This window comes from Corvus kubaryi, unplaced genomic scaffold (assembly GCF_017639235.1).
Source record: "Corvus kubaryi isolate FWS band 111438036 unplaced genomic scaffold, C.kubaryi_AGA036_p1.0 133, whole genome shotgun sequence".
NCBI classification, from domain to species: Eukaryota; Metazoa; Chordata; class Aves; order Passeriformes; family Corvidae; genus Corvus; species Corvus kubaryi.
The window spans coordinates 7,633,076-7,704,913 of NW_024580667.1; the positions used below are offsets into that span (position 1 = coordinate 7,633,076).

General features: G+C 40.6%; 2 protein-coding genes across 3 annotated transcripts; both read left to right on the plus strand.

Moving 5' to 3' along the window:
- The first annotated feature begins 6,094 nt into the window (after window positions 1-6,094).
- Window positions 6,095-50,651, plus strand: TAB3 (TGF-beta activated kinase 1 (MAP3K7) binding protein 3). Of its 2 annotated transcripts, XM_042035653.1 has the most exons (7): window positions 6,096-6,340; window positions 32,028-32,216; window positions 35,192-36,644; window positions 39,697-39,857; window positions 42,157-42,250; window positions 43,830-43,913; window positions 46,084-50,651. In XM_042035653.1, exons 2-7 carry the CDS (start codon window positions 32,115-32,117, stop codon window positions 46,230-46,232), a joined length of 2,043 nt encoding a protein of 680 aa, XP_041891587.1. In that variant the 5' UTR covers window positions 6,096-6,340; window positions 32,028-32,114; the 3' UTR covers window positions 46,233-50,651. The 2 variants fall into 2 exon arrangements, with proteins under 2 accessions (XP_041891595.1, XP_041891587.1); XM_042035661.1 differs by lacking the exons at window positions 43,830-43,913; window positions 46,084-50,651 and having other exon boundaries at window positions 6,095-6,340; window positions 39,697-39,868; window positions 42,157-42,221.
- Window positions 50,652-65,169: 14,518 nt separating this feature from the next.
- Window positions 65,170-67,247, plus strand: LOC121668172 (pre-mRNA-splicing factor 38A-like). The gene is given in 2 exon segments (XM_042035666.1): window positions 65,170-65,827; window positions 65,829-67,247. Coding segments are annotated over 2 exon segments (879 nt in total). The 5' UTR covers window positions 65,170-65,765; the 3' UTR covers window positions 66,646-67,247.
- Window positions 67,248-71,838: the final 4,591 nt, after the last annotated feature.

Consider the following 71,838-nt stretch of genomic DNA (forward strand, 5'->3'; position numbering starts at 1 on the left):
CTATAACCTACAGTGCTATATTTATATGATTGTCAAATTGCATGCTAGCTGGATTTAACTTGGTGTGGTTATGTCCCATCATTTACTGAGTAAAGTTACTGCAAGTGCTGGCTCAATAGACTGATGCTGAAAGTGTTTTCCACACAACTTATGCTCTTACTGCTGCCCCAAAATATTTTAGCATGGCTGAAACTAAACTTTCCATAGCAGGCTATAAAATACAATCAAAACAATCACATAATGAAATCTGTTGTATTTTATATAATAAATAGGAACTTTGCCCAAACCTCATGTAAGTAATTGGTTTTCATTCATATCCCGCAGCATGGTTGTACTTCTGTGTGGTATTAGAGAGCATGGTTTGAAAATCATTTTCTATTACACTTGTGCATCTTTCTAGGAATATAACAACAGAGAACAAAAGGAAGTATTTGCTTCACAGTCAAAACACACTGTTCCTTCCCTCTGGAACAACTCACAGGGCTGTAACACCCCCTGTATCTCTCTTGCCCAACAGATGAGTAGGAAAGCAAGAAAGAGTGTAAAGAACATTTGATTCTTTGGCAGTAATGCTTTCTATATGTTGCACAGAACTCTCTTGCACTCCCATAAGGATGAGTATTTCGTTTCTACAGACTGGGTTTCTGTGCCCCAATCACTCTGACTGCTTTTACTAGCAACCATATCTGATGTGATGTGGTGATCTGCTATCTGCCCCTATTCCTGTTCACAGGATCAGCTCGCACTGAGCAATGGCTGGGCCACTGACAGTGTGTGATGATGAGTTTGGACAAGCAGTCAGTACAACTCAAAAGCACTATCTTCTTTTCAAATGTCACACTTCAGTGAAAAATCTGGGAACTGGAAAAAACACCCTGATGCTGTTAGATCTGATTACAGGAATTGAGGCAAAAATGTTACTTCCTCCTGAGGGAACTGCAAACCACTAAATCATACTAAGTTTAAAAATGCACATGCGGTCTTCTATTATGATAATTTACAAATGTGTTTCTTTTATTCTCAAGAATTTAAAAATCCTTAAAAGCAATTTTACAAATCAGACTCCCCAATGTAGGTGCATCTATGTACACATAAATGGCACAGTGGACTCCAACTAGTGGCATTGTGTGCACTGCGGAAGGACAGCCACACCTAAGATAAAAACAGAAGCTCATTTTATAGGATACAGTAGTCCCACACAATAGCACTGGCACAGAAGGAGTAAATGACGTCATTCATTTCAATTTCTGCTACCACAGGGGTACTCTAGGTATTCAGAAACTACATCCAAACAGAGCACCAAAACTAACAGCAATGGAAAACACCCCCAAGGGAATCAATTATATTTTTATATATCATCCAAAAGAAAAACACATCTTCATGTCACTTCAGGAAAAGAAATCACAGAGTCTATTTGAATTATTACTAAAGCCCTTGAACCCTAACAACAAAAATGCATGCTCATAAAAAGCATACACACAAGGATGTCTTTGCACTGTCCTCACACTACATATCCCATTCAAACACTGAGAAAACACTTATGCCACAACCACAATATATTACTACTGATTTAATTCATCAGTCTTTCAGCACCAACTTAACAGCTCTAGTGACAACTATGCCAGGACTGTGGCTTTTAGGAAGTTTGTGCAAAGGAACACCTGAAATTTTCGTAAATTTTGAAGCATGCTTTTGAAGAACCTGTTCTTCCAAGTCACAGACTAATCTGAAAAGCAGCAAACTTAATTACAGAAATTGCAAAATAAAAAGTGAGGACTGCAAGCCAACAAAGAGATGGGGGCTGGCCCCCTGGGGGAGCAGCTCTATGGCTCTTCCCAGTGTCTGCCTTGTTCTCTAGGTTCAGAAGACCATTCCTGAAGAGCAGCAGAGCTCTGTCCCTGCCTGCTGGAGTCACTCACAGAAGTTTGGAGTACAAAGGCAGACCTTGAAAATGTTCTGGTACAGAGACAGATGTGATCACAGTGTTGTATGTGTGAAGTGGAGAATAAGGGAAAAAAGGGAAGCGTGAATAGTGAGGGATAATGCCTTATCCTTTCCTGGACACACATGCGCACTGAAACATACACCAACAGGTTCCCCAAACTGTGTCAGGTGGCCCTTCTGAGGGTCTAACAATTCACAGTTATTTAGATCTGCACTTCATAAGGCAGCAAAAATTCCACCCTAAGATAAAGCAATAACATTTTTGACTGCTCTTGGGAATATTTTCCATTTTCTCAGAGGTTTATTTTGACTTCTCAGCTTCACTATTGCTGTGTTTACTAGTAAGTTCCAAGATATCTTCATTTTGAACTCAACTTCTTGATCCATGATCCCTGTTAAAACAAACATTTTCTTCTGCTACCTCAGTGACATGGCTGACAGCAAATCGAAATGAACAAATAACCAGGGTATCTAGCAGAGTCAAAACAGCTTTACAACAGGTTTGCAAACAGCTTTAGCAGAATGAAAAGTACAAAGGGTGATGCATAATTCCAAGAAGTTTTGATTAAATTTGGAATCCAGTAGATGAATTGTGCTCTAGAAATTGTTCTTCGGGTATAGAATTCACCTTAAGGTGAGGAAAGGCCAAGGATTACATTCCTTCAATGTAATGAAACACAGAGAAGTGAGGAGGACTTACAAACCAATGGCATAGAACTTATTAAAGAATATGCAGGCAGAATTAGAATTATCATAGAGAGGATATTCTTGACTCTTGAGCTCCATAGGCTTCCACCTAAATAATCCTGGTTAGACTCTGAATTCTGCAATTTCTTGAACACAAACTACTACAGGGGTCAGCAGGATCTGACACTAACACAAAGCACTACCACAGACCTAGACATGACTGCTTAGAATTCATCCCAATGTAATTTCCTTCCATAAGGAAAATAATATGAAAAAAATGTACCTTCTTACTCTAGGCACACACTCCTGGTTTTTTTTTCATAATTGTGTTAAATACTTGAAGTGCTTTAGGACCAAAATATATAACTTTTTTTTTGACTAAAACTCTGACAAATGGATACATTCCATTCCCACACAGTGGGACTGTATTCCCCTTCAGGCATCATGAAATAAACTTGTTTGGTGTATTTCAGTGACAAAACATCGGCCACGGTGTAACAGGGGGAAAGAACTCAGTCTGACTTTTTAGATTCAAGACTCAGTTTATGGTGCTTACATTGGAAAGTTATGCTTTTGATTTGTAAATGGAACTGAGTACAGGAACTATTCAGACAGAAAACGTATGGAATGGCCATTTTATCAAGATGCTTTTCTGACTGCAATTCCTAGGCACAAACATGCATAAAATTGCTTTCTTCCAAAATAGGAAAGTGGGTCTCTTGGATTGTTGCTCATAAAGAGAAAAGGGGAGCAGAAATAACTCCATTTTTGTTCTGCTTAAAATTAATGTAGCATGGAATTTAAATCCAAACCTGAGGCCTTTCAAAGATGGGTAGTAGTGACTGCCATAAGCATTAAATTTAAAAAAAAAAAAATCACACAGAACCCAGAGGCATTTTCATCTAGAAGTTATTACAGGACTGGGTTTAACAAGGAATTCCATTTGACTTTGAGTTAACTGTCTGAGCTGCAAGTATTGAGGTCTAGCTTTCAAATTCTTCATTGCACATATTGCAATTTTTTAAAATACAGAAAAAAATGGGGATTTATTTCAGAGTCCTGATACTCTGCTTCCCACACAGCTGTCTAAGAACAGCCCTGATTACTCTGTGCCAGCGCTCCTTGTTTCCAGCTGCTAAATCCCATTAGAAGTAGCTAAAAATGAGTTAAGCGCTTTCCTAACATTACTTTTCCTTATAATCAATTTTTGTAGTTGTCATATGGATAAGAGACGGAAAGGCTGGATCAGCAATAAAATTAACTGCTCTCAGAGATGTGTTCAGCAAAGTTAGAACATACACAATCTTTGATTTCTGGGGTAATCAGGCACCTAATACCCATAAGGATTTTTTTCTTAAATTCTTGAGCACAGCCCTGCCTGTGCTATGATTAATTGTGAAGTTTCAAGACCGATTAATTTCCCAGTCTCACAATCCTCCTCTCAAGCCTACAACTAGCTAAGGGTAGATGAAAAATTCTGAGTATCTGCAATTTCTGTTGGAACACTCCTGCTTTGAAAGTGGGATAAAAGACAGGCAATTGCTGGATTATAGTCCACCATTACAGTCCATTCCATAGGATTACAGAGGAAAAGCATCATTTCCAAAGAAGCACTGGTTGTTTCTAAAGTGAAATGGAGCCCATTTTTATGAACCTACAGTGGTTTGCCAGGACACACTGAAGCTGTTAGTACAAGGAGTTTACAGAGAGGCAGTGACAAAGTGACTCAGATGTTGATTTGAAAAATCTGGAAGCAACAATGACAGGATGAATTAAGACAGTAGCTGGACAACACAAAAAATGCTGAAGAAGCCAGGGCCAGCACATATAAGTCACGGCACAGAGGGTCTCATGCACACAACATCAACAGCTGTACCAGGGGCTGTTTCTTACATTTTAAATGAGACTAGATATAGCTGCGGGAACTATTCATTGGCATCAACAGCGCATGCTTATATTTGGAAATTATGGATTTTTGCTGAGGAATATGCACTTCAGCATCTTGTTAATAGTTCCAATCACAGGATAAGAATCAATCTCTTTTAGATAAAAAGTATTGTTGCACCGAGATCCTGTTTACTTCCAGTTTTACATCTTGCCTCTCCAGAAATGTTAGTTAGGCTTGGCGTGTTTCCGATGTAGGGATTAGAGTACAGGAATTCCTTAATTAACTTCACACAACCTCTGACACAGGAGCCGAGGCCTCTGTACACGGAAGATGACGTGGAGAGTCAGTAACTGCAATACAAGACACACATCCCCCCACACTTCCAGTTCTCTATCACAGAGAGACAGAAGGTGGTTACAGAGCTCTGCATCTGCTCTCATCGGTATCAGTGCAATGGTGTTTCTGTGGCTCTGAAACCGCGATAAGAAAAAAAAACTACACAAGACAGATACTGTCTAAACAAAGAAAAATATCTATACACACACACACAAATCCTGAAAAACACAAATCATGGTCTTTATCATTTAGTAAAAGATGCTTTACACCAGTTTACACTGGCACACAAAACAAATGTAATCTCAAGGCCCAGTCCGTGGATGAAAAATCAGTGTACACCCACTAAACCATCTGCAAGGCTCTGCCTCAACAGGAAGATTTCAGCCCCCATAGATGCCAATTACAAGTTCACGTTGGATCAATCCATATTAATCATAACAGCCCCAAGTCTGTCCTGCAAGCAGAGGGACACAAAAGTATTACTTCAACTGGCACAGGATCACGAGACACTTGGGTAGGAGCACAGCACACCCGCGTTTTTCTGCTCATAGCTAATCCATCCTATGTAAGAACACGTACTGGAACAGATTGTCCAGAGAGAGCATGGAGTCCCCCTCAGTAGAGACATTCCAGAACCGTCCGGACACAGCCCTGTCCCGTGTGCTCTGGGATGGCCCTGCATCAGCAGAGGCTGGGCCGGATGACCCACTGTGGTCTCTTCCAACCTGACACATTCTGTGATTCTGTGAATTGTGCCGCAACCACTGTGTCCACGCGCCTTATCGCTGCTGTCAATATTCAGAAAATAACACCTTAGTTCCAGTCACCGCCCAAGCATGCTCAGGCTTCTCTAGAGACGAAAGCCCTGGCGGAGGGTCAGTCCCCAAGCACCTCCAGCACCCAACGCTGTGCCCCGCCCCGGCTTCGGGGAAGCTTCGTTTAAAGGCGCTGAGTGCCCGCCGCGGTGACGGCACGGAGGAGGGACAGGAGTGAACCCCCATGCCGGAGCCCCTTCACGTCAGGCCGGAGCCCCTTCCCGCCGCCCCAGAGCGGCCGCCCCACACGGGCCTGGCCCCGCCCCCGGGGCCGCCCCGCCCCAGTCACGCCCTCCCCCGCTCGTTGCCGCGCGCCGTCGCGCCCCCTCTCCTCCCCCCGCCGCTGCCTCCCCAAGTCTCGCGAGAGCCGCGCGGTCCGGCGCGCGCGGGCCGCGCCATGTCGGATGCCGTTGGGCGCAGCCGGGGCCCCGCCCCGCCCGGCGGCCCCAGCGCCCCGCACTGAGCCCGGAAGCGCTTCCCGGCCGCGCGCCCCGGGACTCCCGTCCCCGCTCCAACCTCCGCTCCCCGCGCCCGGCGGGGCACGCGCCTCTCCCTTCCCCCTTCCTCAGGAGGAGCGGGGGGGCCCCCGCAGCGGGGCCCGGGCCAGAGCCAGGGGGCGGGAATGCAGCCGCCGGAGCCGCAGCCGCAGCCGAGCCCCCAGCGCAGCACGGTGAGAGGGGGCGGTGGTGAGGGAGAGGTGTGCGGGGCGAATTTGGGAGCGGGCAGGGCCGCCCCGCTGCCGGGGGTCAGTGAAGGGGGCTCGGGTGACACCCCCCCGCTGCCCCCATCCCGCCGGGCTGTGGGTGCCCCCCCTCCCCGGGTGGGAGCGGGCTGCAGCCGTCCCGGGGGACACGGACGGGCTGCCCCGGGGAGCAGGGGGTGTCCTGCCCTGCGTGGGCCCGGGTGCGGTGACGGGAGGCGGCTCGTGTTGATCCTGGCTCCTGTTTTGCTGCCGCACTCCCACGCACCGAGCAGGGAAAACTTTGGTCTTTGTTTTTGGAGCCCTTTGCGGAGCAAGGCGGGCGGGCTGCCCGGGGATCCCGTGCGGGTGTCCCCTCAGCAGGGGCTGTGGTGTCTGCTGGGCCACTGATGCTGTTCTTGCTGCGTAAAAATAAATAAATAATCAAAAAGCAAATGGATTCACAGGTAAACGCTGCCACTGCCCCTTGGACGTGACTGCAGCGCGATGCTGCTGCTGCTGCTGTGCCTTGGCTCTAGAAATAGAAGGGCCCCAAAGGTAGCAAGGCCTTGGCTATGCTTTGTCCAGAATCTTGGCTTCAGGTCGGGTTTGAGATCTTATCGACTGTTTGTATTTGCTCTGAGGAAGATTAACTCGAGTTTCATTTTGTTTGTTTTTTTTAATATATATGGTGGATGGATGCAGCTCTTATTTATGCCTTGATACTGTTCACTGTTAGTGTAGGACTGTGCAGTCGCTGTGCTTTTTCCCCTGGTTCAAACATAACTTGTAACATGATATTGGCCGTTGTTTCCTTGGCTTTGGCAAGGAGAAAACAAGGAGACGAAAGGCAATTGCTTAGATGGCTTGGAAGTATCTGTATTTCATGGTTTGGTAGAGATTCCCTGTGTCCAAAAAAAAAACTGAATGGCAGAGATAGGCCACACTTGGAAAGTAATGGAAAAACTTAAAGTGAGACACTGTGTTCAGGTAAACATGCATAAAACTGTCATGGAAGGTCTCACAGGTGAGTGAGTGCTAACCAGTTTGAAGATGCTAGTCTTCTTCCATTCTAAATGACTATTGAGAGTGGTCAGGTCAACCTGTCCAGCTAATGTGTCAATATGTGTTTGTTATTTTTAGTGCTGGTGTTTACTGTGACAAAATTGAGTAGTATTTCTTTATGGGCTTGTGTTCTGTAGCAGGTCCACCTGATCGCTAATGTTTCCAGAGGACTTAGTATAACAGAGCACTTAAAACTTACAGGTAAAGCTTGCGTGATCAAAGGCCAGTCACTGTTCTGGTGACTTTAATTTTGTTTTCTAGATCTGCGAGAAAAGCAATGTTTTTTTTCTGCCCCTCCTTAAGTATATTTGCAGTTAACATATTTCATGTAAAAAGAAGAAATGTTAAATTCATTTCCTCTTTGTAGAGGGAGAGGAACAGGATTCTTAAAAATAAAATATTTCACAACATTTGTTAAGGCTTGCACTTTGTCCTGCCTTGTGAATGGTGTCTATTGATAGCAGCAGTCTGAAGAGTGCCATAACAGCCTGTATTAATGTATATATAGACTGTCTCAGTTCATCCATAAAATTAACAATATACCAAATTTTGCTTACATTATTGAGGAATAATCAGCATTTAAGCCTGCCTTTAATCTTGAATCTTTTGGTTTAAACACAGGTAGCTGGATAAGTGTGATGTGTTCTCATTATGAAATTATACTTTTATGATGTATTTTTTTCAGCTTGGGTCATAACCTTTACAGTTAATGATTGCGGGTAAATGTAAATAGGGTATTGTGATATCTGTGTCCATTGTTGTTTCCTGGATCTCACTGAGGCTCCTTTTTCTTTCCATGAGTTTTCACCTTGGGGAAGACTAGATCAGTTGAATAGGTATTGTGAAAACATATCTGACTTTCAGCCAGCTTTGTTGATGTCTGTGCTTGTGTCTCTCTGTTGAGTTGCAAAGTAGAAGATAATCCTAATGGAAAAAGACTCCTTTGAAGTAAGTCAAGAGAATACATTAATGTGGTTCTTTGGGTTATCCAGTAATAACTTGCCTCTGTCCCCTCTCAAGAATTATGTAGTTTAAATGAAGTTTTTGGTTGCGCTGGTCTGTAGACATTGTCCTGACTTCAAACCTGCAATGATTCATTTTGTATGTATTTGTAAACAGCATAGGTAGCCTCAAAGTATGACCTGCAAAAGTGTTCTTTGTTAGGGCAAGAGTTAGTGGGTATGTACTGCAGTACATAATAAATACGAAACCTAAGATGTTTTATTGAATTATTTTTCAAAGAGCTGTGTATTCAACTGGGATGATTTTCAAATCCCTACTTTCACAGCTGCAGTGTTTCAACAGAATCACTAACACAAGAAAAAGCCTTTGATTTACTTTTTTGACACCAAAGGTTTAGTGATGATCGAGTCATTGAGTAAATGATCAAATCTAGTAAGTTTTGGGTAACGTCAAGTCTATCGTGTGCTTAGTCATCCAACTCAACTATGCTATGACACATTCTCCTCTGGGAGCATCTATGGTGCTGCTGTTCCCACTGCTGTGAGCTGAAGTAGGTGCAGTGCCTGTGTGTGCACACATAAGTGCAGGTAAAGTGTAGCTAAAGGTGTCTGCAGTGGAAGTTATTTTTGTTACATGGTACGGTTAAAGGGCAGGTGACAAGTGGAGTGAAACTGAGAAGGTTGGTTCATGCAAAGCCTGAAAAATTATCACAAGCACCTTTTGGACTACTTTTGACTGCAAGTGTTTTAAGGTACATGGTAGAAATATCTCTGACTTGTGGTTTTGCAATATCTTTTCCTGTCCCTTTACTGTCTTTACTCAAACAGAAGAATAAAGCTGAACTGAAAATTTTTGGTGCTACCTGGTGTGGTAAACTGATACTAGGGATTGACTTTCAAATCCCTGCCAAAGTTTTCTATTATTGTCTTTCTTTTTTCTGAGTTGGAACTCTTGATTTTCTATATAATACAAATTTTCTGTAGACTTATTTCTTTATGGGCATAGCAGACTAAAATACTGTCCGAAGGGTAATATTGACTGTCTTGTTCTTGTGAGAGACTGAGAATAGTTCTGCAGAGGTTGAATGTGTGGTGATGTCATGGTGACAGTTCTAACGTGAGAAGCTCTCACCATAAATGGAAAGATGAGTTTTGAAATACTTGTTTAGACTTGCGTGTGCAAATGTTGAAGATGTTGGTTGAAAACACTGCTAGAATAGATTCTTGTAGTCTGCCAAACCTTGAAGCATCAGTCAAAGTTGTCCTTTGAAAGGCTTTCTAATTGGGAATGTGCTTGTAATACTTAGCAAATTGCTCTCTCCAGCTGCAGACAAACGGTAATAGCGTAGGTGGTTCTGTGGTACTGAATGTCCGTCCTGGGTATCTCCTGTGTGAGGAGAGGGTTGTTGGTCAGTAACTTCTGTGCTGTGTCAGTCAGTGTTTAAGAGGTGGCACTGTGGTATTGGTATCCAGGAGACTCATGTGCACAACTTCCAGAAAAAACATCACTGAGGCATTTTTATTGACTTGAGAAGCTGAAATACATGTCACAAAATTCAGTATGTAATAAGGGGACAATGCCACATTATTGCTGATACAGTTCAAGTTGTGCAGTGGGTTCTCATTGTTTGGTGTTCTGCTTGTTTGTTTTTTTTTTTCTTTTTGAAGATGAATTATACTGGATTCATCACACTGTCTGTCTCAGCTTAATGTCAGTGGAAGTAACATTTCAGTACTCTTACACCTCATTGATTACTACATTGAATGCTTCTCCCTTTTCAAGTATTGTTTTACAATAGCCAGCATAGCACTAGACTATACAAGCGAAAAATGCCATTTCTGTTCAGGTTATGTACTGCTTTGTGTTTTTAAGAGGCATTAGTGTTCTTCAGCTCCTGGTGGGCTTTATTTTATTAAGGCCCTGAATTCAAAGTAGTGGGATTTTAAAAGCACTGAATTACCAGGTTTTGTCCTAATCTAGCTCTTTTGTAAGGAAAATTACTGCTCTTTTTCAGAGAGTTGTTTAAAGCAGGGAGCTTTGTAAGCAAATAGCAAAGTCACAGAGAGAGAGAGAGAGAGGTCATTCTGCTACAGTGGTATTGAGCAGCCTGGCTGCCACAGCTGAAGTACAGATGTTTTCCTATCTGTGTGTGGGCTTGCTGGTGAATCATTAAGAGTGTTTTCTTTAAAACACCTTTCTGCAGATTCTGTTCAGTCTGTCTTGTTCCACGCTCATAATGAAATACCTTCTTTCAAATGATATTGCATATCCACTAACGTGTATATTAACTTGAAAAGTGGGTCAATTTCTGTGAAATCATGGTTGATCTAGGGACAAATTGAGAATTTTCAGAAAAAAAAACCCTGTTAGTATCAGTATTTGTCTTGGATGTTGTAGCAGGAAAAAACTTGAATGGTTTAATAAACTGCACTCAGTATTAGTCGACTGTTTCTTACCAGATTTGGTAAAAAGATCCACAGCAGTGCTGGTATTTTAATCTTGTTGCAACTTTAAGCTTAAGCATTTTTCCATTCCTTGGTTATATTCTGAGGTGATTTGCCCCCAAGTCTCATCTGTTTGAACAATTCTTCCTGGTTTACAGTGTCACAGCTGCATTAGACAATGGCTGGCACAAGGCTTGGTTTGCTCTATGTATGTTATTTGTCACATTGGTATGAATCTTCAAGTGTAATTCTTTGTGTTCAATGGGGAATTTGTATACTTTGGCTTGACTCAAGATGTGGACACTTTTTCCTAGCACTTGAAAGAGTTACAGATTTGTTTTGTTCTTTCGCATTGGGCATAGGATCAATAATAGTTGATAAATAGGAGGTGGTTGGTTTTTGTTGGCTTTTTTTTTTTACCTAGATGTTGTGCAAGTTATGAAAGAAATATAGAACTTGGCTTTCATGTGGATATTCTTGAAGATCAACTTGCAGAAATAGTAAGCCAGGCACTAGGCTTTTGCAGAGCATTGCATTAAAGTGTATCTGCCTTTTCTTCTTGAACTTCTTATGTTTATCTTGAAGGAATAGTAATTCTCACTGTAATCCTGCTAATGTTGGACCAGAAATGATGTGTCTAGATAAGGCAAAGTGTTAATTTGGTACAGTTTCACTCTGTTACTTCATAGTTGCTCAAAAAAATATGGACAGGTTAAATTTCTACTAGGAAGCATTACATCAAATACCATCTTTCTTCTCACTGAGGATTTGAATGTGTTAAAACTTTAAGTTATTTTCTGGACATTCTGCTGAAAAGTTACTATATGTTCTTTCCTGGTAAAAATCAAGTTTTAGCTGATGGATGATCTGGAACTATGCAAATGTAACTTCAGTAATTGCTGAGTAAGTATTACAGCTGAATTCGGAACACTTACATGAAATTATATTTTAAAACTTAAATTTTTGTCAGTGCTTTTGTACATTAGCAGGGGTTTTTCAACTCATTAGTAAGTTTCAAATGGACAGGATGGGAACAGCTATTGTAGTCTTTTATCTATGCTTTGTTTCCTGCTGCTTGGGTAGCATCATGAAAATGTAAAAGTTTGCATGCTGTTACAACTTCATGAACATCAGTGTTTTATACAGGTGTTTCACAAGAAGTCTCATTGTTGGACTGAAAATGGTTCACGCACTGTGTGTTTAAGAGCTTTTTGAATAATTTTTCAGGAATATGTTTGTAGTTTTGCACTTTCTCCTGCACTTACACTGAAGCGGTTAGTTGTCACTGTGTGCTGGTTTCAGTAGCAGGCAGTGACAGTGAGATAATTACCCCAGTTCACATCTAGTTTCCTTCTGTGTTGGTGTGAGTTCATTGACACTTTCTGCAACAAACATTTTTTAATTATTGTTTTCTTGGAATGTCCAGTTTAAAGGAAGAGAGATCAGACAGGGAAGAGACTTTGTACCACATCTGTTGCAGTTGAATTGTTTATAAATGGCAGAATGTAGATTCTCTTAAATGAAATGTCTCTTTGCTTTTGAAGCCCATCCTCTAGATGCAGTAGATGCTTCTTTGGCTTTAAAGAAAGTTGCAAGTCAAGTAAATGTTCTACCTGCCAATCCTTTTCAAAATTTGACAGTTGAGGTAAAGGAGGCTGAAGGTAGCCTTAGGCCTGAGAGAGACCTAAGTAAGATCAGCTATTTTGGTCTGTCTTTAGAAGTTATGATCTACTATATTAAAAAAAAAGAGAGAGAAAAAGAGTCAAAAAATCACCCAAATGTTGAAATAAAGTTCCTTCATCTAGGAGTAAGGGGTCTGTGAGAAGTGGATGGCTTCTGTAGAGGACAACTTGAAGTTTTCCGAAGAGAAGAATCATCTCAGCAACTCTGTACAGCAGGTCTTGATGTTCTTAGTTCCATCAGCTGGGTGACATCTTTCTATAGTAATGTGGACACTGAGGCATCTTCAGTGATCTCTGTTGTTGTTACTCATAGAGGCACTAGTACCCACAACACAGACGTTTCTGGTACTGTGGTAAACAGTACTTCTATTTCTGGAGGAACACCCAGTCACTTGAAAGCTGCTTTTCCTTAACTGAGACATTTTTCTGTAAAAGTTGTAGCAAAAATTTATGACGCTTCTCCTAAGAGCATATGTTACCCAAAATGTGATCAGGACATGGAGGCTTGTGCTGTTTGGTTCTTATCTGTACCGTTCAGTTCTTGGGTTTTGTCTTCAGAAGTCCCAGTGCAGTTTGTTCTCATGTCCATCTGTTACTGAGAGGTTGAAACACAGCGTTACTGGACTGGCGTCTCCAGTCTGATGGAGGATTCCCATCCAGGAAAGGCAGAGAAGGTGGAGGAACAGCTCCTACTTCTCTTACCCTTTAAGAAATCCGTATCTTCTGAAAGAGAGAGTCTGCTCACTCTCCTGGTGGTTGGACAAGGTGGAGAAAACTTTTTATTGCCACTTCTGGGCTCACTGAAGCCGTGGTCTCTGTGGGGTTGCAGTTCACAGACTTGATGGCTCGGAGAACTAGCTGAAGGGAGATTAGTGTTGGGTAGCTGACAGGAAAGGATCAAAAGAAGTTTGACTCTGTTCTGTGAGCTGCGTTTTAGAAAGACCCCGCAAAACCAAGCAGTCCTTATGTGCTTTCCCCACCACTGAATCCTGTTAAAATCTATACCGTAGATCATTGTTTGGTCCAGCTTCCTGTAAAGAAATCTAAAGAATGAGATTCTAGTCTCTAAATGTCTCTTGGTTTTGGAAGTTTTGAAAGGTAAGGTTTTTGTGAGCTCTAGAAAAAGAGGAAAGAAAAGGGTTAAGTGTTCTTCTGTGATTCAGGTGAGAAGAAAGTAGTTATTACATTGACATTTTGCTGTGTTTTGTTCTTATGTTTTGATTATGTGCTAGAACACAGATTCCAGAAAGAACAGATGTGTCTCATGGGAGAAGTTGTGTCCTCGTGGCAGTAGCAAATTTCTGCTTTGGGGCTACTCTGAATAACTTGTCTTGAGCATAATCATTGGATTACTGTATCCACTTGTCCATGAATAGAATATTTGAGTTTAAGCTTTGCTAGTATCTTTAGTTAGTCAGCCTGGGAGTAAGGATTACAGATATTTTGAATTAGTTCCTAAGTGCTGCTTTCTGAACTTTTTTGCTGCTGTTGGTTGTAAGTGCCATCAGTAAAAATGGTTGACTGCCACATGCTTATGTAAGCTGCACTCATTTTTTAAGTGAAACTATTTATGGCACAGGCTGTTTAGTCTGTTCAGAAAATGAAAACTCTACATACTTAAGGGGAATGCATTTAGACTTGCTTAGGGCTTTCTTTTGTCTGCTTTTCTGAGTTTGGTTTTGTTTTGTTTTTTTCACCATAGCTGGTTTTGTGGTGGATGAGGGTGGTGTTTCTTTTGTTTTCCCAGCAAGTGTATGGTATACTTAGACTTGCAGGGCAAGTTATTTCTGTGTATAGTAGAATGAGTGAATTACGTAAGCATGTTACATGATCATAAATAATCTTAATTTTTATTAAACTATAGTAAATGTCAAGCAAGGAGAAAAACTTGATGTTTGGGATTATTTGTTCAGGACTAGTGATGATCCCATATTCTGTGCTACGAGCATCTTAGTTGTTTGGATAGCTGATAGTATGTGCAGAGTGACAGAATGCTACTAGAAGACTATCCAGTAGACAAATACTCTGCCAAAAAATTGGATTTCTTTTTTAGATATTCAGAAAGTACTGTGATGATTTGAATAAAACATTCTTAAAAAGCAGTTAAACAGCTGTATTGCATTTGTAGTAAGCAGTATTTAATTTAAGTTCCTTTAATGGTTAATGATTTTGTTAGCTGTGAAAAAAAGACTGCTTAAACATTAAATGAGTTTACTAAGGTGTAAACCTCAAGGTTGAATTATAATAGGTTTTTATTATACATATATTCAAGTACATCAAATTTGTATTAGTTTCATGAAATGCTCAAAGATGAGTAACTTTTGAGTATATTACTGGGATTGTAAATCTGCAGAATAACTTTTCAGGAGGGATCTGGGAGGACTGCAAACTTGTCTTTAGATGTGTGTTTTAATTCTTACATGACACTGGATTAAACTCATATCAGTTCAATACATCTCAAAATACTAACATTTTTCAATCACAATATTAGTATTTTGTATTGTTTGCCCTGTTTTTTAGATTATTTTCTGTGTTCTGTGATTCGTATTTGCCAATCCCTGAAATTCATAACTAATCTGGTTTGATGGCTTTGTTTTTCCTGTGGTCAAGGCTAAGAACTTTTGCCAATTCTTACAAATAAAAAGAAAATGAAGATTCAGGAAGGAAGGTTTTCAGGAAGTTGAGAACCATCAATGCTTCTCCGAGGTTTAGATTTCTGGCTTGCTTGAATATAGATATTGGGATTTCACAGAGATGCTGATTGTTCTGTCGTTTAACATGGAAAATAAGCCTTCTAGAAATGTTACGCGTTTTACTTCAGTGTCTAAATCACTGGGTAAAGTGTGACCAACCAGATACGTTGGTTGCAACCAGAACTGTTGATTGCATTGTTCCTTGCTACTATGAGGTTCCTGTGAGTAACAGGAAATCTGCTAAATGGAATCAAAGAGTTAAGACTTGGACTGTGACTTTGACTGGTTTCTTAATGGGAAAGTCTAATTTCTAGTAAGTTTTTCTGCCCTACCTGAAGGGAGAGTCTGTTCTGAGATCTTTGTGGTCAGATCCCATCCTGACACTTTGGTCTCACGTTTTTCTCTCTCTCTCTCCCTCCCTGGCTGCCTACTTCTGTCTCAAAGTTTTGTGTCTGTCTATAATGCAGGGTATTGCAGGGTTTTGAGGCAAGTCAGGTAGCTGATCCAGTTTGGGGGAGTATTTAGTGTTTGTAAATCAAAGTATAGCTTTAGTAATGTCCACATCACCATTTGGTCTCTAGATTTGTGGCGGTGTGTTGGGAGGAGCAAGCATTCAAAGGAAAGGAGAAGCAAATTCTTTCTTTAGAATTACTGTGTTTTTACTGGTTTAAAGTGATTATGAAACAGATGAAACTTCCTTTGTGACAATTTCTCTTGTGGAAGCGCCCAGAGTGTGTGCTGTCGCGGAGCATTTTATGATGATAAATCTAGACAAAGATTTCACGCCCCGCTCCCCCAACTTATTTCCTGGAGTTAAAGGGTTTTGTGCCTAATATTCACTTGTTTCAATTTTTTAATGTTTTTTCAGAGTTCAACAGCAATTTCAAAACTGCCTGTCTTTTGCTGGGATTGTTGTTTCCTTGGTGTATTCAGTCATGACACTGTATGCTGGGCAAAAAAATGGGTGGATTTGGATGTTCAGTGTTACTTTTCCCTTGTAACTGTGTATTTCTGTGTCTCTGCGTAGAAGGGAATTGGATTGCAGCCCTATGTTCCCAGTTTTAAAGTTTGTAAGAACCTTGGTATTTGAGTGTAATATGTTTGTAAATTTTGGTGTGGGGTTTTTTTTTTTTCCTTCTGTTAATTATTTTGTACTTTATGTTTAAGAATTTATTTTCTTTTTTTTTTTTCCCTGAAAGTAACATTCAATAGTATCTTACTCAGCAGTTCTCGTAGTCCAGAATTCACTGCTAAGTTGTCTTTCTACTGACTCCCAGACCAGTCTAGGATATGTTTATTATATAGTCTTCATTAGAGAGATATGGTCTTTTTTATGCTATTAATTTAAAAACTGATTTTAAAATGTAAAATACATTTAAAAATGTATTCAGTTTTATTTAGTTAAAAGCCAGTTTTATGAAAAATTTGCTAAATTAGGAAAATGTACTTTTGATTTCTAGTAATGAGATTTCCTTTAAATATTTGGTCCTTATTTGAAAAGAATAATTTGAATTTTAGAAGTCACTTTTTGTGATAAATAATGCAAGTTGAGAATTTTTAATAAAATTTAAGCATGCTTATTACGATTCTTTCATGATGTTATTGAAAGTTTACATAGTGAATAATAAGTAGAGTCAATATTACAGTGTTTGAACCTGTGGCTTAATTGTGCGCCTGTTTGGGGGGTTTTTTTGTGTGTAGTTTCTATTTATTCTGGACTTGATTCAGTTGAATTGAGCGTGTATCACTACAGAAAGAATGTCTTTATTCTCACACATACTTGGAAATGTGTTATTATAAAGGCAGTTTCTCATTAGGCTGTTTGGTCTATGGACTGTGTGCAGTTCATAAACTTCTCAAGTATGTAGAAAGTTGCTCTTCTCATCAGAGTACATGGTTGAGTGTGGATATCTGACAAGTAAAGTAATAGAGAATATGTATTTGAGGAAGTATGTACAGAGTTGAATGTGAATTTTCTTCTGCAAATGTTTAAATTTGTGTGAAATTTACTTTTAATCCATTTGAAAATTAGACAAAATATATAATAAGATATTTGAATTAAGAGTAACTCCATAGGTTAAACTGTGTAGACAGTGATGGAGATTTAGTGGGCGTTGAGTGTCCAAAGTCTTGTGTATTCCCTGACTGGAGCCCAGTAACCCTTCTTGGCAGAAGTTGGCTGAAACAGAGAATCTGTAAGGTTGGAGGAGATGGTGCTACAATGTAAATCTGGTAACTGGGGGTTCTTTTCATTGTGGTTCTCAGCTAAATATTGTTTTTAAAAAAAGATTCCATTGTTTTTCAGCCAAGAAAAACACCAAACTTTAAACAGTACTGAGTTTGGTTCACTATAATGGAAAACTGGTGGTGTGAAATAGTTGTGAAAATAAGCATCAATTATTTTTGTGTTGTCTGGGGTTTTTTAAAACATGAATTACCTTTGTTTTTTTAAAGCTGATGCTGAATCAAAAAACAGGCTTCTCAGAGGTATCTAATTACTTAATTTGCATATTTCTCCAGAAGTTGGAAGGAACACAGAATCTGCATATGATTTATAGTCAGACTTAACAGGTCTGTTATGGTATTGCTCAGCTTATCTGGCTATCCACGTACTGAATGTGTAGCATCGCTTTCCATCCTGTGGGGGAGGAATGACACAGAACAAAATAGAATCAGGCTTGTGCTTAAACAGCACTAAAAATGTCAAAGGTTTTCATCTCCTTCCTTCTCCTCCCTCTTCTTTAAAAGCGGCGAGAACCCAAAGCTTACACTTGAGTTTGGGTTGTGAAAATGCTTAGAGCTGAGTTTGCTTGCTGTTACGTTGTGAGAATTCTGAAGGAGTCATTGGGCTGTTTGGTGAAGCAGAGGGTGTGACTACTTGTGCTATGATTTTGGAATCAAGACATCAGATTGCAATGTTATTTTAATACATTTTTGCTTTCAACTTGTTTGTTTGGTTTTTTTATTCAGAAATGTACAAATCTCTCACTTTGTGCTCTTTTGTTCAGGGCAGGCACTGTGTGTCACTTACTGGCCTCAGGGGAATACTCTGGTGACAATTGTGCTTGGCTGGCCAGGGGGAGACAGCAAGTTATTTTAAACTTTAGATTTTACTACTGTCTAACCTCCTGCTGTATATAAGAATGCATTGGCTTTGTGGAAAGATATGACCGTGATTTTTCTTCTTGTTTTTTCCCCTCTGCGTTTTTAGCAAACAATGCCCTTCTAAGACTCAAGGGAGTTATATGAAAAGACTGGTTTGAAAAGGTTGAAATTCTTAGTTACTAGAGGAAGAGCTGGGCATGCTCCACATTGTTGCATTCTACAAAACATATGGACACTGCCACTTCTCAACAGTAAAGAAATTGGGAGATTGGTTAAAGAACTAAACACCAAATCTCTTCCTTTGCTGTGGTATCTAAGCAAAGGAAACCACTGTGACAGATCAGGTGAAAGAAAGGTTTTTCCGTTCTTGTAGTGCATCTGAGACACTCATATTGTTGGGTGGGTGTCAGTTCCAATCTTCTGTTCTGGTGGAGGTGAAGAGCCCTGAGCACAGCACAAGTACCAGAGCAAGCTCAGTGTAGTGTAGAGAATGTTTCAACAGTTCTTTTGCTACTGCTTTACTGAGTTATCCACAAAACTCCATAGATCCTAAAAGAAGAGAGAGGTCTATTAAAGTAAAGGACATGGATTTTGGAGGCTGCACCTACCGTGAGCTGCTGGACAGCATCCTTTTGGTTTTGAGAAGAGAAATAATCCAAACCTCTTTAAGAATAGAATGAGTTAGTAACTATTTTAGGTTGAAGCTGCCTTTGAGCTCTAGTGTTTTTTTCTTCTTCTTCTAAAGCAGGATTATGAGGATAGCTTCCTAAAAGGGAAATGAAATCAGTGCAGTTTATCCTACCAACTTCAATGGAGTACAGTAAGGCAGATCAGTGTGGAAATTATTTGGCTTTAGAGAGATGCTGATTGCTTAAAGTGTTTAACGTGCATGTGTAACTTACATTTGGAAGGATATTTGTCATGTAGAGTAAAAGTAAGTTATTGTAAAAAGCTGAAATTGTGAATAGGGACTTCTGGCTGAAATGCTTTGAGAAGTCAAGTACTGCTTATTCCTGAAAGTTTCAGAAAGTGTGCCTCATTCATTTTGTCTCATATGCAGATTTATACCTTTTTTTTCGGTATCTGTACCTGATGAAAGTGACATTTACTTGTAACTTCGCCATCAGCCAGCCATGCAGTGTCAGCTTTGGAAAGACTGCCTAGTAGTCAAGGACCTCTTTCCCTCTACTTTGTATACTACAAGGCTGATTCTCTAAAGCCACAGGGTTGTTTAACATGTTCTTGTTATAGCTTGCAGTCACAGCCTCTGTGGAAGAGGCATCCAGCTCCGTCCTCACAAAATTGGTCTTTTTATGCTTATCTGTATGTAAAAAGTTACACGTGTTCCAGCCAGGAATTGCGTTAATCTCATCACTTGGATTTGAAATTTTCTGGCCTGGTATCAGACCAACAAAAATAAACAAATGTTGTGATTGATGACCTGAATACTGCCAACCTGCCTTTGCAGGCAGTGTCATTGAGTTGAGTAACTAAGGTGTCCAGACTGCAAACACAGCTTTGATTAACCTACCAGAGCCGTGACTTACAGCCTTGGAGAGAGAGCTAAAGTGTGGTTTTTACGAGGAGTTTGTGCTGTTACGTAGCTATAGCTGACCTATGAGTGATTGTAATTCATTAACCTTCCAATTTAATCCTAGAAGAAAAAGAAAATTAGAAATATGTTAGAAAAAGTCAGTTTAAAATTGTGTCCTCAGCCCAGAGTGCACTGAAGAGCATGAAAGTTGACAATATGAAGACTGCTGCATTATTAGAATAGAATATTCATTAGCTGTATTGTTTTTTCAAATGTACAAACTTTGAATACTACATTGAGTTGGCAACAGAAGAATTTACCAAGTAGCTGTTAGATTTTTAATTTGGGAAAAGCAATAAATACAAGAAATATAAATAATTAATAAAAATGTATTGACAAACATATATACATATACACAAACACACACTAAATATAAATCTAGTGAAAGGTGTCTCTGCCCATGGCATTGGGTTTGGATTTAGGTAATCTTTAAAATCCCTTCCAATCCAACCCATTCTGTGACTCTAAGCAGAAATTAATTCTGTTCATGAAAAGGTTTTGTGTAGGTGGCTGAAATTTTCCTGCTATTATCTGTAGTTTCTCAGGTGTTAAACCCACAGCTCTCTGTAGGATACTCTATCCTCTAAAGAGGATACTCTAAAGCTTTCATCAGGTAAAGATATTGGATATTCCTCAAGGCCTTTGAAGCTGTACAAGAATTTTGGCAGGAATGCATCAGTGCATTTTAGGATGAACAACTGTATTCATATTCTAGTTTTTCCATTATCTCTTTTGGCTTATCCTGTTTCTGTCCCAAGATTATGGAACAAGTGAAGCTGAAATATCAAGACTTCGTTACAGAGATTTGCTGTTCAAGCAATTCCATAGACAGGACAGCTACAGCTTTATCTGAATGTTGATTCCTTAAATGTTACCTTACATACCAGTGTTTCTTGCTGCAACAGTTGTAACTTACGGAAAGAAGGGAAACTCACAGCTTTCCTTTCACCAGACCTTTTTTTTTGTATCCTGTTAGTATTTTTTAATAGAGAATGCTGAAGTCACTGTAGAATGAAAACGTTTAAAAATGACTGCATTGTGTAGTATCTAAGGTGCATCTCCCCAGAAAGTCAGTCTGGGGCTAAGCTGAAATAAAATAATATTAATAGAGGATGATTGTAGTCTTAAAAGAAAACAAATCGTGTTGCTGAAACAAAAACCTAATTCTAAGGCTTTCTTCCCTCTCTGCCCCCAAAAGCAAAAGCAAAAGCAAAGAAAAAAAGTAAAAATCATAATGTAGGGCTTATATGACATCTGTATATATATAGATAGATATAGCTACATACACATACATGTCTGTATGTATTTATGTTGTTGGCAGATAATTTTTTATTTTAAGGTGTCTTCTGCTTTGTCCAAGGATATTGGGCACAGCAGTTCCTTGACTGTAGGACATGGTCAAGCATCTATACATGTACAGGTGTGATCATGGATAAACTCAATGTGTCAATGTTGTATTGCAATAAACATAAATAAATAACATTAATATAATGTGGTATGTAACCTCTTGATGTGACTGTCTTGCAACACTCCCGTAGGCAGGTATTCATGCAAAGACTTGTCAGAAGATACCACAGAATCAGCAAGGTCTGTGTTACATTTCCTTATGTTAACAAATTCTTCTGGAATGATAGAAAAGACAGGCATGCTGCTTAACTTGTTCATTGTATATTATAGCAATTGTCCACGTCAAAGAAATTTACAGTCAGGCCACCAAAGCTTAATTCAAAACTTTGAAAATGGAAGTTGATGTTTTCTGCTGTAGTATGGTTCGTATTTTTCTGTACTGTTGTTCTGTATTGACTCCTGTCTGTTCCTTGTTTTTTTTCTCTATCAGCTTTCTCCCTTTTTCTGTCTTACTTTTTGTTCCTGTTTATATGTTCTTGTCTGCTTCCCTCCTCAGTTTCAGGTGTGGAGAGTCACATCCTCCATCAATTTTTGTTTGCTGGGGATCCTGAAAGATGGTTCTGTCGTCCCCTCACTCCTCTTCTTTCTAATCTAGGGTTTTTCTTTTTAGTTTCAGGTGCCTAAGGTGAGGAGCGGCTGGTGTCATCAGGCCAGAGAGTGTTGAATGTTGTGCTTCCCAGTATAATTTTCTCCTTTCTCAACTGGTCATATTGGGTGTAGAAATGTAGGGAATAAAGTGTGCAGGCAGTCTGCAATTGATGTTGCTTTTTGCAGAGTTGTCACTTATATGGGCTGCTAATAAACTTACACAGGTCACTTAACTTGAAGCTAGTGCTAATTACAGTCTCTTCTGTCTCTGCAGGAAAAGGAATACTTCTGCTTTATGGGTGTAAATACACTTTGTGATCATTTTCTCAATAATGCAGAAAAATGTGAATGTTTAAGACAAGGTGTGTTACAGAAATTGTCTGCATCCTGTAAAGCTTTTCCATATATGCAGTTACCAACAAAATAGAAAGCTTTGATTCAGTGTATTGAATATAGAGTATTTTCAAGGTTTGTCATAGAAAAACTCATCAGAGAAACTGTACTAGTCTGTTTATTTTAAACTGTTGTTTGCAACACTACTATGGCAAGCCATCACAAAAGTCTTACGGCTATTTCAGAAGCAGGAAACCTGGTATTTAAGCAGTTGATTTAGAACTTTTTTCCTCTTCTCTCTGCCTTGATAATTGCTTAATTCTAATATGTCAAGTTTTAATTCAAATAGATGAAATTTTCTTTGGTAGCATAAACAATTGGGTTTTATTTTTTAAATTTTATGTTACTATAACTCATCCTATTGCTGATTTACTGCATGATTGACTAAAATAAGTGAATTTCAATTTTGTAGTTACTGCACAGCTTCAGCTCACTCTGAGAGGATGGCCAAGCTTTTTTTTGTAAAATTGTTTGCTGAGCCACCCAAGTAAAAAACTGGTGAAAAATTCAAATAGTGTAGCCCTGAATGTGTGAAGTGCAGTAGTGTGCCTTTTATAGAAGTATCTGCAGGCTCAGACAACTAACGTGATTGTGTTGCTTTTACTCTGCAAATGGAGCCTCTTTCAGATTTATTGATAGCAATTAGTTTGTTTAGAGCAGACATTTTTAATAGGAAGAAGCCCAAGCCAAAATGAAAAGGTAAAGAAAAGTGAGGGACACATGTAGGCTAATTTTGTGATTAGCCATTGGAATGTGTAACAGCTGATGTATGAGCATAAGTAACCCCGAAACTTTACAAGTTCAGTGTGAGTAATCCAAATTTGGTGGGTTGGTTGTTTGGTTTTTTTTAAATTATGACTTTTGTCTTGAGTCTTTTTGCAAACTTCTGGCTTTAGTGAATTCTTACTGATCTGAACTCCTGCAAAAGTATGTGCAGTGTTCCATTTTGTAGAAGAGTCTTGTGGAGAGACTCGTGTTTTTCCTGTTGTAAATATATCTTAGGAACAAAGCCTGTTCCGAATGTTTTACAGGTGAATTCAGTGCCTAGCAATGAGTTTGTCATGTAGGAGTAGGAGTTAATGCTGAGAGTCACCTTTTGTAGGAGCTATTAAACATCTCAAGCTGGAACAGCATTAAATTCCTGTTGAGCTGGTGAAGATTCAGGCTGGTGCCCTGCAGATAACTCACTGTCCATAGTGATGTTTGGAGATACTGCTTCTTTGAGAAGTGTTAATCTCACAAGGAAGCTCACTTTCTCAGATTGTGTATGAAACAAGAGTCCAGTATTTTTGCACTTTGTTAGCTCAGTTTCTCTCTTGCATAAACCTCAGCTTCAGTAATTGCTAAACTTGGAAATATGAATAGCAGACTGTATGTAAAGGTGAAGAAAAAGCTGAAGTTTATGATCCATGAATTTGCAGTAGACCTCCAGTGGTTTATACTATATACTCAGTGTCACATTTTCTGGTACCCTTTCTGGCTCATTTTGATTTCAAAAATAGGATATCACTACCAAAATCTTTTTGCATCATAAAACTGCTCTTAGCAGAGCCAACACAGAAGTTGATGAATTAGGAAATCTGACAGTATACTGTTCCCTGCAGGATTTTTCCCAGCCACAGGCTTATTTCACGAATGTTCAGTCAGAAATCATAGATCATATGTCCTAAGAAAGTTCATTGTTCTCATAGCTTTGGATACAACTGTGATACTTGTGGTAACCTCAAGATTATCTGTGAGCTGTACAAACTCACTTGGCGTTTGCAACTTCTGGTTGTGCCTGGTGTTCTGCAGAGCCCTTCTGGAAGCTGGTACTCGTGGCATAGTAGCATCATTCCTGAACTATCCCCTTGCCTTGGAAGCTTTCTCTTTTGTAACTTCTCTCTGTAGTGAGAGCTGCTTCTACGTGCTCATTGGAGTGAGAGAACCATCAATTCCTTTGAAGTATTTACTGCTACCCTCTCAGTGTGTGAGAGACTTAGAGGAAAGATTAAGGGAGACTTACCAGGGTCTGTCATGACAGGATGAGGGGCAATGGTTTTAAACTGAAAGACAGTAGTTTTAGATTGGACATAAGGAAGAAATTTCTGATGATGCGGGTGGGGAGGCACTGGAACAGTCTGCTCAGACAAGTGATGCCCCATCATTAGCAGTGTCAGGCTGGACGGGGCTTTGAGCAACCTGGTCTAGCACCTCCTCAGCAGGGCTTTGGAAATGGAGTGATCTTTGAAGGTCCTGTCCGACCCAGACCATGCTGTGACTTACTTGGTAGAAGAATTACTGGCCAAGAACCTCTTAGCTACTTGCTAAAATGGGTATCATTGTTCCAGTTAAGTGGTTTTCTCATTATCATTCAGTTTTTACTATTTCCTGGTGTCATGTAGGTATTAAGAGTAAATTCTTCTTTGTGGAGATTTGACTTGTATATGGGGTAGAGATGAGTTCCACCCCTTTCGCTTCCAAAGCAATGGAATAAATAATGTCTCTATATAAATGTTTCATTTGAAAAGACAAGTTTTGGGTCCCTCATTCCAAGGACATTGAGGTGCTGGAGCATGTCCAGAGAAGGGCAATGGAGGTGATGAAGGGAACACAAGTCTCCTGAGGAGCAGCTGTGGGAGCCAGGTTTAGCCTGGAAAAAAGGAGGCCTCAGGGGTGACCTTATCGCTCACTTCACCTGCCTCAGAGGAGGTTCTAGCCATGTGGGGATCTGTCCCTTCTTCCCGATAACTAGAGGTAGAACTAAGGGAAATGAACCTCAGGGGAGGTTCAGGTTGGATGTTAGGAAAAATGTCTTCACTGAAAGAGTGGTTAAACATTGGAACAGGCTGCCCAGGGAAGGGTGGAGTCACCATCCCTGGAAGTGTTCGGAAAAGGAGTAGACATGGCACTCCGTGATATGATTTAGTGGGCAGGGTGGTATTCAGTCAGAGGTTAGACTTGATCCTGGAGGTCTTTTCCAACCTTAATGATTTTGTGATGTAGATGGAAGAGAGAAAACAGTAAAGGAGTAACACCAAACACTAGTTCATTTAGATGTTGATGGCCCATAAGGATGGCAGTGTACTTAAAGGGAGGAAAGCAAAGCAAATACTAAAGCACACAAAACACGTGCCTAAGAGGGAATAGTGGTTATTTCTAAATTTTTGTAACAACCTGTGTAATTAACATGCGCACAGGTTACAGATGAAACCTTGTTATGCTTGAGTCATGTTTCTAGGCAGTGTCGCTGTTCTGCTGAAAATGGGTTTCCCCTGTCCAGGTTTCCATTACCTTGGAGTTATATATTGGTTTTTTGTGGTAAAGACACACCACACTGTATCACAATAGTCCTCATTTATAGAATCTGTGGAAAGAGTTTCAAACATGGATAAAACTGATCAATGCTTAAGTTTAAGCTACTGGGAAAAAAAACCAAACAAGTGAAGGAATGATTTTTGTTGCTCTACACTCCTTTTTCATCCGAGACAATAATATTCTAATCATGCTGACTTTAATGATTTACTTTCCATTTCAGTACTCTGAGCTGTTCTAGGCCATCACATGACACATCTGGGTAACTGTTGTGTGGATAAATGGACAGGGATATGGAATTGTCAGGAGAGCTTGTATAACTTTACCGTAAGAGGTCGGTTGGTCAACAGTGATAGCTTGTCAGCTTTATTTTTAGTTTCATTCTGCTGTATACCTCTTCATTGTGCTTCACATCACCTTCCTACCATCTAGGGGATTGTGAATCTGTTGGTCTTTTACACAAGTGAATGACTCTTCATCAGAAGACAGCTTGCCAAACCATGAAGCTGTGGTTTTACTGACATAGCCAGTCGTTCAGAGCAGTGGCAGCAGAATGCTGAGCTCAGCTTTAAACGTTGACTGCTTTTATTTTACTTTGTTGAACTTTGTAACTCAGTATGAACTGACAAAATGTCTTTAAGTTTTGGTGTGTCTTTCCTACTATGTGAAGCAATACCGTCCCAAAGCTTTGGGATGTATCACCCTGTAAATAAAGAAAACTTCTCTAACAAATGGGCATTCTGATTTCTGAGGTGGGAAAGTTGTGCTTAGCTATATAGAATCCTAAAAATTATTTTAGCTGGACTGTTGCAGGGAAAAATAACTCTTGGTTTTTGTCATAGATCATGTTTATACAGTGAGTGTGTGACTGAAGATGGTTGTGAAGAAAAATTGCTCTTGGCACTGTGACAACACTTTAGTTTCTCATATTTCTGAGATTTTGAGATCTTCCAGCTAGCAAGTCTTTATGAAGGTGTCACATTACCATAAAATCATTTGCCTGCCTTTGCTGCAAGAGCAATCCAAGATTTTAGCTGGATGGATATGAATGTTCTGGTATTTGCAGGATGAGTTAATTTTGTTTGAATGGTTAAATAAATGTAAACTTAGTGTACAAATCTGTTCTCTTTCTTTTTAGTATTGGAATTAGTAGATTGTGATGATTTTAAGCAATTACAGCCAGTGTAATTTTCTACTGCAGGCAGGCACCTTTGAATTTAAGGTAACAGTGGTTCTAGAGGCTGCTTAAGGATTAGAGGTGGGATTACATGATTGCATCTGCAGCCAGGTCATATGCTGGGCACGTTTACAAGGCTATAATTGATGCCTATTAAATAATAGGTATGTGTGGGATGGGATGTTAAAAACCATGTTTTTTCATAGCTAATCCTTTGTGTGAAGCAACTTGGTTTGAATTTTTATCTTCAAATGACATGGTTCTATACAAGCTTATTTACAAAAGTGTTGCTCTTCAACAGCTTTTCTTCTGTGTGTTTGCAGTCATTGTAGGAAGTACCACAATAATTACACACCTTAACATCTACTTGAGTGTTGAAATATAGAAGTGGAATTGGGATGTGATGATGCAGTAATGGCTGAAATCATATTTATTTGTTAAAACCACAGTATTAGCTAAAACCCCAAAGATACTAATACTCAGTCTAATAAAGTGCTTTCTAAATGTGTTGGCTGAGCTAATTAGTCTCTTGTCTTCTCGTGTGTTGCTGTTGGCAAGCAGTATATGGACAGTATCCTGGCCTTTGGAAACATTTAACCAGTGCGTCAGCAGAGATGTAGGGGGGTAATCATTCCGGTGATAAAGAGCTGCTGCCTGTAATCAGTTGGTCTGTCATAGTTTTCAGGAAGAGTTTTGGTAGAGGATAGTGTTAGTGTTGCATGGACAGTAAGCAACTGACGTGGAGTTTGAAGTGCAATTTCAGTTCTGACCTGGTATCTGGTGGTACCTTTGGAGCTCAGCTGACAGGCAGCTTTCTTGCAGTGCTACAGCATGGTCTCTGTCTAACTCCAATATTGTCAGGACTTGGTTAAATCCCATCCTGGTTTAGTGCTGTTTGTACAAGAACAGCTTTGGCTTTTGTTCCAAGTCTGCTTCAGGTGAAGGTGTCTTTTTGTTACGGCTTTAATGAATCAGATGACTGACGTTTGCAGAAAAGAGGGGGGTGGTGTTCTTAGTTCTATATCCCTTTCCTCTTTTTATCTTCTCATCTTCCTGTACACAGCGGTGTGATGTTCAGGGGGTATGCATTGTGCAGGAAAAGCTTGTTAAACTAGTAAGAAGTGTTTGATTTGGTTTTTAAATTGTTTTAACAGGTTGAGCTAGCACGGTTGAGTTGACTGGAGGTGAGAAGAAAGGTGGAGAAAGTTGTTCAGTTGTATGTGTGTTGTAACTACCAAGGAGGCCATGAGAGTGGTGAAGGGTGAGGAGGAGCAGCTGAGGGCGCTTGGCTTGCTTAGCCTGGAGGAGACTGAGGGAAGACCACACTGCAGTTACAACTTCCTCATGAAGGGAAAAGGAGGGGCAGGCACTGATCTCTGCTCTGTGGTGACAGTGACAGAACCCAAGGGAATGGCCTGAAGCTGTGTCAGGGGAGGTTTAGGTTGGGTATTAGAAAAAGGTTCTTCACCCTGAGAGTGGTTGGGCACTGGAACAGGCTCCCCAAGACAGTGGTCATAGCACCAACCTGACAGAGCTCAAGAAGAGTTTGGACAATGCTCTCAGGCACATGACGTGATTTTTGGGGCTGTCCTATGCAGGGCAAGGAGCTGGACTTTGATATTCCTTGTGGACTCCAGTATATTTATGATTATGTAAGCTGATTTTTTATTATTGTGTTCTGCCTCTTGATTTTTTCCTCTTACACTTCAATGCCCAATTATTGTTATAAACTCTTAACAATTAACTTTAAATTGTTAAGGCGTAAGAAACTGACTTCCAGGTAGCCTGTTTTCTGGAAATTCACTCAGGAATCACTTAATTGTTCCATACATTGTAATTGTATAAGTGCACATCAGTACATAATTTTTACATTTTCCAATAGTATTTATTGACATAATTTAGTTTTCAGTTGGATCTTATTCCTGATGATTTAGGTGTCTTCATTTTAATTGATTTAGCGCTTCAAAAATGACAGTAGTAGGATAGATTTTGTTCTCTACATATTTGAACAGATCTGTGGGGAGGATCAAGACTATAGTAGTTCTGCTTTTTTATTTATTTCAGAAAAGAGGCATCCGTTGGTTGATAGAACTGTTGGTTGTTTTCTTAACTTGTAATATACACAAATGGCTTAAGGAAAAGATTAAATGTAAATATACTGTTTTCACGTACATATTATTTGGGCATGTAAAAGGTGTGAAAAAACAGATTATTGTATTTGTTTAGGACTTGAGTCATGGTCTGCATAATCCATGAGATTCTCTGAGTGTCTCCTGAGGTTGGCTCTGTGTGTTAACACAGTGGGACCAATTCTGTGACAATATGCTGTGGTTTTGCCATTAGAACTGCTGTGTATGTAGCACTGTTAATTTATTCCATCTTCATGAGATACTTTTCATCTAGAGTTTGGGTACCCTCAAATCATTTCTGAAAGCTACAGATGAAGCCTCTTGTTTTCATTTTGACTTTGGGTTGGTGTTTGATGCATTGAACTTTCAGAAATTACAAGGCTAGTCATGTAATGCACCTCAGTATGTCCCTTAGCCTGTGAATGCTGTGGAAGAAAGTCTTTGAAGGATTGCTTTCCTAGCCTGTTGTGGCTCAGCAGGAGTTCTTGTCTAAGCATCTTAGCTGTGTAGCCTTTGCTGTAAGCCCTTGGCTCTCTGAATAACTTGCTTCTCTGCCTGCCGTGTGCTGTGGGGGCAACATGGGAAGTGGGTATTGTATTCCAGCCAGTTCATGCCTGCTTAGAGTGGAAAATGTGCAGTCAGTTGTAGACAGGTCAAGCAGAATAAGCTGAACAAAATGCTGGACAATAGGTAGGACAAAAGGCTGGGCTTGTACATAATGACAATAGTGAATTCTGTGGTATTGGCTGGGGGGGGAAAAAACCCAACAAATTTCCACAGTAGCTTAGCCATGTAATCCAAGGATTTCAGAATGATTGTGTGTTAGTTCATGCTTCTCAACAGTTATTTTGTGTTTCTCATAGACTTTTTAAGGCTATCTGTGTAACTGTTAAGGCTGAAAGCTTCAACTCCTCAAAACGAAAACTGAAATTTGTTACCCATTGTGTTTAGAAGTCTGATAAAATTCATAGTTGGCCAGTAACTGCCAGTCACTTTGTGTTATACCTCTACTCACCACACATACTTGGGAAATGTTAGAAAACAAACAAAAAAATTAGCTTCTGTTGTTTTAAAACTGTAGTAGAAAAACACTGAATGTACTGATGATGGATCTTCAGTCCACATGTTACGTTTACACAGTCACCCGTGTTACATTTAAATTTTTATTTGAAGAGAGAAGTGATGCAAAGGCTCTTGTCCGTGTAAATGAAATTCTTATCATTATTAACTTCTGTTTCAGATGCTGTAATTTGTTATTCAACAGAGGTTTTAACTACAATTTATTCTGGTAGGGTACTCTTTCATTACTGCATTTCAGCCTTTGCATCTGGGGATAAGGAGAGTTGTCTAGAAACACACAGAGCTTGATTGCTGTCAGGTTTTCTTTGAGTATTCTTGTGATGCTCTGCCTTTCAGAGTATGACGTTTGTTTGTCATTTACAAAAAAGTAAGTTTTATGAAAGATCCCCTACTGTTAGTGTAGGTAGGAATTTTCTGGTAGAAGCTGGTGGAAGCTCCATTTCGTTTTAGAATAAAGCATTACTGCAGTGGACAGAAATGAATTGTGATATACAGTGTAAGTTTATTGCGGTACTTCTTAAGTCACAGCAAGATAATTCACATATTTCACTGTTCTTTAAACTTGTCTCATTTATCTTGAAAAACTGTGTGATGTGGCAGGTGTCATAGTGGATACTGGAGATGGGACAGAGAGGGACCCTTTCTGTGAGGACACGTGGTGTTCAGTGAATGCTGATGGCAGCTGAGAGCTGTCCACATACACAGCCAGCAGATCGTGGACTGGACTTGCTTGACTCCTGCTTTTTTACTCCTAAAACTTTTACCAAGTTTTTTTTTTTTTTTTTTTTACCCTAAACCTGACACTTTCCTTTCTTTGAAGATACATATTCTGTTTTCTTGCTTATGAAAACAAGGAGACTTTCAGAGGAAAGATATAGGAAACTGTTGGAATACTGCCTAGAGGTATGTGTGCATTTGCTGGTCTGTTGTGCTGCTGGAGACTGCCGCTTGAGGTTGAGCTAATAAATGAAAGGCTGACTGGAACACCTGTGCCACGTGCCACCTGCAGATGCACTGAGGTTGAGATAAGCACGATTTAAACTTGGGTCTTTGGGTAGCTAATACATTATTAAACACCAGCTCTGCTGGTATCTGATTTTCGTTTCCTTTTTGAACAAAGCAGTGCATTCTCTGCAGTTAAGAATTCCACTGAGCAGTATTGTTGGAAAGGCTTTTGAAGTTTAGCAGTGATAGATGTGTAACAGGAGCTGTGTCATGCACCACCTCATGCAAAGTTTTTGTGAATCTTTGCCTAGACATCAGCTGCCTCTTGGTTACTGCTGTGATCTTGAGCCACAATCGAAAAAAGCATTTGTTGACTGAGACTATATTTACCTTCCAGTAGCCCTTGGGTACTGAAGTTCAGATAGAATCTTTTTGTTGTTGGATACAAGAATTTTGAAATGGAAAGTGTAGGGGGTTTTGTTTGGTTTTTGTCACTCATCATGTTAGTATGAATGTAATAGTTACTTTACAAAAATTTTATGTAGGTGATTATCTAATCCTGAAAAGGACTCTTTAAATTCTGTTTAATTCTTGTTCAGTTTCACAAAAAATGCTTCAGGCTGCTTGGATTTGTAGTGATGTAAAGACAAAAGAGTTTGAGCTCTATTAATAGATGAGTATTTTTGGATAATTATGCTACTTAGTTTTCCAGACTGTTATTTCTAGTGTGTTGTAAATTAGACATCTATATTTTGTGATAGCTTCAACTTTTTCTGCAAACTGTTCAGAATTTCACTGGGAGTAAATATATAACAGTTCCATTTTACTCAGGTCGGACTAATTAAAGTTATGCCTACATGGTGGCACAGTGGGACTGAGTAAAGACCTGAACTAGCACATTCTAGTGCTATATAGACATACCTGTGATATGTTAAGTGTTTCAATGTCACTATTTGAGACATTATTCTCACCCTTGTGTTTAAGCTACTGTCTCTCTTGATAGCTAAAATGCATTAGATCTTGAATGCTAAAATGCATTATGGTAGTTTTTCTACACAAGCAGTTTAGGAAGGATGAAAAGGTGTGATGGCTTAAAAGATTGTGTTTTCTTTCTTACAGAAAATGCCAGAAGCCTCAGAAGACCACAATCATTGGAAGGTCTGTTGACTTCCGTTTTCTGGTAATCTGGAACATCATCCATCTGGCATGGCGCAGGGCAGCCAACAGCTTGACGTGCAGGTACTCCATGATCTCCGGCAGCGTTTCCCTGAGATACCTGAAGGGGTGGTATCTCAGTGCATGCTTCAGGTATGGTAAAGAGTCTGTGTATTTTATTTTGGTATGAAATGTGTGTTTACTATGAGTATCCTTTTTAGTAGTACGCTTGGAGCATATATTTTCTTTCTCCTGGTTATATTTTAAAAGGTTGGAGGACTCCACTACTTGCATTTCTGTCTTGTCTTTTAGGTGTAAAAATTTTGTCATTCTTCACTTAGGTTTGTGGGGTTTTTTTTCATTGATGTTTTTTCGTTGTCTGTGTGACCTGTGACTGTATGCATTTGGGGAATAAAGAAAGTGGCTAATGGGATGTTAATTGGTGATGGCCACATAAATAACATACATATACTGGAGGAGGTTTTAATAAACAGTCACTCATCCTTCCAAGATAAGGAGCTGGACTTAGCTAGGAATCTGATAGTTTTCCCTCTTCATGGTGTCTTTTTCCCATGGCTCTCCAGAGGTTTAGTTTCACTTCTCTCTTTTTAGGTCAAGTGGTGGTTCTTCTCCCTGCACTCCTTTTCCTTTCCATTTCATCCTTCCACCCCACCTTCATCTAAAATCAGAAATTGGAAGTGATAATAAATTACCACATGTAATAAGTAGTGGTCATCTGGGAATATCTTCAGTGTAATGGGAAGATTCAGGAATGGAATAGAAGCATGCAAGATCTGATTTGGCTTTGGTGGCCATGGCTGAAGTTGGAAAGCTGTATTTGCATCCTGCCTGTCCCTGGTAGATGAGTAGGTTTACTTAGAACAGGGGTTGTAATTTTTGCATTTTGTCTTCTAAACCTTACAAATAAAAATTAATTGCTTCCACAAAATGTAAAGCAGGGGAAGCCCTTCAGTTTAAAGCTTTATTTGTCCTGGCAGTCTCTCTTCTATACTGTTAAGTACATGATCCTTTTGATGAACTGTGTTTGTCATAGACATTTTTAAACCAATAAAATTAAAGAACCCCAAATGCTGCAGAAGCATATGGTGTTGTGTGTCTATAATATGGCATTCTGGGTAGCTAGTTAACTTTGCACAGCAAATACTTGTTATGTTTTTAAGTATAGATTTTGTTTCCAAACCCACTTTATATTTAAAGATGTGTGAGCTGGTTTCCAATAACCATTTGCAATAAATGCTCTAGATTTAAATTAGTTTTGAGTTTTAGGCCTGTCAAAAATTGCGGGTCCTTTGAAATGACAAATATATTCCATACCCTGATAAAATCAACTCGGAGCCTGTCCTGTCTACGTTCTCTTTACCTGCACCCTGACCAAGTGACCTAAGGAAGCTGAAGGCTCTGTTCATGAAATTCTGTTTAGATGGCCAGTGGCTGATGGTAGTGGTTCACATTTTTGAGACTCTTGTTTTGGCATTGTGGTGCTGGTTGTTATTACAAGGTCTGGTTTCCACATATTCTAGTCTTAATTTTTTAGTGATATGTCTGGATATTCCCACTGACAGTTGAGGTCTAGAAGGAGAGCTCAGCATGAAGGGAGGTTGTCAGGGAGAAGTTATCTGTAGAGTGAGAGCTGTTCCTATTTAAGTGCTGGACTCTTCTGTCATGTTCAATAGTAAGTCTTCAAATAAGATGCTGAATATGTGTGTTCATCTGATAGTGAAATCATATGAAATTTTGGGAAAGTCATCTTCACTCTGGTATTAAGACTGACTAGGTCCATGAGAAAAGAAACGTAACATGACTGTTCAGCCAGTGGATAAGCTGTTGAAAATTGTATTGCAAGGCAATATGTGTATTAATATGCATACAAGTTTATATATTGATAGTGTTTAAAATAGAAGTGCAGCCATTATTAATGTATATTCCTTAGAATGGTAATTTTAGCACACTGAGGAAAGCAGGGGTGTATGTTTATATATAAATACGTACACACTTGCTGTGGAGGGAGGTGCTCTCTGTCACAGAAGGTACCTTGGGTCATGTGTAACAAAGTTAGGGTGCTAAGAGCCAGATTTAGTTGAACTTAAAGTGAAATTTGTTTTCTTTAGCTACTATTACAATTAAAATCTGAACCACAGCTGAGGCAGGCTGTTACATGATAAAGTGGGGAGAAAAGAAGTCCACCATCTGGAATGCTTTCTAGTGATTTTACTTGTTTGGAAAAGCTATCATTTGTGTTGTTCTTTTAACAGATTACATTAAGCTAAAATGAGTGGAGAGGGCAAGAAGGGAAAAGGAATTCTCTGTTATATTTCTCATTTGATTAATAATTTATTGTCTGTATAGTTTCAACTGCTAGCACCACAGAACAAGTCTGTATAGTTTCAACTGCTAGCACCACAGAACAAATCAAACATTTAAAAGGGTTATTTGGTTTTTCACTGATGTATTGAATAAACCTTTTTTAGCCTTAAGCTTGAAATTCTTAAAGGCAGTTTAAATTTTGTTGGAGTTGTAATGTTCTTTGCAGAATCACCAGTACTTCTTCAAGCAGTACTTTGACTTCATTGTTGAGGTATTAAATACTGTTCTACCAATAAAAGCTGGTTTAAAATGTTGAGTTTTTAAACTTCCAGGTGAAAGAAATACTCAGATAAACAGTAAACTGAAAGTGAAAACAGTAGACACTCAGATAAACATTAAAATAATATCTGCATTTTTATTTTGCTTTTCCAGAGTTTGCATTTTTGATCTAGTTTAATTTGATTTGTATTGTTACTAGAAGTAGTTAATTTTACAGACCTGTTCCTTGAAGAACCCGCAAAGAGTTGTAACTGTTGCTTTCCTAAAACTGGACTCGTTTTTTTTTAATATGTCATAGTGTAACTAGTGTTACCAGAGCATTTTTCCAGATGCCATGTGAGCTATGTTTTACTTGCATACCATGTAGCAAATATCATCTTCATTTCACAATACCTGTGTGTGAAACGTTACCCGTAATTGTGTCCAGGCTGGACCTGGTTGTGGCCTCAGCTGAATGCTGAGCATGGAGTGGTGACTCTTTCCTGTGCTCTGTGACAGTAATAGGTGTCTGTTCTTGCTCCTAGAACAACAACAACCTTGATGCCTGTTGTCGAGCCCTTGCGCAGGAGAGCAACAAGTATTTGTATATGGAGTACCACAGCCCTGATGACACCAGAATGAATAGAAATAGCCTTTTGCACATTAATCTGGGTATTCATCCTCATACCAGCTATCAAGCGGGGGATGGAGCTCAACTTAATGGTGGTCGTACACTGGTACACAGCTCAAGCGATGGACACATTGACCCGCAGCGCACGGCAGGTAAACAGCTGATTTGCTTAGTTCAAGAACCACATTCTGCTCCCGCTGTTGTGGCAGCTTCTCCTAGTTACAATCCATTTTTCATGAATGACCAGAATAGAAATGCAGCTACTCCTCCTCCACAGCCACCTCCACAGCCATCTTCCATACAACCAGGAATGAACACGTCTGCTATGCAAGGCCCTCCTCCCACGTATATGCACATACCTCGGTACAGTACAAATCCCATTACTGTTACAGTATCACAAAACCTCCCCTCTGGACAGAGTGTACCCAGAGCTCTACAAATTCTTCCACAGATTCCAAGCAATCTTTATGGGACTCCTGGCTCTATTTATATTAGACAAACATCTCAAAGTTCTTCAGGACGACAGACTCCTCAGAATACGCAGTGGCATTCATCGCCACAGGGCCCAGTTCCACATTATACTCCTCGTCCTCTACCTGTATATCCACATCAACAGAACTACCAACCTTCTCAGTATTCTCCAAAACAACCCCAGATCCCTCAGTCGGCTTTTCGATCACCACCGGCATCCCAGTGTCCCTCTCCCTTTGGCTCTCCTCAACACCAAGTTCAACCTCCTCAGCTGAGTCATCAGAGTTCACATGTTTTCATGCCTCCTAGCCCTTCCACTGTCCCACCCCATCCATATCAGCAAGCATCCCAGACTTTTCAAAAGCAAGGTGGTCACTCTGTATCATACCTTCCTCCTTTTGCTGGACCTAGTTTATCCAAAGGTTCCATGAATAAAATAGAAATTACAGTTGAGCCACCGCAAAGACCTGGGACTGCAATGAACAGAAGCCCTTCACCAATAAGTAATCAACCATCTCAACGAAACCAGCACCCGCTGTATGCGCCCACTACTCCTCCTTCAAGCTCTCCATCCAGAGGTATGTCAGGACAACCCAAACCTCCATTTAGTGTTAATCCAGTATATATTACCTACACTCAACCAACTGGACCTGCAGGTGCACCAACACAGTCTCCTCGGGTAATGGTATCTCAGCCAAACCCAACCATTTTTAAAATCACAGTAGGTCGAGCACCGACTGAGAATCTTTTAAATTTAGTGGACCAAGAAGAGCGTTCTGCAGCACCAGAACCTATTCAGCCTATTTCTGTAATCCCAGGATCTGGAGGAGAAAAAGGAAGCCATAAGTATCAGAGAAGTTCTAGTTCTGGATCAGACGACTATGCTTACACTCAAGGTAAATGTTTCACCCTGCAAATTGTGGCATTGTAAAATGCATTTTCAGCTTGATTTTGCTACTTAGTGAGAATTTTTGAACCTGTACAGAGAAAAATAGACACTGTGTCAAAAATCAGAGGTTTTTTCTGATTTTTTTAAATACTGCCAAATTTCAGTCTAATACATAAAGAATTTCTAAGGGTCTTAACGTTGCTGTGGTTTTGATGTTAGGGGACTTTCTTAAAACACTGCAGTTAACAATGATAAGTAGTTTATTCATATGCTGTGTGTCAGTTTTGTGAATTCTGCATTGAAGAACCGAGTCATAAATTTACATGTGGATTTTTATAATTTTTTGTATTTGTTCCATATTCAAGTGTTCTAGAACACCTGAAGTACTGGCTTCTGTATTTGGTTTAGATTGAAGAATATTAAATGAAATAGGAGAGAGAGATAAGAATGCAGCTAAAAAAACTTTGTCAATACAAATATTTTTTTGAAAGGTAATAAAATAATACTTTGAAGAACTTAAAAGTTCACTTCTTCTACTTGAAATTTTCAAAGAGGAAGAAGAGATTGGCAGACAAATTTTAGGATATGTGTTCTGCTGCACAGGGATAAAACATAGTTTTAATGCCATATATAAATGAAGAATTCAGTAATTCAGTAAAGAAAAAAAGGGGAATTAAACCATAAGCTGAAAACTACTTTTCTTGGAGTCATCTGCTGTATAGATTTGTAATATTTAAAACTGAGCAAGCGAATCAATCTGCAAGCATTCAAACCAGTCATTTGGGTAATGACAGAATAATAACCTGCATCAGGTATTTTCTGGATTTGTGCTTGGAAAAAAGAGTCTATCCCTCTGTTGTTCCTTCTAGCCTTTTTTTTACTTCAGAGAGCTGAAGTGAGACCTTATAGTGCTGCCCTGTAGTTATGCCTTTTGAGCTTTTCTAACTCATCAACAAAGCTGTTTTGTACATGGTAGACCCAATTAGAAAGTCTCTAGACCCAGTTCTTTAGTAAGAATTAGTGCCAGTAGGTCTGTGACTCTGAGGCCTTGAGCTTTATTTGGTAGTGTTACTATTACAGCTTCAGTGAAGGTTGTCATTTATGTCAGAAAAATACAAGTAGCTTCGCATAGCTGTGAAAAACATATTCTGAAACGTAAAACCTGGTTTTGCCTTTGTGTCTTCCACCAGATTTGTGTATCTGAAAAGCAAACCAAGTAAAATAATGAGTATATGCCTTTTGGGGTGTTTGCATTGGTGGCAATACCTACCTACCAGAGCTTTTTTTTATTGCTGCACTCTGAACTCTTGATAGAAATAAATTATAGAAGAAGAAACACTTTACTACCACAAAGGAGTCCTAGAAAAGAGTATATTTAACAGCTTAACAGGGAACAAGTTTATTTAATTTTCTCTTGAATGTGAACCATTGTAAAAAGCGTTACCAGAAATTCATCCTGGTGTCTGTACTTTGACTGCTTCTTTGTAATATGAGTCATGTTTGATGAGTTGTACTAGAGTATAATGTGAAGCTATGAAATGTAGTCACACCGTGTTAAGTTGGAGGAATCACACAAAGACAAGGTTTGGTAACAGTAGTGGAAAATTATTCAGTCTGGTATTGTACATTTTTTCTTAATTCTGCTTGCATGACTTATGCTACTTGAAAAAGTAGAGAACAGTTCTGTTCAATAATTCTGGTGCCAGAAGTATAAAAACACTTGGTGTTACTCTTTGCTAGGTTTTTGGGTGTTTGTTCTTTGGTTGTGAATTGGTGAATCCATACAAAATCCAAATTACAGTGCTACATTTTTGTGTGGAATGCTGATATCTGCTTCTAACAGGTTGGGTTGTTCTTAGGCTTTTGCAGTAAGTTGTCATGTTGCTGCTTATTTTTCTAACTCCTTTTAGCTCATATGTGAATATTCTTGTGTGTTACGTGCTTTTCCTTTGCCTTTGTTGGATGGGCTGAAGAAAAGGGCAAGTGCTGGCTGGGGCTTTTCATGAAGTAGCTTTTGGCAGGTTCTGCAGCGTCCTTATTTTAAACAGTTTGCTGGAACATTGTTATATGAGCAGCATGTTTGTCTGAATACCCACATCAAATGTCTTATTTTTCTCTGTCCTAGCAGACTTCAATCACGTAAAACCAGCCTCATCAGAAAGGATTAAGCATCGCATTAACTTGGCCAGCTTTGCATCATGATGAAATACTGAGAAATGCTCTTCTTTAGGAAACTGAATATTATCTTCTAGCTAGGCAAAATTCTTTTCTTTGGTTCTCTGGGAGCCCAATATCAGCTTGTGACTGAGAGTCATAAATTTCAGTACCATGATGAAAATGAGGGAATGGCAAGCAGCAGAGAGAGGTTGGAGAAATCAATCTGTTGTAGAATTAAGAGTCTGAAGCACCTGAGCTGGCTCAATTTCTTATTTTCTGGGTTCTGTAGTAATTTTGTTAAAGCTCTATAGTTTTTCCTTTGAACCCTGGGGAACTTACAGTATTGAGGATTACAGTATTCCCTAAAAAGCCAAGACTACTTAAGAGTTATACCACAGTTTGTAATAGCAGTGAAAAAAAACCAATTCAGGACTGACATTTGGCTAATGTCTCAAGGCTGGTGTGTCAGCTGCTGTTGAGCAGCAGGTATGAAGTGTGTGTTACCATCTGATCTTACCTCTGGTTTTTGTGTTGGTTTTTTTTTTGTCAGTAGAGTATTAGTATAACTAGGTTGCTGTTTCATCCTGAGAAGTTGTCTCCTTGTACAGGTGCCTTTGTATTTTTGAGACGAGAAAGACCAAATGCAAAAAAAGAAGCTTTGACCAAAATGGTAATAACAACTTCAAGTTACTGTCTAAAATGTGGTTTTATTCTGGAAGAACTTTTTTCTAAATTGTAGTTCATTTGGCATGAAAGCATCTTCCCACTGATACTTGGCTGCATGTCTACAATCACTTTTTTTTTTTCCAGAAAGGTCACTCGTGAATCTTAAGCATAACTTAAGAATTCAGTGTTCCAGGTTTTTATGTGCTAGTAACTATTTCTTCTGTGTAAAACATTAGCCTTGCTGTTACATCAGCGAGCAAGGATGGAGAGATTAGCAAAGGAACTGAAGCTTGAGAAAGAAGAGCTCGAACGCCTGAAAACCGAAGTCAATGGTATGGAGCATGATCTGATGCAGAGGCGGCTTCGAAGAGTCAGCTGTACAACTGCAATTCCAACAGTAAGCAATTTGTTAGTATTTTAATCCAACATACACATTTATTTTTTGTGTTTTAATGAAACTAAAGTACTGTTCAAAAAATACTTTTGAGTATAAAATCTTCAGTCTTTGGAGATGATTTAAGTACTTGATTTGTCATAAGGTAGTTGAACCAGATGTGTCCAGTTTTCTTAAGTGTTCCCAACAAAACTTCAGAAAGTTGTATGCATGTGCTCTTGTGGACCACAGAACTGAATATAGTTGCTTTCATAACAACCAATAAAAGTATGCCCAAGTCTATTCAATAAGCCTAAGCCATATAGAGCTTGGTGGTCATGCAGGAAGGTTTAACTTTTATTTTTAAAACAGTATTTTGTTGTTTGAGTAGTTGCTTCTCATAGACAGTATTTTCTCGTTTGGTATGTGCAGGATGTGCCAAATAACTTTTCACTGGCAGTGTTGCCTGAAAAAGTTGGAACTCTCCTATTTTCCTTGTTGATTCTTCTTATCTCTGTGACTTCCACCTGCAAGTGACTCTAGCTCAAATGTGTGTGGCTCTGATAAGGGAATGCATCTGGCTGAGAAACAGCTTCCACTGTGTGCAGTTGTTAAGCAAATCAGCTCAGACTTACTGGCTGTGTTGACACAAACAGTGCACACAGGTGTAGGCTGGAAGGCACAGAAGGGCTGTTGGCTGCTTAACTACAGGGCAGCATTTGGCAAGGATGTACCTGGGAGAAGTGCAGAGGCACTGAGTGTGCCAGGGTGAGGTTAGGAAAGCCAGAGACCAACTGGAGTTGAATCTGGCACAGGATTTCAAAGACCAAAAGAAAGGCTTCTGTAGCTACCTAGGTGACAGCAGGAAGACCAGTGAAAATGTGGGCTCATGGATGAGCAAGATGGGAGAACTGGTTATGTAGGACATGGAAAAGGCTTCAGATACTGAATAAACTTGGCACAGTCTTTAAGGAATCCCAGGTCTCAGAGACCCTGGGAAAAGTGTGAAGCAAGGAAGGTATTCTCTTCCCTTAGTGGAAGAGAATCAGGTCAAGGAATGCTTAAGCAAAGCAGTCATACACGAGGTCATAATCCTGGATGAGATGCACCTATGACTGCTAAGGGAGCTGGCAGGTGTCATTGCAAGGCCACTCCAGATAATCTTCAGTTGATTAATGGTGTTTGGGAAAGTGCCCAAAGACTAGAGGAGAGCAAATGTAACTGCTGTCTTCAAGAAGGGGAGGACCCAGGGAGCTACAGGCTGGTCAGCCTCACCTTGATCCTTGGGAAAGTGATTTGAGCAACTAATGCTGGTGCCTATTTCCAGGCACATGAAGGACAAGAAAGTGATCCGTAGTAGTCACATAGAATCACCAAGGGGAAGCCAAGCTTGACTGATTTGGTAAACTTCTAGGATGCAAAGTTTGTCCTGGTAACCACTAGATAGACAGTGGTTATTGTCTGTCTAGACTTTGGCAAGGCTTTCAACATTGTCTCCTGTAAGATCTTTATAGAGAAGCTGATGAAGTATGGGCTGGATTAGCACTTAAGTTCATTGGAAACTGGATGAACAGCCAGGTCAAAAGTGTGGCAATCAGTGGCACAAAGTTTGGTTGGAGGCTTGGCAGAGCAGTTGGACCAGATGACCTCCAGAGGTCTCTTGCGACCTCAAATGTTCTGTAATTTTGTGACTGTGATGCTGCAATGTATCCTGGAATAAAACGTTAGTGATTGATGCTGCTAGCATTAAGAAAGCTTTGCATTCCAGTAACTTAGGGTTTCTTAATGATATGCAAATATATGCACTTAAATAACTGATTAATCTGTTAATAATTACAATCTTTCATCATTGAATGATTTAAATATACTGGGCTAGAAGGTTTGGCTTCTTGGAGCTTCTTGGGTTGATGCAAATGAATAAAGCTTTTGACCTCATTCAGTTATAATTGAGTAATAGTTAATGTGGGCTACAGCTTGTATTCTATTTTCTGATCATCTTGATGCAAGGTAGCATCAGCAAGTCATCCATTTATACAGAATTTAGTGATGTGTGTGGTTTTATAAACTGGAGTTCAGCAACGTCATACTAACGAATTCTAGTATTAAGTAATTTGTCTGTTTGTTTTACTCATTACATGCCAATAGAAGAATGTTTTTTTGAGGGCAAATGAGTTAGGGGTAATGGGCCAGTTTGGCTTCTTTCAGTGCCCTGTCTATATTCAGTTTTTAATAAAGCTGTTAACAAAGATATAGCAATGTTATTTCTATTTGAAATAAGATGCTGACTTTCCCACAATTACTATTTTGGGATGTTTCTTTCTAGCCTGAGGAAATGACCAGATTGAGAAGCCTCAACAGACAACTCCAGATAAATGTTGACTGTACACTGAAAGAAGTTGATCTCCTTCAATCTAGAGGTATTGAACTGGTACTTTTTAAAAAACATCATTTGAATATGGACACAAATGTTAATCTGCTGGAGGGTAGGAGAGCTCTGCAGAGGTGTCTGGACAGATTGGATCAATGGGATGAGGTCAACTGTATGAGGTTCAACAAGACAAAGTGCTGGGTCCTGCACTTGGGTCACAACAACCCCAGGCAGAGCTGCAGGCTGGGGAAGAGTGGCTGGAAAGGTGCCTGGAGGAAAAGGGCCTGTGGGTGCTGGTCAACAGCAGCTGAACATGAGCCAGCTGTGCCCAGAGGGCCAGGAAGGCCAATGGCACCTGGCCTGGATCAGCAGTAGTGTGGCAGCAGGACCAGGGCAGTGATTGCCACCCTGTGCTCGGCACTGGTGAGGCCACACCTCAAATTCTGTGTCCAGTTTTGGGCCGCTGACTACAAGAAAGGCATTGAGGGGCCGGAGTGAGTCCAGAGAAGGGCAATGGAGCTGGGGAAGGGTCTGGAGCACAAGTGTGATGAGGAGCAGCTGAGGGAGCTGGGGGTGTTCAGCCTGAAGAAAAGGAGGCTCAGGGGGACCTTATTGCTCTTTACAATAATATGAAAGGAGGCTGTGGCAAGGTGGAGTCTCTTTCCCAGGTAACAAGTGACAGATGAGAGAAAACAGCCTCAAGTTGCACCAGGGCAGGTTTAGATTGGATATTAGGGAAAATGTCTTCAGGGCAAGAGTTGTCAAGCATTCGAACAGGCTACCTAGGGAAGTGGTGGAGTTGCCGTCCCTGGAGGTATTTAAAAAACCTGCAGATGTGGCAGCTGGGGACATGGGTTAGTGATTGACTTGGCAGTGCTGGGATAGTGGTTGGACTCAATGATTTTGGAAGTCTTTTCTAACCTAAATGATCCTATGATTCTAATATGGCATGTGCTTAAATGTGAATATTTGGAGTTTTTAGAGTTCAGTTTATATTAGCAATGACAACTTACCTTTAAAAGGTGAGGTTTTTTCAGTTGCAACCTAATAAGCTTGACTTGCTAATACTTTTGTTGGCCAAGTTAAATTCCAGTAGCAAGAAAGTGGTGACATAAAATGACTTTATCAAGAGCATATTAAAAAAAACCTATGCCTTTGTAAAGATCCTTTACTTAAAATTTTAATTTTTTGCTGGCAAAGGCTGTGGCCAAGTAATACAGAACTGAAGTATGAGTTGCAACCAGGAGGCTGGCAAACAAAAATTCTACTAGGGTCTTTAAAAATCTTTTTTGCAACAGAAACTTGTCTTAAATGGAAACAAACAGATTAGGATATCCACAGTCCTTTTTTATCAATGAAGTATCCTGTAGGAAGACATACGTTTCACATGTTTTCAAAGCAATACAAAATGTTCACTGGAGTTGATTTTTTCAATATGGGGTTGTCTGGCTGAAAATTACTGTGATTGACAGAAAACTAAAAATATGTGACAAAACTTGTGAAAAAGCTAAGATACAGTGTCATAATAAAAAGATGTATAAAATAAGAAGCTTCTTGATGTTCATATCACTGGCATAGGCATTTAAATAACCTTCAAGTTACACTTTCTTTCCTTTCTTTTCGGACAGGAAACTTTGATCCGAAAGCCGCATGTAACTTCTATGATAACATAGAGCCTGGTCCTGTTGTGCCACCAAAGCCATATAAAAAAGGTAGGTCAACAAACAGGTATCATCACCTAATCTGCACTGAGTGAGTTTTTTTTTCTTTTTTAAAAAGTCGCTGTGGTGACAGGAAGCAACTCTACTTATTTAACTTTTCTCTCCATATAGTTCAAACCAGAACACTTTTATCTAAGTGCAGTAATCCTAGCTACAGCTTGTTTTCCTCAGGCAGATTGTTGCAGATGAATGTTCTGTTAATACCACCTTGATTATAAGTAGTTATTCCCTATTAGAAAAAGAGCTGAAATAGCCAATGTGGAATGCTATGCTCTGATACAGAAAAACCAGCGGTCTTTTCCTGAAAATGGTATGTGTGATAAGATTTATAATATTGTGTCTCCTCTTGCTGTAACTAGCATGTACTGCACTTGTTAGTAAAAAAGAAGTAGCTCTTCTGAATCAGTAATCATACAGTCTCCCTGACACTCCATTTGTAAATAAATTCTGGTTGCTGATAAGCACTCCACAAAGGTTTCTGTAGATGAATTTTGAATTCATATCAGGAAATTTTTCCCCTCTTTTGAAGCAAGTATCTTACTCCTCAATGTAATAAAAGTATTACTGTGTGGAAGTTTAAAAGAAAGGGAAAGCCCTGCTGCTTGTGGCTCAAAGAAAAGGTAGTACCGGGAGGAGTTCCCTGCATTAGGTAGCAGGGAGCATCAAGTTGAGCCATGGTGTGAAGGCAGCTGCCTGGGGTCACATTAAATTGCAGTGATCATCTGGTTGATTTAAGGAACTGTTGCTTTGTGATGCTTGAAGACATTCTCTTAATTACACTATCGTATTTGATTTATTATTTCAAAGCAAAATAATGTGCAAAACTGGCATGAAATAAGTTATTTTATTTAGTGGTTAGGAAGATAGTGCCTTGTACAACCAGCTTCCAGGTTTTGTCTGCCAGCTTATTAGAGATCGGTTCTAGGGCCGCTGTACTGTATTCAGAGCTTGGATTTTTACATGGAGACATCGGGTTTTGTTTTTTTCTTAAATAATAAATACTGTTTAATATTCAGCTGTTGAAAGTGTGGGCAGACAGACGGGGTGGCCAGACAAGGGTGTGCTCTATGCTGCCATCTGGCCAGTCAATGGAACGCAGTCAAGTGCCCACACTGCTCGGCTTATGAGGAATTTGTTGAGGTCAAGCACTGCTAATGTGACTGTGCAGCTTCTGGGCTGTTTTGTGTTTGCATCTAAGCAAAGATGTTACTTTTATTTCCTTTGTTTGTCTCTGAAGATTTAAGTACTGTTTGCACTAAGGTTGTCATCAGCAGTCTGCTGCATTTCTTAGCAGGTGGGGCAGCAACTGCAAATTACTTTGTGTGCAGTTAGAAATTGCAGGCCTTTGTTAGACATAAGTTCACAGATGTTTAGCAGCTGGGTATCTTAGCCATGCCTTCTAGGTATGCGTTAATGTTAATAAATATTAACATTTTGTAACATGCTGTGTTCCCACATCCTGGGAGTATTCCTTACTTATAGTAGATAACCTGAGATCTTGAGGTGGTGTCAGGAGACATGGAAAACTAAGTGTTTCTGTGGGTTAAGACCTAATATGTGATTTGCATACATACTGGTTTTATGAATGAAAACAGACTTAAATGCTGCTTCATATACATACATCCCTGCTTCAAAGGCATGAGGAAGAATTGTCTTGTTTTGAAATAGGCCTGTCATTTTATTTTTAGATTGTATTCTTTTTCAGCCTGAATAAATGCTAGAAAAATGTCTTTTGTCAGACTGTTTGAAGGAACTAAGTTAGAAGTAGTTTTCCCCTTCAGGTAAAGCAAGGTTATTGTAGTTTAAAATTTGGAAATAGACTACTGTGTGTAAACCAGTGAAGTCTTTCCTTAACAGGATGGTGCTGCAATGCCAGTAACAAACTTGTATGTTTTAAGCTGTTAAACCTTTAGCAGGATCAGTGACCTAACAGTGGTGAGTGCTCTTCTTGGTTTTAAGGTGTTATGGTTAAGTGAGTCTTCACAGAAATGAAACACTTTAAATATTCAGATTTCACAAACTGAATTAGAAGTGCCTTAGTAAAAGATTTCCATGTTAATTTTAAGACAGACTGTTTAATTAGATGACCTTCCAGTAGTGTGGTCTTGACTATTAACCCTTCTCTTCTGAAATAAAATGTTTTCTTTTGGCTTTTCTTTAGAGCATCAGAACAGCTCCAAACAGACTCCACGGACTCAGCCAAGAGATGAAGACTTTGAAGGGGCCCCATGGAATTGTGGTAGCTGCACCTTCCTAAATCACCCAGCACTAAATCGCTGTGAACAGTGTGAAATGCCACGATACACCTGAAATTCAGGAAGGGGCTGCATTGGGTTGAACACAGGCTCTCAAGCCAACAGCTGTAAGAGAAGGAAACATGGGGAACCTTTCAGTCCATCTGCCCGGCCTTTGCCAGTCAACAATCTTCATATTGCAAGGGGTGGGAGTAATGTGTTAGGATGTTTCTGCTTCTGCTGCACTAGAAAATAAATAAATTAAGGGTTAAATTCCTTCCCATTGCAGTGAGCAAAGCAGAAAACAAAACCTGAAAATGGGAAAGGATTAATTTTGAGAAGAATGTATGCAGGAAAGCAAATAACTACTGGTGTTTATTCCTGTGGTTATAGTTACTGCTTAGTGGCTCTAAAAAAAAACCAACCCACAACTACTGTTTTTTAAAAGAAAATTATAGGACTCTTAGTAATGGTGTGAAGTGTTACACTTAACCAGAAAAACTGAAGAGCCAGAGCTGACTTAACCTGGCCACAGCTAGCTGGAAAACAAAGGCTCCCTGTGCTTCTAGATTGTAAGCTACTGAAAAAGAAGACAGATAAATGCAATGGTAAATTTTGCAATGTATAAAAAAACAAGGAGAAGGGTATTTGTAATTGCTGCTTTTTTTCAGGGTAATTTATGTCTACAAAAAATTGCTGATTGAAATAGTGACCTGAGGTGACTAAATGAGGAACTGTATGAGTGTTACAGAGAGTGTAATCAGAGGTAATTTTTTACAATCCCGTTTGCCTGTACAGTGCTCACCTGGCTGTGTCAACACTGGTAATAAACCAAGAATGAATTCTACCACGTTGCAGATGAAAATCCTGCTGCATGCTTTCATTGGGCCGTCGTGTTTCCAAGCTCAAAGGATGCTTTTCTACACAACCTTCTGAGCCTGTGCTGTGCAGCAGCATAGTGACATATGCCAAACACAGGCTACTCCAATTCTGCTTGGAAGACTTGGGCTCGGCCATGGTTGTGTTTGAGAAGAGTTTGTTCCCAGTTCCTTAGGCCTTTTCAGCTTCCAATTTGTGAAGAATTCATGATGTTTACAGCACAGAAGGTACTTTGTGCCCCAGATCAAAGTTAGCTGAAAAATAATTACTCAGCTCTTCAGTAAAGGTTTATTTGCACATTATTAATAAACCAGCCTGTACAAAATAGCAGATACCAGATCCTGAAAAATTACACACTGCATTCTTTCTATTTTGGTCAGGAAATATTTGTCATAGGTTAAAGAACACGAGATGAGTTTAAAAATCCTACTGGTACTTTTCTGCCTATGATACACTGTATTCTAAAGGTGATGTTCAATCTGTCTGAATGCTTCAGGCTGCTGGAATAAAGCACTCGATACTTACGAGATCAAACATGGGTTTGGGCAGCTGAATGATTCTGTGACACAACCGTGTGATTGAGTAGGGTGTTCTGTGTGCTGGTCAGAGGCTGGTACAGTGCATTTGAGTTTTTATGGTATAACTTCATCACAATTCAGAGATGGAACCAAGCACTTCAGCTGAGTTATGGTAATTGACTTTGTAAAGCAAAATTTGCTGTTAACTTTACCATGAGAGTTTTAAACTACTTCATTTTAAGCTGTTCTTAGCTCATGGCAGCCACATCCATATTGTCAATTACCACAGTTCACTTGATGTGTGACAACATGCTAAGCTGTGGTAGAACAATCATATGTCTGAATCCTTATTTAAAATGAAGCAGCATTTGCAAGGGGTGGGTGGAGAAAAGCTCATCTTGACTGTATCGCTCAGTGTGGTGTTTCTCTCCCCGCAGTTTATAAAGACAACAGTAAGAACTGAACTGTTGATCTTAGATGAGGAACCAATATTTTATCTGGCATTTTTCAATATGTTCTTGCACTAACTAAATCTTCAGGATCATTTTAAATAAGCTAAGAGATCTCCAGCAATCACTGTGCACCACTGATGAGCAAAACAAAGTCAAAGGCATCAGAGATAGTTTTCCTTCCTTCCTAATGATTTACACTGCTGTGGGGGGAGCTCATCACATGTGGAAAGGAGTAAAAATGTTACTGTCAATTACTGTCAGCTGAAATGAAAAGATACTAATTTTGTGCATGTCAGTGGACAGTTTGACAGAACTGAGAACTAGAAAACAGATGAGCAGAAGCATTGCTGTTATCAGCTGTATCATGAATGGCTCCAAACAATACCAGTAACTTCATGGCTTTTCTATCCTAATGCCTTTGCCATTGTATTATTTCAATTTTCTGTTCATGTGTACTTCTGGTGAAGTTCTAGAAGCATTTGTTTTTGCTGGAATTACAAAAAGATAGCAACTGAAGTGACAGTCAGCAAATGAGAGTAGGGGTGTCATGCAAAAATACAGTTGTGCCATTTTCAGATAGAATAGATGCTACTTTTGAAGGAGGAGGTGCAAATATGCATTCAGTCCAAAAATGCCCTGAACTGCAATAACTATACATGGAGACTTGCAAATCTTAGTCCCAGCTTCACCAGAGGAAGAGAAGGAAGGCTGCCACCACAGCAAGATACTTTTTGAAAGAATGAGTGAGCGCCGTTAAATTGAAAAATAAGTCCTTTGTACCAATGATTTTCCTCGTTTTTTTCAATTACTCTCATTTGTTGCTTGTACAAACAAACAGAGAAAACCACCACACCCTTCTGTTGTATTCTTTTACATGTAAATGCCCATACTCAAACGTTAACAGTAAAGACTTGACATGGTGCTTGAATATTTCTAGTTTGTTAGAATGTAATTGTATTTTGAATATTGGAAGATCCATTTTCCTTCTGAAAGCAGGTGATGCCATTCAAACCCCAACTGAATTGTAGATTATACCAAAAAGATTGGTTTATGGAATATTTATTGAATGCACATAAAACCCTAATGTCAGCTGGCATACAAAATGCACTGTATTGTATAAAACGTGTGTGTGTGTGTGTGTGTGAGAATGGTGGGATGCTGATGCTGTTGTGTTAATGCACTACTTGTGTTTTCTTTTTTCCTTAATGACTGAGCTTTTCCTCAACCATGCTACTAGATTGGTAGTTTGTAACTGACTTGCACATTCAGTTATTCAAAATGATCTCACTGTTCATTGAAATTTTATAAAGCTTATTTTATATTTACTGTGCTCTTAAGATGAATTCCCTTTAATTACAGGATACTACTGTAGTTCTTTAAAAGTTTATTTAGAGTGGAGCTTGTGGAAAATTATTCAGAACATAGTCAACCAAAAGAAATCCTGAACTTTGGATCTACTTTTAATTTGATGTAATTATTAGTCTTGTTTGGGTGAAGAGGAAAGGGGTGGGAAGTCAAGCAAAAGGAAGTACTTTGTAAAATGTAGTCTTAGATCAGATTGAATTGTGTATCTGTGTGTCTGTGGTATGTGTGTGTTTCCCTTGAAAAATGGGAGGTGTGGTGAAAAGGTGTAATAATTCTTAAAAGAGCTGGTCTCAGTACTTTCTGATTATGATATGCTACTGAATCACATTTTTTTTTTAAAAAAAAACCAACTTTTCTCTCAGTTACTTTATCTCTCCCAGCTATACATCTCTCCCTTCAATTTCTAAATACTTTTTCAATTTCTGAATACTTCTACATTTAATATTGATTGTAAAATCCCTTGAAACGGAAACAGAAATACTTGAGTTGAAATGGGGACAAAATAAAACCAATAAAGAATGTTTTAAAAAAGAATGTGAGAATATTAAATATGTTAAAAACAAGCTTGTCATCAGGATGATAGTTCTTTTTTTAAAATCCAGTGGTGTACCCTAGAATGTGAACATGACTATCCTGATGAGAAGTGGATGGTTGGACATAATTTAACAGCCAATTTGGTACCACAGAATTGATGTGCTCTGTACTTCAGTGACTCCAAATCCCACAAGGAAGGAAGACATGCACAGATATCACATCTCACAGTCAGTACTGTCTCTATGTGCAGCTGCATTTGTTTTCGTTTCAAATTGTCAATCTTACATGAACCCAGACATGGCTGAGTTTTGCCACAATTTCTTCAGTTGGGGCTTTCATTGCTGTTTATGTCCATAAATGCAAATATTTTTCTTGGAATAATCAGAAATCAATGGAGTTAATGCAATATTATAATCCTGGATTTCCAGTACCTTTGAAACCAATTTTAAAAAACTGTGTTCTTGAAACTTATTTATTTATGGTGGCACCAGTGTATCTAATCCATACTTCCTGCTGTGTGAAACCCTGTTAAATTTTTTCATTAAAAAAAGAAGACACGATCTTGTTTAATCCTGTATATATGGTGTCTACATTCTAGATTTGTGTATGCTGTGAATGAACTTATTACTAAGAGATGAAATTGTATAAAAGCATTCAGAGGCTATGCATGCATGGTACCTCCAGAAAGTGCATACTCCAAGTTGCAGATTCCTGCAGAAATAAATTAATAAAACTAAGCAAACATCACATCCTGCATTTGTTTTTGTATGTAGTAGGAAACATTTTTAAAAGTACAGACTTTTTTGGCCTTCATAGCCTGATTGTTTCTGGTCTCCCACTTGAACCTGTAGCTATAGCAAGTTTGTTTCAGGGCTTTTGGAGTTTTTGTTTTTGCTGAATATTGAACTGGGGTCCAAATCCTGTTCCCATGGATGTGAATGAGCAGGAATCCCATTTAGACGATGGATATTCAGTGCAGCTTCTGGTGTGGAAACAGGACATAGCATGTTCAGAGTGTGAGGCTGACCTTAGCACTTCTCCCTTACTTTGGAGTGGAAGGTTGGTACTGAAGGAGTTGCTCTATCTTCTGTAGCACCTCTGGGCTGTAGCCTGGATGATGAGCTGGATTCCTGCTCATCAGCAGTGCTGAGTGTCTGCATCACAGAAGTCCCTCTCCTGCTTTAGCCTCTTGGAAAGGCACTGCTCTGGGAGAGGGTGGAGAGTTGGAAGAGCACAAATCCGAGTGCAGGCATTTTCTAGAGCTGTGTTCTCCATCGCCTCGACGGCATCAGCTCCCCACAACTCGAACCTCAGGATCTCCGGAGCTGTTCCCCTGCTGGGCTGTGTTCACACACACTGGAGGTTCTTCAGTGCCTTCCTGCTGACAAACCTGCTGCACTTCAGTCAATACACATAGGTAAGAATTTCATTTTGCATTCCTTTTGCTAAGTTGAGTTTATCACAATTTCAGGAGAGGTTTGTATTTTAATTTTTTTTTTCCACTTTAGAAATCATTGCAGTTGAAACTGATTAAAAAAAAAAAAAAAAACAAACATACAAAAGTTAAGGTACCTGTAAAGTATACTGTGCTAATGGAAACCATACAGAGCCAAAAAGACACCAGTCTAACAACGGGTGGTCACCATTTTTTGTTGTTTCCTTGAAGTCATGAGGAGGTGGATCTGCCTGAATTGCATAAAACTGGTTGATTTATTCCTCAGAATTACTTGGTTTTGGCAGCAGTGAACTATGTCTTAAACCTGTGGCTCTTGGAGAGATGGTTTGTCCTGTGGTCTGGTAAGTATTCCTGGAATTTAGTGCTGCTGCTTCTAGTCAGTTTAGTCTATGCTGTGAATAGGTAAGTGCTGTGTATTCCTTACTGCACCATCTCTGGTTGTAAATGCACTTTTTGGAAGGAGGTGGTTGATACCTGATTTTGTCTGAACAGGTGCACTCAAAGTGTTGTGTACTCAATGGGTCACCTGACTTTTTGTGGAAGCCTTGTGAAGTTGTTAAAGAAGGGGCTTTGTTAATTTTTAGCTGGAGGGTCTGTGACTGTGACGTGTTCTAGTTTGATAGTAAAGCCAGGCCAGACCTGTAAAAGCCTCTTTCAGGAGTGCAACTCTGCTTCAGAAAATATTTTGTCTCTCTACAAAACATTAATGTATTGAGTAAAAAAAAAAACTGCAAAAAACTGTGCAGGTAATTTTCCAGATAGGCAAGACTTACAACCGGGCACGTATTTGCTGCTTTTGCAAGTTCCATTTTGAAGATAAAATTAATTGTCCTTTTCTCTTGAAGTTAACAAAAGCTCTCTTGCCAGGTTTGCTTAAAAATTAAGTCAGTACAGTTCTGTTACTGCTTCGGAAATGAAACCACAATTCCTGGGAATTAAAAGATTTGCAATGCAGGTGCTGCTTTGCTTTTGACTAAAGGCTTCTTATTTTTTTGGAAGTGTTTTAGGAAAAGAAGTTTAGGCATGTGGGGGTTGGTTTTCTTTTTAGGAAAAGTATGGCATACTTCAGGAAAGAACCTGCTAGGTGAGGAAGGTTTTCATAGGTTTGAATGTGATACTCTGATTCCAGACTGGTACAGCCCAATGGCGTATGGTACAATTGGTGCCAAATTCTGGCATTGGTTGCAGTGATGGAATAGTCACAGCTGAAATATTCATCCCAAACTCTCAGTGGCTCTCTGCTGGATTGTTCTAAAGTATCCTGAACCAGTCTTGCACATTCCAGGCTTGGGGGATTATATTTCATTTCACCTGAAATTACTACTATCTGCTTTTGACCTATTCGGTTAAATCTAATGACTTTGCAAAGCAGAAGTTGCTTTTGGCAATACCCTGTGTGCTGGAGAGTGCCTGGTGTGACTGCCCACAGTCTGATCCATATGGAGGAGCTCCCCAGCCCCCAAGGACGGGGAGAGTGACAGTCAAATACATTTTCCAGGTGGATGATGGGAGTAAGCAGGGTCTGAGAAAACTTTGCAGAGAAGGACTTGTGCCTTATGACAGCTTGTGAATCCTTCCCTCCAATTAAGTTTTCATATATCCCTTGCTTTGCTTCATGGTGAGAGCTGTGGTGGTGGAGAGCCTTGGGTGACTTTCATCACCGCAGATCCTGAAGCCTTATGGCTTGGTTACTGTTCCAGGTAACTGATTTTACATTTCCCCCCCAACCCCCATTTGTCTCAAAACTGATTGTTCATAAGCCAAACAGACATCCTTTTATCTTTTTACCTTTTTTTTTTTTTTTACCAATAATGCTGTATGACCATGAAGCTGTCCCTGATCATCATCCTTCAATCTCTGAAAATTTCAAAGCTGCAGTGAGTAGGTAACAAGTTGTGTGTAGGTTCACACTCCTCACAACACTGGTACCTCAGGTCAGTGTTGTATCACACAGAAAGAACTAGATAAATATTCATGAATCAATAAAGAAAATCTAAAAAAATACATGTCATTTTGAAACTTACTGCAGGCTTTACTGTTCTTTTCAATGAAACTTAGAAGCAGACTGGCTGTCTTGATCCTGGTGCCCTTTTAAGAAAGTCAAGCCAATGCTGGTAGTAAAAATTGTTACCTCTAGTGAAACAGCGACTTCCAGCAAAATTTACATACCTTGTGTTGTGCACTGAAGTGAGATATTTGAAATAGGTTTTGTTTTTAAAATCTGTAAATTGGACTTAGCTTTTTATTTAATCTATCATGAGATTAGTGATTTGCATGCACAGCACTGATATAGCAGTCCGTGTATCACAATGTTAAAACTGAGGTCCATGATTCAAGAGAGTGATAGCAAAATCCTTTTTATTTTCAACTGCAGCGCTACTAAACTTGCCAAACAAGACACCATGTGTCCTTTAAATGTTCTGTCATGTCTTCCAGTTACTCGCCTTTCACTACTAATGTAAGATGAAATATATCCTGCTTTGGCCAATGAGGTTCCCCGTGTGTTTGATGGCTCCTTAACTGATGGATAGCAAAATTTTTCCGAATTAACAGCAGTTCTTGGTGTGAATGTTCACCTGGTAAGCATCAACTTCTCTCCAGCAGCACTTCTGTAAATGGAATAGATTCTTAGAAGTGCAAAAATCCAAATAGATGAACTACGAACATTTAAAGTCAACCCTGGAGTGTTGAACAGCTGTGTGCAGGCAGGATATGTCATGAAAAACAGCCATTATTGAAACATTCTGAGATGCTGCTCAATCTGGAATGGCAGCCAATGCAATTTATATCCCAGTACAAGAGCCTTCATTCATGTAGAACTTCAAGTTCTCTCTGAATTTAATACTGGAAGAAAAATGAGTTAACTGTATCAATGTGCTTTCTTGCTTGCTCTTTCCTAGGTTGCTAGTTAATGCCTAATTTTGGATTTTTCCCTTTCAGTGAGGCTGAGGTGCAAAGTCCTAGTGTTTCTGATTTGTTATGATGTCTATTTTTTTTTTAACAAATTCTTAGTAGGAATTCAATTCTCTCTCATGAGAGGTTGACTGTTTCAAATCCAGCTGTATTCTCGATGTGTGGGGCTGAGAAACCGTGGTCACTCTGCTTTTTTGTCTTTGTGATCTGCTCCTACCTGTGCAGAAGGATCTGGTGTGAGGATCATACCCATGGCAGCACAGTAATGGCAGGCTGTTATGCTAAATATGGCTACGCTATTTAAGTATTCTGGTTGAGACTCGAATCATCTCTGCACCAAGGAGGGAAATACAGATGTTTTCGTGAGCTATAGAAACCACCAAGTGTGTGGAATTCCCACATGGTGATGCTTGGCTTTAAAAATGAAAGCGAGTTTATTACAGCAGTAAATGCTGAGTGTGTAAATGTTTCCCAGTAGTTTTCAAAGCTGTTCTTTAAAACTGGATGTGAAAGATAACCCCTTTGCTCTTTTTCCAGCTTGCAAATTCTACTGACATCAAATTTGCTCTAGAAAAAAACTGTTTTGAAAGAAATTCTCTGCCCTGACAAATGAGGGACCTCTTCCATATCCAGAGGAATAACTTACTGTCTCCCAAATATTAATTTTGTCTTGTCTGGGTTTTTCTAACTTCTGCAGATGTTCAGATTGTTATAATGCTCTTTTTCAGCTGTCACATTTTTCCACCTGCCTTTGCCCAGTTGCAGGCAAAGGCCTTTCCAGGCTCCTGCAGGCCACTACCCTGTGACAGACACGTGTGTGACCTAGATTAAGCGTCTAGTGACAGAATTTGTGAAGAACTACGGCCAGTTGCTATTTTTATTTACAATATTCAGTGTTCAGGTGTGAGAAGAGTAAGGTGATAGTGAGGAACATCAAGAGAAAGATGTGCTTTTACCTTGGTGTAGTTACTTACATTAAATACTGTGTTCAAAACATTGGTATTAACTTTTGCTGGTAGTGGTTATCTTTCCAGGTGGGTCTCATGAAAGCGGAGTAGAGGGACACAATCAGTTCCCTGGAGCTGCTGGCCACTCCTCTTTGATACAGCCCAGGACACCATTTGTTTTCCGGGGTACAAGTGCCCATGGCCAGCTCACTCCCAGCCTCTCATCCACCAGCACCCCCAAGTTGCCTGCAGTGCTACTCTCCCTGAGCTCTTCTCCCAGTCTGTGCTGGTGTCTGGAATTTCCCAGCCCAGGTGCAGCAGGTTCTGAAGGTCTTTAAAACCAATCAGCACTTCTACCTGTGCCCAAACACTTGATCCTATATCCTAAAAAGCCAGAATGGCCTGGAAAAATTGGTAAAGAGTGGTGTGAGTGCCAAGAGAAACCTGATGAGAAATTGATCATTGCAATGTCTGTGTAACAGCCTAAAAGTCAGGTAGAAGAGGGTACAGCAACTGCACTTCTTAACTTCTTGTGCAGTTCTAACTGCAGAGAAACCAACATTTTGCCTTCTGGGAATTGACTTCTGGTGTTTACAGTGCCTATAGTGTGTGTGTGTTCTCAGCAAATGAGACTGCAGTGGGCATTAACCTGAGCCACGCCCGGCCAATGCTAAGGCTGTTACCAGTAGTTGCTTGTAACACCAAGGCTGTCACTCAGCCAAAGCTTTCCATTCCAAATCCTGGCAAGACCACACATTACAAGGGCAAATTTCTGGAATATGACATAGTGCATCTTGATCATGTCATTGCAGGGAAAAAAAATTTAGAATCAGAGACAGGCATTGGATCTGTAGGTATGGGGCTCTCAGGGCGATGTCTTGTCTTTCTAGGGGCTTAGTGGTCAGTTTTACTGAGCTTCATGAAGAGCCACGTGCCACAGCCCCTGTGCTGAGCAAACTTGCTGATATCGTCAGTCCTTTGCTGGATGCAGTAGAATTACCAAGTACAAACATGGTCAGCATCCTTCTCTGGAGGTCAGTGCTGTGCTGCTGTGTCACTTGTTAAAGCTGAGATAAGCCATAAGCCAAAGGAATGCCTGGAAGGCTTTTATTTCCCTCTCTCCCAACCAGACTCATCAAACAGTTCCATTAATCCCAGATGGGATAATGAAATAGTTGCTTTCCTAACAAAACAAGGGAAGGAAGCTATTTTTGAGCAGTTAAGCAGCTAACCTTCAGGCAGACAGCATTGACGCCAACGCATTCCCACAATATCCTCTGCCAGCAGCAGAGTGTTGCTGCTTCCCTACTGGAAGGGGTGAACCACAGGAACAAACATTGCACTGGCCCAGTGTCACACACCAGGGGCTGAACCCAAACCTGTCACACCCCGGTGTGACCCCAGCCATGGCATCGGGCCAGAAAACACCATCACTGCTTTCCGGATCAGTCCCATACAGCAAAATCAATACTATACAATCTTCATCTCAGAACAAGCTATTGGACAGCTGCTGAAGGAAATGATTGTGAACAAGTCATGGTTCATGGTGTTAAAAACACCTGCATCAACTTCTAGGTGCTATTAGAAAAATCTACTTTCATGAAAGCCAATATAATGTGAATCAACTACTTTATAGAATTACAAAATCATAGAATATCCTGAGTTGGAAGGGGCCCACAAGGGTCATCAGAGTCCAACTCCTTATGATTTACATGTGTTAACTAATTTTTAAAAAGATTCAATACAGGTAATAGGTAATACAAGCCTTGAAAATTAAGTAAAAGACTCTTTGCTACATCAAAATTAGAAACAAACAGAAATAGCCATTAATGTACTGAGGTAAAAGAAAACATAACCCCCTCTGTGGACAGATAAAATATGCCCAGCTGATCCTTACCAGTTTTCATGAAATTAAACTAGGTAAATGGAAAGTCTTAATACATAGAGAAGAGCAAAGTAAAAGATGTTTGCCTTCAGTCCATTCAAATTCAGTTATCCCCACATTGGAAATGCATCAGCTCAGCCACAAACAGCTGTGGGGCTGCTGGGACTGAGCCTGTGTAGAGCAGCCCCACCTGAACTATTACTTTATTAGTGCATGAGTTTATGCTCACAAGAAATCATGTCTTCAGTATCAAGCCTGCAAGGGCGTTTTTCACACTGAAAGAGAGCCTCCTGCACAAAATTGATTTCATTAAAGTTCTTAGTGTAAGGTACAAGGAGAAGGTTTCAAAACCAAGCTACAAAGGGAAATAAAAAATCTGCCTTCCTCCCAAACTTCAGCAAGAATCCAGTTGGTCACAGGTATGGCCTCTGTGTTACTGCCCCAAATTAGAGCCTCGGGGTAAATGAAACAGCTATCTCACAATCTCACAGGTTTTAATAGTATTTTGTTTCATATTATCTGAAGATATCTGACTTTAGGATATTCATATAATTCTGCCTGAAACAACTTAGATCCACATAACGCGAGCAAAACGTTTACTGAGAGTTGTCTAGCGCTGATTTGGATGTGTGACAACTCTTAACATGCTTTACAGCAATATTTATGAGAATGCAGTAAGCACAGTGTCCAGCAGTCAGTGTTCCATGTGCATTCCTGGAATATCTGAGCTGTAGCACTTACAGAGATTACACCACACAGTAAAAAGATATTACCCTGGAACACGCAGGTCTATTTATTTATAGAAGCTAATTTTATCTAACAGGAAAATATGGAATAAATCAGATCTAACATTAATGCAAGTTCTGATTTTCAGCACTAAAGCACCTTTGCAATCATGGAAATTCAGGGAAGAGTGTTAATGGAAAAAGTCTCATTGGTTCATGTGCTCAGTTCTCTTTTCAGTAAGAAAAAGAGGTTTTTGTCCAGGTCTTCTACAGATTTCAGTGCTTCCTTTTCAATCTATTTGTTACTTGTTTTGACAGCTTGGACTGTGCACATTAAGAAAGGCAGCAAAATTTGGTGCCAAAACACAGAGGTTACTTTATCTTGTAAACATAATGACAAGACATTTAGAGCAAGGCTGAATATTATCAAAGTAAACAGCAAATACCTACAAGTCCATTTATTCTCTCTTTTGTCCTGACAGGAATAATTACTGTTCAAAGCTCTCTACCTGAAGACCTATAATCTTCAGAAAAAAATCAACAGAAATAATCACATCTTTCAAAACTGAGAAGAAATAAAACTACAAATTAAATTTTCCCAGTTTGTCAGCAATACCTGTGCATAATACAAGATGCAGCAAACAGTTGTCTCATTAAGAGAGCAAAAGAAGCATTTTTTTCACAAATAGAAAAAAGTCTTGAGAGTAGATTCTATGTAAATTACAGACATTAGGCACTGGAAGAAAATAAAAGATGCTCGGGTTGAGCTTCAGGTTTACTGTAACTCTCTTTTACTACAGCTCACAGAATTATTAAAGTAGACACTCAGCACAAAGCCCTTGTCAAAAAATCCCTATCTGCAGGGAAAGTTTGAAATTATTTTTTTCAAAGAAACCCTGAACACCATGTCTATTAACTGGGGCACCAAAACCTAAAATAAAAACAACTGAATAAATTATAGACACCTTGCTATTTTTACCATCCTGATCATCTTTTACCTGCAAAAAAGAAGAACCAATGGGGGCAGGGGTTTTGGGACAGTCATGGGTTAGCAAACATAGTCCCAGAAGTGATTTTCTTGCAAAGAGGTGCTTACAGCTTCCTCTGTGACTTGACAGAACCTATCAGCTGGCCAGTTTGAATATTGACAATTTTTTAAGCCACTTAGAATTTTGACCGCCTTATATGGTCCACATTTAAGAATGGACAAACCCTGGGAAGCTCTCCTTTGCTTCCGGCTTTGGGACAGGTAACTGGGCTGGGCCTGTACAGGGCCGGGCCACAGCCGTCCTGGAGCCGTGCAGCCCTGTTCCATCCGCGGCCCCCCACAGCCCCGTTACGTGCAGGCGGCGCAGCCCAGCTCCACACCCCCCATCCCTCCAGTGTGGCTGAAGATTCAGCTGAAGCTGCCCCGCTGCCTGGCAAAGCTCATGTGACCAACAGCGATAAGCGAACTCCAGCTGCGGGGCCTGGGTGAGATTAACCCTTTTAGTGCTGTAAGTTTCCTCCAGAACAAATGAAGCCTGCAGACATTAAGTAAAGAAAGAAGAGCTGGGGTCCTGGGGGAGGAGAAAGAGGAGATGCTTGAAAGCTGGAATTCTGTTGTAAAGCTATGGTGGTGATAGACTATGATAGATCAGAGTACCCGTTGTAATTTCATGAAAGCATGGGGGGTGGAGCGTTCAGACTGCAGTAGTGAGCAAAAGCACCTGCTCTGAGATAAGCAGATGCTGACGCAGCTGTAATTTGATAAGAAGTTTGAACAGGGAGAGATGGAAGCGATGAGGACTCTTGCACCAACTGGGAGGAGAAGACCTCAGTTCCTAGAGATGCTCCCAGAGATAGTCCTACAGATGAAGATGATGAAGACCCTTTTTGCTCCCAGGGAAGGGGGAGGGCCTCTATTCTTAGAGATGAAGACACTCCCAGAGATGGGTGAGGAGAACCTTTGTTTTGAACAGCTCAACCTTAAAATGGTACCCCAGTAGCTCAAGATTGGACCCTTGAAAGCAGTTGTGGAGAAAGCTGTAAGTTGGGGGAAGGGACTCTCACATGTGAGCAGAGAACCAACCTGGGCGGCTGGCTCGTGATACTGAAGCCATGAGAGAACTTCTTGTGGAGATGTCTCCATAGCATGAGCAAGAGAGACTCCTCTCCCTAAATGAACTGAACAGGTTATTGTGGAAGTGGTAAACTGACTGAACGTCTCAAGGGTTGTTTTTTTGCAGTGGGAAAAGGGGGAAAGGGAGGAGAGGTGTTCTGAAGGTGTGGTATGATTTTTTTTTTTCCCCCTTCCTTTTAGGTCTGTTAATAAACTTCTTTGTATTCTTTTAAGTTTTGTGCCTGCTTTGCTTTTTCCTAATTCTTATCTCACAGAAAGTAAATAAGTAAGTGATAATTTGAACAGATCCACTACAGGGGCATTGGGTTTTTTTTTTTCTTTTTTTTTTTTCTGATCTTCACAACTCCCCAGTATAATACAGAATTAATTTAGCCAGTTTAGTCTTGCTTTATTCACAGGATCCAGGTGGAGCTATTTGCTGGTGCCTCACCAGGTACAGCTAAACACAGTTAGGGGTCTGGCCCACTGCGGTGCTGCCTAGCCCTTCATAGCACATTCCCCTTAATCTCATTCACAGAGTCATCTTTCCTAGGAAATTCCTTATGAACTATCAAGGTTTTAATTTATCATTCCCTAAACAATTCCTGGTTTTAACCCCAACACAGTAATTTAATCTCTGTTGACGGAAAGGGGTTATATGGAGCAGTTTATCATGATCTTGGTAGGCTATTAGGGGAAAAACTGAAATGGAGTTGTAAATCATAACAAGATAGAAAGCTTAATTTGGGTATTTCATTGTTCTTTATGTCCTACTGTATGTTAAATATTCAAAGATAATATTGTTTTCCTCATAAAGCAATAGAAGAAAAAAAGAAGGGCTAAGAAAATGTACTCATAAAGCAGAGAGGGCACTGAAATGAGATACTGAAAAAGGGATAGAGATTTTTTCTTTTTTTAAAGCATTTAAGTTTAAACTGTAATTAAACAGAAGGCTGGCTGGCAAGCTAATATAGAGAAGTTGTAAAATAAACATTGCACAATGGGAATTTTGGCTACTGCTACTACAACAGGGCTGCACATTGTCCTTTGGCTTGAGGGTCCGTGTGGGAAACCCAGGAATGAACAGTCCAAGCCCTGGAAACACTCACACAAATGCAGAGTTTGTCACGTTTCCTCAGGGGAGGGGGAAATTTTTAGCCATTCAGACGGTATTTGTTTTCTTTTACAGAGTCTCTGGTTAGTCCAGAGTTTATTTATAAAAAGTCCAACATGTAAATGCCAGGGGTTTTACATAAAATTGTAATAAAGAGGGTCACAAATCTGCTAATGGTGCAATGCTGGGTAATGATTAACTGAAAAGCCAAAGTAAATTAATAAACTATTTGTTAGGCTAGAATAATAATCATCTTTTCAAACATAAAGGATGATGTATGAACCCTTCCAGACAGCAACAGAAACATCAGGCTTGTTGTCTGACAGCTGGGACTGTTCTGCCTTACATACTAGGTGGAACTAGTGGTTTTCCAAAAATAAACATTCCCTGTGATCTTGAGTGACAAATTTTGAGGGTGATAAAAGTCCTTAGCTTTTCAGGGCTCTTCTATCTAATTCAGTAATGACCTGCCAGTGCCTTTCAAAGGATAAATATAACATAAGAATCAATACTGAGGTACAGAAATCTTTGGTACCTTTCCCATTATTGATTAAACTCCTTTTAGAATTTAAGGCAATGAAACATTTATTACTCTTTCAAACTCTTTTTTTCCTGAAAAATTCTTACTCCGGTTTTGCCATCCTGTCCTTACATTTACTGTTCTCACTTTGCTTCAGGCAGTCTGTATTTCAAAGAGCCAGTGATGTGAGATACACACTGAGATTTCCTCTACTTCTATTTGATCTGTCTGTTTCTACCAGGTCTCCTGAAAGGACTTAAGAGGCTGCTGTGCTGGATCTGCATATTCATTGTTCTCATTCAGCAAGGAATTCAGAGCTCCTGTCCCTCCTAGGGAGAAGGACTAAGCATGCAAATTGTTCAAAGCTGATTTTTCATTCTGGAAACACACACCTACGTCTTTCTCACTGAAGCTGATGATAATGTTAAAATACAGTTAAAATCCTTTTCTGAATGAAGATATTTCCCTGGATCAGAGTATTACATCCAGCTCTTCATCCTGGGTATTATTTTTTTTTTCATTTGACTGTCCTTAAAGAAAAAATGCACTGTCAGGGGAAACTAAAATCCTTTGCTGTCCTTCACCTAAAAGATGGGAAAAGCACAAGAAGAAATACAACAAAAGTAATGACTAGACATCTTTTGATTTACAGATATTTATCTTAAATCATGATTAAATTATAAATAACAATAATCTATTCCTTTATAGTTTTTTAATGAGGTTCTTAAGCTATCAAATGGAATCAATAGTTTTGTTTAGCTGCAAAAATAGAGATGCAGTCGCAGATACCAACAAATAGATGCCCTTGATTTAAACTCCAGCTTCATTCCATAGAAAAGATGCAGCCATGTTTCAGTGCTGGGTGAAAGGAGCTGCCAGGAAAATTAATCCACAAACACCAGAGGTTTATGTTCAAGAAGGAGACAGAGGAATCCTGTTACTTTATTCGCATAAAGGGAGAGGCCATAGGGCATTTCCCCTGGGGTCTCTCAAATTTTTGAAGGGCACAGCCTCCTATTTATCCTAATTTCCGACCGCATTTCCCCTCTCTCTTTCCCCATTGGCTGAGGTACTTGAGAGGTACAGGCTTCCTGAAATGCCTCATACCTAAGACTCCCTTCTAATGTATAACTCCACCTTTATTTTAATTCTTATGGAATTTATGGTTCTTCCCATTGTTTCTTTCATCTCTCAATATCCAATTTCATTTATCAGCAGACCCATAGTTTATTTGTAAAGACAAATCTCTTTCTTTCCATTCATCAGTCAGTGGAATCCTTCCCATCGTTTCTTTTATCTCCCAGTACTAGTTTTATCTTCCAGCAGTCCCACAGCTTGTTTGTAAAGACAAGTCCCTCATTCCTTTCAGAGCTTATAAATTGTCAGAAAAGTGTTGATGTGTCTTGTAGAATTTAAAGTAATGGAACCATAGAATGAATTAGGTTGGAAGGGACCTTAAAGGTCATCTGCTCCTAACGTCCCTGCCCTGGGCAGGGAGGTTACTCACTAGGATTAGGTTGCTCAGGGCCCCATCTAACCTGGCCTTGAACACATTCCAGGGATGGTGCACCCACAGCTTCCCTGGGCAACCTGTGCCAGGGCCTCACCACCCTCACAGTAAAGAATTTCTTGCTAAGATCTGATCTAAACCTGCCTTTTTTCACTTTAAAACCATTGCCCCTTGTCCTGTCACTCTGTCCCCATATAAGAAGTTCCTCCCTGTTGCAATCTGGTTTAGACCCAGGAAAGCAAAGCAAGCTAAGTCTCTGAGCATAAACCGGAAAGAACTTAGGAGGTTCAAAATATTCCCAGAAACGAGATTAAAACCAAACAACGTTAGGTGTTGTTGCCAAAAAATGGATGTATTTTATTTAATAGTAGAGAGGCAAAGAGAAGGGAAGAGAAAAGAAAGAGAGAAAGAAATAGGAAAAAGAAGTGTGTGTGTGGGGTGGGGGAACAGGGAGAGGTGACAGGGGTTAGGTGGAAGCATAGCACCCATCCAAGGGTCCCAACGATGTCTCGTTGCTCCCCTCCATCTGGTCTGCTGGTGGTGAGGGTCCCCCATCGCTGCCGTGGCCACGCTGCCACACGCCAAAGAGTGCAGAATCCCGTGGATTAATACACGCTGTGGGCCAGGTGGGAACGCCCACGTGTCTCCCTTGCAGGGGCTGGCTTGACACTGTCCCTTGCAACACTGAGGGTCTGTTGCACCATCTCTGGTGCTCTGGTGCAGGGTCTGGGGACCCCTTTGAGGGGGGCCCCTGTGATGGGCCATGTCACCCCCTTCTGCTGTGGATAAGCTTCCCCCCCCCGGTGAGGACCCCTCAGCTGGGCTCCTCTGCACAGGGGAGGATGGGCAGTCACTGCTCCTCTCACCACAGACTTTTCCAAGATAGCCAGAGCCTCTCCTCCCTCCACCCTTTGGTTTGAGGGTCTGTGCAAGCCTGGCAGCTGATAGCCCTGGGGCTGTGGTCTCCACCTTGGAGGCGTTAAGCTTGTGCTTTGTGAATGTCCCCAGCCCTGAGTTTGTTACTTTATCTTATCTTCATCATCGAGCAGTGTCAGGCCTCAGGGCCCCATTCAGGGTGTGGGAGTCTTCTCTGCAGCTTTTGTAATACAGTTTTAAAAGTCCTTTAAGAAAATGTTTAAGTCATAAAATAAAATATTTCAGTCTCTGACACTCCCCCTTCTTTTCCTAAACCACCTTAAGTTACTGGAATGCCACACTAACGTGTCCCGGCTCCTTCTCTTCTCCAGGCTGAAAAGCCAATAACTTTCCTCCTCTTAAAATCAAAATAAAACTCCTTCTGAGTTGCATTTACTAGGAACACAAGAAGCAAAAATTTTCCCTGTGCAAGTTAATATAAGAATAGAACTATTGTCCAATAAATGCAGAATTTGTAGCATTGTTTGAGGCTCGTGCTTGGGCAGGAGGAGGGTAAATCCTGTGTGCACTACTGTTGTGGGAGGTCCATGTCAGGCAGAAAGGGTGACTGGAGCGAGGGATTGACAGCTTCTTCATTTCAGTAACCAGACCATCATCATCCTCCCACCAGCAGCCCTCAACTCTGCTTTGCCAACACACCTGAAGGAAATGGTGAAATGGGATATACACACACCCCCACAACCTGCTCTCCTCAGCCTGCTGAAGCCTGTAGGATGACTGGACACTGGTGCCAGGCAGGGGGAAGTGCCACCAGGGTCAGCCCTGCAGCAGCTCCCCAGGTCTCAGCAGCCAGGAGTGACCCCTGTGCTGTGCAAAAGCCACACAGCAAGTCTTGTGCCCGTGGCCACTGCACAGGATTTTCTGGCAACAGGGCTACTAAAACCTCTGGTGGGCAGTCTTGTCGCTTCTATTTCCACTCTTTGCACTTAATCTATTGTTTAGTGTGCTGGGTTACAACGGTGGGATGTAACTAAACTCTGAATTCTAGCCCCACTGCATTATTCCTGATGAACACTTAATGGTGGGTGGCTTGCAATGGCTGCCCGGGGCACACCCGACCCCCCAGGCTGCAAGCCGGGTGTCAGATAAGAGAAAGATCAAACCCTGCAGCAGGGCAGTGTTTCTTTGTCTTCACAAATGTATTCAACTGTGACAGCTACACCCGGCCTAAGGGGCTTATCTCTGCCAATAGCCCATAATGGCTCAAAGGCCCCAATGGGCAGCTGTAGCGACCTAGGCCATCAAGGAGTACCTAAAATATCCTGTGACTCATAGGATTACATCATTACATTGTGAAATTCCTTGCCCCGGGGGAGATACTGAACCTTCCTGCCTGAATCTGACCATATATAATCTGGGCACTTTGGGGACTTGGAGCAACCACCACTGGACAGATCCAGAGGAGGGCCAGACCTTCCACAAGAGGACCACGGCTTTTGACAGGACTGCAATCATCGCTTCACTAGGACTGCAACCACCGCCCTGACCACCATTTCTCCCGCTGGTTTACCTTCAAACCAGCTGAGATATAGGGAAAAGAAAACGAAACAGGCACTGTGTCCACGCAAACCATCACTGAGCCAGGACAGCCTAAGCGGGTAGCAGTCACCCCTGTTCAGAAAAGGAAAGCCAAGACCAAACTGGCCTGCACAGCAACTGACAAGGAGGAGGCAGAAGGTGGCACAGCTCTTCACGGAAGGGGAACTGAGGAGAGCTGAGTTTGGAGCTGCGAGCGGGGCTGTCCAGCACCTGTCATGGCCAACCACACGGTGAAGGACGCGCACAGCATCCACGGCACCAACCCGCAGTACCTGGTGGATCATCCGCACCCGCATCTACGAGTCCAAGTACTGGAAGGAGGAGTGTTTTGGCCTCACAGCTGAGCTGGTGGTGGACACGGCCATGGAGCTGAAATACGTGGGGGCCGTCTATGGAGGGAACATTAAATCCACGCCCGTCTTGTGCCTGACACTGAAGCTGCTGCAGATCCAGCCTGAGAAGGACATCATCATGCAGTTCATAAAAAATGAGGACTTCAAGTGCATTCGAATGCTTGGAGGGCTGTACATGAGATTGACAGGCACTGCCATCGACTGCTACAAGTACCTGGAACCACTGTACGATGACTATCGGAAAATAAAATGTCCGAACAGAAATGGGGAATTTGAGCTGATGCATGTGGACGAATTTATTGATGAGCTGCTCCATGAGGAACGTGTATGTGATATCATCCTGCCTCGACTGCAGAAATGGTACGTTCTGGAAGGAGCTGAGCAACTCGAGCCTCGTGTTAGTGCTCTGGAAGAAGACATGGATGATGTAGAATCTAGTGAGGAGGAGGAGGAAGAGGAAGATAAAAAGCTGAAACGAATCCCGTCTCCTGACCACCACAGAAGAGGGTACAGAGACCTGGACAAACTCTGCAGATCTCCAGAGGTGCAGTACAGGCAGAGCCGGAGCAGGTCTCCAAGAAGGCACAGCTGCTCTCGAAAGAGAAGAAGGCCCTCACTGTGCCAGGAGAGGCATCATAGCAAAAGCCCAAGATGGCACCAGAGCAGATCCCGGGACAGGTGCCAGAGATCAAGATCTAAATCTCCAGCGCATCACCGTAGTCACAGACACATTCCATTGTGACATTCCCTACCCTGGGGAAGGTACTGGACCTTCCTACCTGAATCTGACCATATATCATCTGGGTGCTTTGGAGACTTGGGACACCACCACCACTGGACAGACCCAAAGGAGGACCTGAACTTCCACAGGAGGATCACACCTTCCACAGGACCACTGCTTTCAACAAGACTGCAACCATCACTCCACCAGGACTGCAACCACTGTTTAATTGGACTGCCACCACCACCCTCACCCTGACCAGCAGGGTGCCAGGCTGTACTCTGACTCTGTGGGTTTAAACCAGTTTTTCTGTATCATTGCATTTATTGTAATTTGTGGTGTTGTATTTCCCACTGATTCACATTTGAAATCTATGCCTTTCACATTGTTCCCCACCCTTTCCCCTGCCTCTAGCCCTGGCCACTCCCTCTGGCTCTCCCTGTTGGTTCCTGTACCCCAACTCCGCCCACGTACCGCCCCTGGGCCCTGAGAAAACCCCCCTGCTCCCTGACCACCAGGTCTCTCTGCCTCTGGGAATCGGCTTGTCATCGTGCAATAAAGGTTCCTTTGAGGCCCACATGGAAGGACCCTTCTCACCTCCTTTCCTGTTACTGTGTTGTGGGGCCAACAGCTAGCGGGAGCAGGTATGTGGGGCCATCCGGAAGGACTACGGAAGAGCGGAACTGCCGCTCTGTCCTAACCAGCCTCGCAGTGCTTCCTGAGAAGGCTGCTGCTTGCTAAACCAAACCAAGCACTGCAACAGTAATACTATTATATTGTAACACCGACCTGAAATCTCTCACATCCACTGGTTTACTTTCAAACCAGCACGTTTAGTCATGGGAAGGAGAAAAAAGATGTCCTTGGGTGTAAGGATATGGAGCAGCAAGGAGTCCCCAGGCAAGGGCAAAGGAGGAACCTTATTTACAAAAACCTGGCCTTTTTATGCCATTCATCAGTTGTTAGTTCACATAGTTTTAAGGCACAACAAACCCAATTTAACCAACCACCATACACCACAGTGCGGGCATGAGGCATTCACGCAGCATGCCTCACTTCCTCTATCCTAGCTGAGTCATTCTCCCACAGTCCATTTCTACTTAGGCTAAGTAACAGGCCGGAGTCATGATTTTACCAGGCCTTCCCTTTACAAAGCTTTACCTATCAGTCACACTTGGGCACTGCCATACCGCTCCAACAAGTGAGGAAAGTAAGGAGAGAACATCCTGTCTTCTCCTGATCCCAGTTCATAGTCTTGGTAACTACTGGGGTAAACATTTCATCAGATTTAACCATGGCCCAGTCAACACCTAGGCATGTGCCCACATCCCCAAAACTTCCTCACTTATTCCCACTTTCTCCAATGAAGTTTCAGTGTTTGAAAATAAGCAAAGAAGTTGTTTAGAAGTAAATTTAGTTATTCATGAGCAAAGAAGACCTGAGCAAACCCCAAAGACATGTATAGACCCAATCAACTGCTCAGTACAAAATATTTATCCTGAAGCAGCTATGTGTGGCGATGCAGCTGACTCCAGCCACTCTTTCTCCTGAGCAGAACTCAGACAACCAGCTGTGGTGGTCAGCAGCCCAAGTTTAGCATATAACTTTTCAGTCATGGTGAGAACCCATGAGTCCCTTGTTCTGTCTTTTGCATGTTTTCTCATGATTAGTTAATGTTTTCCCCTCCCTGTTTTATGTATGAAGTTACGTATATTCATTTCCCTTCTTTAATATGTATTAGTTCTAGAAAGTTCCTTGTTCCTTGACACCCCATTGGATCCTTCCCTGAGTCCCTCCTATGTGTTCTTCCCATTGGTTCCCTTCCTGTCAATCCCACCTGCTTTTCTCTATCCATTGGCTGAGATCCCTCTCCCCAGCTATTCTGTACCCAGTATAAGACCCCTGGACCCTCCTGCCAATTGGGCTTTTCATCCCTGTCTTTTCACGAGAGTAAACCTGTGTGGAACACATACAGAGAGTCCCCTCTCTTTCTTCTTTGCCTGTGTGCCTGCTTAACAGCAACAGAAGGATACAGCCCCTTTTGGGTGAGGAGCTCTACCCCGTTTTCATTGTGTGTTGGGCACTGAGTGCTGCCTTCCAGAGGGGTTTCAGCGTTGACCTCCGGGCTTTGTTGTGTCAGCATGTGAGGGGTAAAACCCCCTTCTGCCAGCTCTCAGTGGCTGAAAACCCCTCCAGCTACATAAACATCGTTTGGGTGATTTCAAATGACTGTTCAGGGCTTGGAATAGAAATGTTCTCAGAAAAAGTTTTTTCTAACCAGCAATTAAATTCTGGGGTTTTAACTGCCTTTGGGGTATTTTGTACAAGTGCCGCTCATTAGCCCCATCAGGAAAAGCAGGAAGAGAATGAAGGTTATTTTGAAACTAAAATGAGCACTCAAAGAAAAGTACACTGGCTCAGAATTTAATCTGGAGCTGATCGCTCATCACAGTTAATAGGTAATAGATTTGTGACAGAATATAAATAATACAAGTCCCACCATGCAGTCTGGAAAGCACAATAATTGCAAGGATTTTACATATTCATCCACCTACTCACATTTTGATTTTAGAATAATTTTTTGACTTCTTGCATTCTAATAATGAACTGCTGTTTTCAATTTTCTGTGCCCCCAATAGAAAAAAAAAAATCAAACTACAACTTTTCAATGATTCATTTTGTTACAGATCAAATCCTAAAAAGCAGAAAATACCATTTAATTTTAAAAGGGAATAAAAAATAAAAATCAGCTATTTGACATATTACAAGTGTATGAAACACTATAAGTGTAAGATTCTCTTTCAACACTTCACAAAGGGAGGCAATGGAAAAATAATTAACTTCAAGTAGAATAATCCTGACCTACTCACGCTACTCTACATCACAGAGAAAAAGAAAAGATACAGAATGAGAAGATAATCCCTTGAAACCCAACAGACCTTCTATCTGAGAGCTGTCTTCCAAAGTCCAGTTAGAGGACATAAACATGCTGCCAAGTCCAACAACTCAAACACTACATGATTTGAAAAATAGAATTATTTTTATCTTCTTCTTGAAGCTTGAGAAGAGGTGAAAACTAGAAGCCTTAAATATATACATATATACATAAGCATACATGCAATTGATATTTTTAATCCACAAGAGATTTCCACTGAGAAACCTGTATTAAAATAATTAAAGTTAACAGTGGCAATCCCATTAGGTGGAAGAGCGATCCCTAAGGAGGGAGAAAGTGGAAAAGCAAAAAATCAATGGCTGAGAAACCAGCTGCAGTCCCCTGGAGGAAGGGAATAAACCCTTTATCCTGCCTGTGCTCCTTAGGATATGCACCTATCTCATTTGCTAAATGCACCATCCCTGGGGCAGTGCTGAGATTTCATGACTTTCCTCACCAATTAAAAGGTTGGCAGTGAAAAACACCCACCCCTATCCCTCTGGGATGATCAATATATTAATTAAGAGCTTTACCTTCCACCACAGAACCACAACTGTATCACTGAAACCTGTTTGGGGCACAGCTGTAAATAATTAAATGCCACAGGCTGTGACTCATTTATTGATCATCCAGGAGTGCCACCAGGGCTTTTCCTAATGCATAAAACAAAGAGCAGCAGGGTCTCCTGTTGCCAGAGGAATGAGCAGTAATCAGGAGAAAAGCATGTATCAGGTGAAGGAATATGGAAGAACAGGGAAGTTCATCTTTAATATAAGGTGGGGTACAGTAATACCCAGATAACACTGGATCCTGACCATCAGAGGGAACAAATAGAGACAGGCTGGCAATTCCTCTGCTTTGTGACCTTTTCCAGATGTATGCTCAACGATGGCACTTTGTGTCTGACTGGAGCTAATCCTGCAAAATCTGGTCTTCAGCTACCGCCTCAAAGAAATTCCTCTTTGCTTGGCAACAGCTCCTTCCTGGGGAGAGCAACAAGCAGCAGCTGCTGCAAAAGGCTGAGCCTTTCCCTTTCTTATTTCTCAGAAACCATAAAAATTTCTCTATCTGCAAAGACAAGCACAAAAAAGCAGTAGAGAGAAAGACTAGGCCACATAAAAACCATTTCTATTTGTCCTTCCTCCTGCCAGTGGATCACAGAAAGGAAGAAAAAGAGATTGGGGTAAGAGGAGGAAAATTTCTCCTTGGATTTGCTGGGTTTTTTTCTGATGATTCTTTAGTTTGCATGATTGCCTGCAAGGAAGAAGGGCTCTGGGCTGGAGGGCAGCTCTCAGAGTGCCCTGGTCCCTGCAGAAGCTGAATATGGTGACCACCCACCCTGTCACAGCTGCCCTCTCCTCCCACAGCTCCAGGGGAGAGACGGATGGGAGGTTACCTCAACGCAGAGCTACTTGCATTAAGTCAGGCTCTTTGCCTAGAAATAAATGATGCAGGTCTTGTAGGAAGTATGCAGTAAATAGGAAGTATTAAAGATGGATTGTTAAACTCAGCCTGTTAAATGTGGAGCTGCTTCTTCCCTTTCCCTGCAGTGTCTGTAAATAAACCCAGTGCAACACTCCAGCTGCTATCCCCCTGAGCATCAGAGGGAAACAGCCAGGGCACCACTATCCCCCCATCCCCAGCTCCTGCCTGCCTCATCAGGGACATACCACACACCAGGAGTGTTTAAGCCTAATAAATATGTATGTCAGACCCTTGCTCAGGTGGCAGCCTTTGTGCTTCCTGGGGCAGTGCCAGACCACTTCTGCCACCTTAGGCCAAGGGGTGACACCTGCACAGTGACCACTGGTATTTAGTCCAGATCAAGGCCAGAGTGCACCTGCAGAAAAACAAGTATTTAGTGAAATTGTAATGTGTGTGGCCACCACCTTCTTGTAGGTACCTCAAAAATCAGGTTATTTTGCAAGTTGTGCAGCTTTGACAGCTTGGATGTGTCAGAGCCAGGCCAGCACACAGCCTGCCTTCTGCTCCAGCTGTGACTTTGGGGCAGGGCAAGGGGAGAACAAGGGCTCTCCAGAGCAGGATGCTGCAGCCACCATTGTGGAGACAAGAGTGGTGTTTGGAAGAAGAGGGAACATAATAAACGTTGTCTGTCCTTTTGATACCAAAGTTACAGCTCCACTTGTGGAGGAGTTAGGCGTGAGGGGATTTGAGCACACGTGATGTAGGAGAGCTCCTCTCACAATTTTTGTGAGGTGGTTCAGACAACAGAAAGAAACGTAACCCAGAGGAAAAGAAAATCTGTTGAACATTAAGCA

Bases quoted from the DNA above. Each gene is read 5' to 3' on its own strand.
- TAB3 (XM_042035653.1), top strand. From the start codon at position 32,115: ATGGCGCAGGGCAGCCAACAGCTTGACGTGCAGGTACTCCATGATCTC. The intron at 32,217-35,191 runs GTATGGTAAAGA...TCTTGCTCCTAG, and splicing joins TATCTCAGTGCATGCTTCAG to AACAACAACAACCTTGATGC. The intron at 43,914-46,083 runs GTAGGTCAACAA...GCTTTTCTTTAG, and splicing joins ACCAAAGCCATATAAAAAAG to AGCATCAGAACAGCTCCAAA.